At 36.3% G+C, this 72,089-nt stretch overlaps 1 pseudogene; it reads left to right on the forward strand.

The window, feature by feature from the left end:
- The first annotated feature begins 15,079 nt into the window (after nucleotides 1-15,079).
- Nucleotides 15,080-56,846, forward strand: LOC102963663 (annotated as a pseudogene).
- Nucleotides 56,847-72,089: the final 15,243 nt, after the last annotated feature.

Consider the following 72,089-nt stretch of genomic DNA (forward strand, 5'->3'; position numbering starts at 1 on the left):
GCACTACAAGAGGGACAATATAGTTCTTGACTTCAAGGCACTTGCTTTTTATTTGTACAGATGAAAAGCGTATTGACAAAGAATACTAGAAAATTAGCCAATTATCTGTCGATGTGGTGAAATGTGGTAAAATAATAATAATAATGAACCAGTTCTGCTTACACTCAGTTTACTTCTCATTTACAAAGAGATGTATAACCAATAAAAATACAATGACTTTAGCTGGCTCTGCTGAATACAACTGGGATATTAAGAATGCACAGGGGGTAGGGCGCCTGGGTGGCTCAGTCAGTTGAGTATCCGACTTCGGCTCAGGTCATGACCTCGCAGTTCGTGAGTTTGAGCCCCGCATCAGGCTCTGTGCTAACAGCTCCGAGCCTGGAGTCTGCTTCAAATTCTGTGTCTCCCTCTCCCTCTGCCCCTTCCCTGCTCATGCTCTCTCTCTCTCTCTCTCTCTCTCTCTCTCTCTCTCCTCTCTCTTTCTGTCTCAAAAATAAATTGAAATATTGAAGAAAAAAAAGAATGCACAGGGGATCAAGAAATGAAATGAAATGAGAGGCAGTAGGAGTTGTGATCCTTCAGTGAGAAGTTATATGATTTTCAGTCTTTGATAACTGTTTTGAAAGTTTTGATATTAAAAATGGAAATGGTAATAGAGGATGCCTGTGAAAATAAATAAGGACAGACAGTGAGTTCCCATGCAAGAGGCATTATATATATACGTGTACACGTATATATATATATATATATATATATATATATATATATATAAAATATATATATGGTTTAGCTTGCCTAGGTTAACTTTTTTATGCCTGCTTTATCTATGTCTTATTAAGGTACATAAAATGTGTCATTGTTCTCTCCCTATGATAGTTTCTTAGGGTAGAGAACAACATTAATAGAATTAACCTTCACCCAGGCTCTGTTCAGTGCCCGTAGACCACAGCCTCTCGGCTAGTCCTAACCCCTCTGAAAACCAGAAACTCTAATTCACAGTCTGTGTCCCAAGGCCCTTCTCTTTTCATGGCTTGATTTACTGCATAAGATGGACAGAGGAAACTTGTTACCCTCTGACACTCTTGCCATAGTAAGATGTGTAAGTTTTATAGCTTATGTTGCTAAAGACAGAAGTGGTTTTACTTCGTATTTTATTATATTTTCCTTTGCATTAGAGAATGTTTACATTTATCTCCTATGTTTGGGGAGATAGCGTATGTTTTATTTTACGGCTAGTTTTAAAAATGCCATAAAAAATCACATGAGCCAAATTCAATAATTTTAAACCAATTGAAACTACATCCTTCTTCATTAGAAAGTAGGTGTCATAAAACATTTTACTTTGGATTATTAATAAAATACTAGAATGGAAATGTTATCTAAATGAAAGTAATGAACCATTATTTCAATATCTCTTCTGAAAATAATGTTTTTAAAGTTTTGATGGATGCCATTTTAATAGTTGTAGGGACCTAACAGTATAAGTTTATTATATTTTATATTTTTGGGAGAGATTTTTAATAAAAAACACACACAAGCTGTCTCAATAGAAAATATTAAGAGTGTTTGGAAAGATAACTAAAAGAAAATTTGTTCAGGTGTTTAATCTTAGAAATGATCTCTCTGGCAAATAGATCAAGGAGCAATGTTAAGGTTTTAATGTTTATCTTAAGAAAAAAAGAGGGAAAAGATAATTGACAAATAGTTTTAAACTAATTTGAACTCAATGTTAAAACCAAAGTGACTTAGGGTCTCCTGGGTGGCTCAGTTGGTTAAGTATCTGATTTCAGCTTAGGTCATGATCTCATGGTTTGTGGGTTTCGAGCCCCACGTTAGGCCCTATGTTGACACCTCAGAGCCTGGAGCCTGCTTCAGATTCTGTGTCACCCTCTGTCTCTACCCCTTCTCTACTCACACACTCTCTCTCTCTCTCTCTCTCTCAAAAATAAACATTAAAAATGTTTTAAAAATTAAAAACAAGTGACTTGATAGAATTACTAGGCTCAAATGATAAGAAAACTCAACATTACTTTGGGTATTTTGGAAATATGAGATTATTTCCTATGCTAAAGTAATTATATCATTTATAATATGAAGTTGATTTGAAATAATCTCTATACGTATGGTTTTTTCCCCAAATGCTTTTTAATTCAAATGTAACAAATTGGAAGTGTCTCAAAACTTAAGCTCAAATATGCTGATTCTAAACCACTGGATGGCTAAAACGTCTTGCTAAGAAGTTCCTAAGAGTATGAAATAGGCACAGTGAAATATCATGGTATTAATTCAACAAACTAGGAACTTTAGAGATCTGAGATATTTGCTGTGTATTGAAACAGAAGACCTTAAGTGGATATCTAGGATGAATTCTCAGGTGGAATTCGAACTCTAGGCTAATGACTTCTGGAAGTTATTTTCAGTTTTAGGATTGTATATTTAATTTTTTTCAATTTTGTTATGTTAGTTGTTCAAAATATAGTTTCTAGAGCAGTAAGTCTAATTATATAATTGTGTAATTCCAAGTAATATTTTACGTAGCACAAGTAAAACAAAAATGGATCTTTGGGAAGATGGCTGCCTCTAGAGCTGGGGCAGGAGATGTACAAGTGAGCCTGGACAAGCTTGTAGTGTCAGAAATTAGGGGAGTGCTCAAAACCCAAAACCAGGGGTGCCTGGGTGGCTCAGTCGATTGAGTGCCTGCCTCTTGGTCATGATCCCAGGCTTCAGTCATGATCCCAGGGTTGTTGTGGAACCTAGCCTTGGTTCTGGTTCTGTTCTGAGCATGAGTCTGCTTAAGATTCTCTCTCTCTCCCTATGCCTTTCTCCTCCACTTTAACCCCCACCTCTAAAAACAAAACAAAACAAAAAACAAACAAACAAAAAACCCACAGAGTATGTCAAAGGGACACAAGAGCCAACTGAAACAGTTCCCAAGAGCCAAAGGTGGAATAATTAATTAGAGAACAAAAAAAGTAAATAAAAGTAAATAGACTATAGCCATACTGCTATGGGCTTAATTGTGTTCCCATAAAATGTTTATGTTGAAACTCTAACCCCCAATATGATAGTGGTTGAAGATGGGGCCTTTGGGAGGTAATCAGGTTTAGATTGGGACCTTGTGAACGGATTAGTGCTATGATAGGAGAGGTGGTTTCTCTCTCTCTCTCTCTCTCTCTCTCTCTCTCTCTCTCTTTCTCTCTCTCTCTCTCTGCCAGGTGAAGACACAGAGAGAAGGCTGGCTGTCAATAAGTCAGGAAGAGAGACCTCACCAGGGAATTGAATCTTTCTGGACCATGATCTTGAACTTCACAGCTGCCAAGATTTTAAGGAACAAATTTTTGATGTTTATACCACTCAGTGTGTGGTATTTTGTTATGGCAGCCCAAGCTAAGACACATACTGATATAAATAAGTGAATGAATGACAAATAGGGCAGAAGGGACAAAACTCTTCTCTGAAGAATTCCAAACAATTTATGTAGATTCTCCCACTCTCAAGAAGGGGCAGCTTACCTCCTGTAAGTACAGGCTACTTGTGACTTTATCCAAAAAGGACAGTATGACAAGGAGAGGAGAGTAACTAAGGTGGCAAAACCTGGAAAATACTCCCTCAGCCATGTGGTCAAGAGTATCAACAGTGATAACTCAATTTGAGAGGATGTACCCTTGACGTGATGTGATGGTAATGACTTTACCTCTGAGTTCTTCTTAACAAACAAGGTATAGTCCAGTCTGAACATGGGAAAAACATCCCACAAACAACAATTCAGGGAAATTTCTGCAAAATACCTGACCAGCACTTCTCAAAATTCTTAAGGTCATTGAAGACCAGGAAAGTCCGAGAAACTCCCAGCCAACAGGTGTCTAAAGAGACATGATGGCTAAGAATAATGTGGGACCCTGGATAGAATCCTGGAACAGAAACAGAGCACTAGACCAAAACGAAGGAAGTGTGACAAATTCTAGAGTTTTAGGAAAGTGGTAGTGTACCATATCAGTTTCTGAGTTTTGACAAATGGAAGGAACATGGTAACTTAACATGATGATCAGGGAAACAATAAGAGTATGGTGGGAACTCTACAGACTTTGCAACTTGTGTACAAATAGAGACTCTTCTATATAAATATGAAAGTATTCTAAAATAAAAATATTTTTTAACAAAAACAGGGCAGAGGTAAAGCAAAATTCCTATTGTCAGTGTTGTTAGTCATCTTGTACATTGAACATCAGTATTTAATAAATATATATTACGCTTCAGTTATATAAGTATTCTATAATCATTCTATCAGTATTTAAATAGTTAGTGAGTATCCCAATTATTTTATCATAAATCTTTAATCTTCATTGCTTCATTTCCATCTTTTTTCCCTCACCTGTAATGTTTAGTTTTTTCCTCCTGAAATATTTTGTTCATTGTATGTTTTCCCAATCGTTCAATAACTTCAAATATACTCCCCAGTAATAAGAAGTTGATATCTGGACTTCTGGTCTCTGAAGTCTGTGTATTGCTGTGGTTGGAATATGCTGAAAGGTGCTGTGTGCCAATTACTTACATCCTTCCTACCCCAACACCCTTCTTGTTTCACACCCATCATGGCACCTCTCTGCTTATATCAGCATTAACATTTTTACTTTCATTCTGCTTACGTGTCATCATGATAACCGGGACCATAAACTACAGAACATTAGTTACCATGTCAATCTTCAGTCACCTTTGTATTGTTTCTGCAGCTTTCCCTTTGTAGTCCTCTGTGGCATAGTGACGGGACAGCATACCCATTCCTCGGTTAGGTTCTTTCCTTCCACATGCATGAATCCTGCCGTAGAAACACTCTGGTCTTTATCTACTCTGCCGTGCATTCTTGTCCATAAAAGTATCAGTGAATTATCTGACCGGTGAGTATAATAGAACCACCAATACTCACAGCACACTCCCTTTTTTACTCTGTGTTTGAGATATTTCTCTCTGTAGGAAGCAAACAGAAAAAGGAAATCGAGAGGACGAAAGGAAAAGGGGAGGGAGTAAGAGAGACAGAAACAAAGAAACAAAGAGAAAAGATCTGTTCCTTCAATTTATAGGTTTTTCCTGGCAGACCCTTCCCCTAAGGGACACGAGTGCAATACTGTCTATAATCAGGGAAGTAGGTATTTGTCTGTAGCTCTATTGTTAATAAAGGTGTTGTTTTAATCTCTGCTTGCCCAATCTCCTTGTCCAACTCACAAGTGATTCTGAATCTGTCTGGAGAAGAATTATTTATTGGGTTTTCTGGAATCCACACATATCCACTATTACGGTCTTATTTATGTTCTATAATCCCCTTACCCTAATAGCAACATGTGCTAAGAATAGGCATTTTAAAACTATTTTTGTAGCAAGCCATGGAACCACTAATGACTCAGTAATTTAAATTAACACATTGATCTAGGTCACCTTTATAATTCTCTTTTTACATATGAAAATTTAATGTGGAGGCCCAGACAGCAGCAATTCTGAGAAACTAAGCCACTGAATGAGAGCGGCCTCAGCACCGGCTCCTGCCTAATGATTTCCAAATCCATTCTACCTCTGCTGCCCGTGCTCCTGTTTTTGTTTTGCTTTGCTTTGCTTCAGTCTCTCATTTGGACTGTTAATCTCATTGGACCTCAGGTTCTATCCTAACCAATTTTTCTTCTTGGGCTTCTACAGTTTTTCTTTTCAAACTCTCATGGTTTGGGCTCAAAAACTTCCACTAGTCAAATTTCCCGAGCGAGGCACTCGGGTTGTTTATAACTGGACACGACCTACACGAACACCTCTCATTACCTCACCTCATTCTCTTGTCCTTACAGACACAGCGGTCTGTCCCTATGTCGCCGGCTTGCCAATATGTCCATTCTAGATGGGTTTTCCAAAGAGCCTACATGAATATTTCTGCTATTCATTGCTTCTCTTTCATAAAAGCAGAGCTCAAAAATGATTTCCTGCTTTAAGCCCTTATGAACAACTGCTTGGGATTTGTTTACTCTTCCCCCTAGTGTGAAAACACCAATAATATCATTTATGCCTTTTATCAGCATTCTTGTTTTTGTTAATTAATAAATATTGAAACTATACATTAATATATTAAATATCTCTATTATTTAATACATTAATTGATATGTGTTAATACTGGCTTTATTAAATATTTAATAAATTAATAGTACTATAAAATATTAAATGCTTAAACGTGTATAAAATGTTAAATAAAATCATTAAATATAAAAGTGCATTAAATATTTAATATATTATATTAAGTATATTCTATGTTATACATATTTATATATATACATTTATGCTAATTGCATATTCAGAATCTTTCTAGGAAGTAGAAATAATGGACCTTATTCCCTATTGCAATAACATATTAATATTTAAAATCTGCCCTTAACATTTTAACTAGTGTCTTAGACAGTTTGGCTTGCATTACAAAATACCATGGAATAGGCAGCTTAAACAATAGAAATTTGATTCTCACAGTTCCAGAAAGTCCAAGATCCAGGTACCCCCCATATTTGCTGTATGGTCAAGACCTTTGTTAGGGTGGCCCGTGACACAGGTGGCAAAGAGTTGCACAGAATGGAGCACCAAGCAGGACAGGACAGAGTTTATTTGCTCTCCAAGGGAGAAGAGGGGCCGGACATCTAGAGAAATGTCAGCTCTGAGCTTCCGTCAGGCTGGGACTTTTAAGTTTTGTTGCTGTTTGTTTATTTGTTTGTTTGTTTGTTAAGGATGTGAGAGTGTTGAAGTTGAGCTCATGGCAGGTAAGGAGAGGTATGGCCAGGAAAAGCAAGAGGTGGCAGGTTTTTCAAAGGCCTCTGTCCAAGACTTGTCTGGGATGTGGGTTGTGGTCAGGCTAGAGAAGATGATGTTTTATAGCTATGATTTATTCTCTGAGAATGTAGGGCCCCTTGACCCAGAAAACCAAAGAGGGCCAAGTGCAGACATATGTGAGTTTTGTCTGTAAGTGTGGTGGGGCTTTGAATAGAATCCTTTCATTGCTCCTCTCTTTATTTAAAACTATTTTTGATTGGGAGAAGTCATTTTTCCGCAAGTACTTCCTGCCGGGTAAGGGCATAGAACTGTCCCTACTTAGCTGCAAGAGAACTGAGAGTGAGAGAAAGGTTGATAGTGGACTGCTCTGAAAGCAAGGGCTTAAACGTGAGCTTGTTGAGAACTTAGAGAACGAACAAGAGCTGAGATTTGGTCCTGAATGAGATTAGATATTTTAAGATACAGGGCCCAAAAATAAGGGGTATTCCAATAACCACTAAAGGTCCCAGGAAAGGAGAGAACCATGAGAACCAAGAGCCAGATATCTAGTTTCCAGGAAAACCAATCAGAACCCCAGTTCTTACATGGTTTTTGACTGCTTCTAGTTGTGTTGATGATTTTTGTCAAGGCTGTCTCAGACCTGGCCTGACTCATTTAAGTCGAAGCAATATTATTTCCATAGTAAAGCATAAGTTCTCCCCTGATTAGCAGTCAATAGGTCTAAAGCTCAACAGTTTTGAAGATCTACTTCTGCCGGGGAATCAGTCTGTCTCTCCAAGTGGTTGGAGTGTGGAAGCCAAGCCAGCTTCTTTTTTTTTTTAACTTTTTTTTTAATGTTTATTTACCTTTGACAGAGAGAGAGAGAGACAGAGCATGAGCAGGGGAGGGGCAGAGAGAGAGGGAGACACAGAATCCAAAACAGGCTCCAGGCTCTGAGCTGTCAGTACAGAGCCCAACACGGGGCTCGAACTCACAAACCGTGAGATCATGACCTGAGCCAAAGTCGGTTTCTCAACCGACTGAGCCACCCAGGTGCCCCAACCAAGCCATCTTCTTTTTGACTCAAGGTAAGAGACAGCTCCTGTGTATGGATAGAATGAGCTATTCCTCCTGTGCCTAACACAATTTTTGTAAAGACGGCAAGGAGGATGAGGATAGACATTGGCTCAGTTCTGCAGCAGTGGGATAAAGACTAGGGTTTTACTCGAGTGACTGTTACACTCTGCCCTAAGTATATGAGGACTGGTGAGTTGGGCAAGTGATGTCAAAAGTTAGGTATATGAGGGCTCAGTGCTCCTTCCATGTGAGGGGTAAGCAGACAAAGGCCTATGTTTTATAGAGAAAATAGATGTAAGAGTTGGGCTCCATGTAGGGCAAGAGGGTGAGTTGGCCTGGTGTAAGCAAAAATCCTAAGGATGAGACAGATTGTTGATTAAGTTGAGCTTTGGAGAGGGAGACATTATCACCTTTGTTGGGAAGGCGAGGAAAGTGATGGCGTAAGAAATAGAAGTGGGCAAAGAACAGCTACAGAGGAGAAGGTCATCCACATGTTGGATAAGGGTACTATTTGGAAGAGAAAGGTTAGAGGAATCTGATGCCAGTGCTTATCCAAAGAGGTGGTTAAGCTACCCCTAAAACCCTATGGGAGAATTGTCCAAGTTAACTGTTGGGGGTGTTGGGTGTTGGGGTCAGTCCAGCTGACCCCTCTGTATATTTACTGTATAATTACTCAGGCTAGGACTTCCAGTACTTACTAAATAGAAGTGTTAGTAGCAGGCATCCTTGTTTTGTTCCTGATCTTAAAGCAAAATTTTCAGTCTTTCACCACTGAATATAATGTCAGCCGTGAGCTTTTTGTAAGTGACTTTTATTATGTTAATGCTTTTCTACTCCTGGTTCACTGAGTATTTTTATACTCAGTGTATAGGGTATTAAATTTTGCCAACTTTTTTTTTCTACGTCAATTGAGATAATCATGTGGTTTTTCTTCTTTATTCTATTATTGTGGTATATTATATTTATTGGTGTATGTGTTGAACTCTCTGTGAATTCCAGGAATAAACCCACTTGATCATGGTGTATAATTTTTTAAATGTGTCACTGAGTGCTCTTTGCTAGGATTTTCTAGAAGATTTTTGCATCAATCTTCATCTGGGACATTCATTGGTCTATAGTTTTCTTGTAGTGTCTGACTTTAGTATCAGGATAATGCTGGCCTCTTAAAATGACTTTGGACGTGCCTCTTTTAAATATTTTTGAAGAGTTTGAGGCTTGGTGTTAATTATTCATTAAACGTTTGATAGCATTCACCAGTGAAGCCATCTGGTCCTGGTCTTTTCTTTGTCGGGCTTTGATTATAGATTCAATTACCTTAACTTTCTATAGATCTGTTAAGATTTTCTATTTTTTTTCTAACAATCTAATTTTAGTGGATTGTTATACCTTTCAAAGAATTTGTTCATTTCATGTAGGTTTTCTGACTTGTTGGCATATAATTTTTCCTAGTATTCTCTTATAATTATATTCATTTCTGTAAAATCAGTTGTACTTTTTTCTCTTTCATTCTGATTTTCATTGAATCTTCTTTTTTTTTTTAGTCGATCTAGCTAAAGGTTTGCTAATTTTGCTGAGCTTTCAAACAACAAATTATTGGTTTCACTGATATTGTCTATTGTTTTCCACTTCTGTATTTTTTTTATCTCTACTCGAATCTTTATTATTTCCTTTCTTCTCTTAGCTTTGGGTTTCGTTTGTTCTTTTTCTGATTCCTTGAGTATAAAGATAGCTTTCTGATTTTAAATCTTTTTGTTTGTTTTCATTTGTCTTGAGGTTTTTTTAATTTCCCATGTAATTTTTCTTTGGCTCATTGTTTTTTTAAGTGAATGTTATTTCCACTTTTTGTGAATTTTTCAGTTTTCCTTCTACTATTTATTTCTAGTTTCTTTCCATTGTACTCATAAAAGGCATTGTATATGATTTCAATCTTTTTAAATGTTTTAAGACTGTAGCCTAACATTTTCTCTATCTTAGAGAATATTCTATATGTGCTTGACAAAAATGTGAGTTCTGTATATGTTCTGTATATGTCTGTTAGGGCCAATTGTCCTGTACTGTTTTTAAGTCCTCTGTTACTTTTTTGATTTGTCTAGTTGTTTCATTATTGGAAATGAGGTATTAAAGTTTCCTGCTATTATTATAAAGCTATCTACATTTCCCTTTAATACTGTTTATGTTTGTTTCATATATGTAGGAGCTCTGATGCATATATATATATATATATATATATATTTATAATTTTCATATTTTCTTCAATTGAACCTTTTATAATTATATAATATTCTTTGCCTCTTGTAACAATTTTTAGCTTAAAGCTTATTTTTTGTTATACTAGAATGGCTACTCCTACTCTCTTTTGCTTGTTATTTGCATGGAATATCTTTTCCCATTCTTTCACTGTTAACCTATTCATGTCCTCAGGTCTAAAATGAAACAGCATAGTTGAATCTTATTGTTTTATCCATTCTGCTAATTCTTTTGACCGGTAATTTTAATCCCTTTTACATTTAATATAATTACTAATAGAGATGAGCTTACTTTTACTATTGTGTTAATTGTTTTCTGTATGTCTCTAACTTTTTGTCCCTTAATTCCTCCCTTGACTTGTGTTTAATTGAGTTTTTTATAATGACACATTTTCATTTCTCGTTTCCTTTTGTGTATGTTTTATAGATTTTTTTGTGTCTTTATCATGAGGGTTACATAAAACATTCCAATGTTGTAACACTCTATTTTGATGTGATAACAACTTAACTTCAATCACTTATAAAAATCTACCTTTCACTTTTGCCACTAATTTTTTGTTGTTAATGTTACAAATTACATTTTTATGTATTGCATACCAATTAAAATAAATCTACAGTTATTTTTATACTTCTTTTATTTTTTAAATTTTATAAAAGAATTAAAAGGGGGATTATAAACCAAAATTAAATAATGGTTTCTTTCGTACGTATAGTTATCTTTAGCTGAGAGCTTCATATTTTCTAATTGCTCCAAGTTACTCTCAGTTACCTTTTTATTTCAATTTTAAGACCTCCTTTAGCATTTCGTGTAGAGCATGAGTAGTAGTAATGAACTCCCTACCTTTTGTTTATTTGAGAATGCCTTAACTTCCTCCACATTGTTTAACAACAGTTTTTCCAGACAGAATTTTTGGTTGAAAAGTTTTTTTTTTCTTTCAGCCCTTTGAAGATATCATTCTATCTATCTATCTATCTATCTATCTATCAATGCCCTTCTTACTTACAAGGTTTCTATTGAGAAATCCACTGATCATGTTATAAGGACTTCCATATTCATTACATACTATTTTTCTATTGCTGCTTTCAAGATTTTCTCTTTGTCTTGACTCTTGACAGTTTGATTATGATGTGCCTCACTGTGGGTCTTTTTGAGTTTCCTATTTAGAGGTCATTGAGATTCCTATATTTGTATATCCATGTCTTTCCTCAAATGTATATACTCTGTATTCTTCAAATTCAACATATTTCTTCAGACAAGTTTTGTGCCCCTTTTTCTAACTTATCTCCTTCTGGGTCTCTTATAATGTATACGTTTGTCTGCCTGATGGCATCCCAAAACTTCCTTTGACTCTGTTCACTTTTCTTCATTTTCTTTTCACTCTCAGACTCCATAATTTCCAATAAACTGTCTTTTAGGTCACTAGTTTTTAATTTTGCCTGCTCAAGTCTGCTGTTGAACTTCTTTAGTGAATTTTTCAATTCAGTTGTTGTATTTTTTTTTTTAGCTCCAGAATTTCTGCTTGGTTCATTTTTATAATTTCCATATCTTTGTTTGATATTCTTATTTTGTTCATGTATTGTTTTCCTGATTTTATTCATTATGTCTTTCTGTATTCATTAAGCTATTCAAGACAGATGTTTTAAAAGTCTTTGCCAGTTAATACATAGACCTGGTTGTTTTAGGGTCAGTTTCTAGAGACTTATGTTGTTCTTTTAAATAGTCCTTGTTCTCTGTCTCTTTGTATGCCTTGTGCTCTTTGTTGAAAGTTGAGAATTTGGAAAAAATAGCCATTTCTTCCAGTCTTCGAAAGGGTCATCTGAAGCTCTTTACCTCATGGCATTCACCACTGCTTTCAACAGCCTCCAACCTAATATCCTACCTATGCTGACTGTTCTCTTCAGCTCTCCAAGTCAAGTACAAACCAGTACCCAGACAGCCCCCAGAGAAACCAACATATTGCAAGTTCCACTTTTTTTTTTTTTTTTTTTTTTTGAGCAGCAGGCAAAGTTTGTTAGAGTCTAAGATTAGAAAGTAAGAGTAGTAGGAAAGCTGTCTTTACAGAGAGGGGACATTCAAAAGTGAATGCCCCTTTTCCTTCTATCCTTAAGAGGAACTTGGAACTGAGTAGTTTATTCCCCACTACACCACGGTCCACCAGAGGTGGGATATGGCAAGGGCAAGCAAAAATGCCATGAAATGTCCTGGCATTTTGATTGAGGCTTTTTATTGGTTAGGTATTTGCTTGATTACTGCCACATCTTAACTACTTTCTGGAGTTTCTTACGAAGCCATTGCGACCTGCATGTTGCTTTTTATTTAGTCTTTCCGTGGGCAGTGAGGGCTCGGAACTTCTTGTATGCCATCTTGCTGACACCACTCCAGAATAATCCGCTTTTATGTCTCAATAAACTTTGTGGCCGTGCTCAAACGTCCAACCCCCGTCTTCAGTTGAAGATATTTCGGGATGATTCACTAGGCAGGGCTGATAATGACAGCACCCTCTACCCAGAACCGCAAGTGTACAGGTACATTCTATGAAAAGAAGATCATGCTAACATTCAAAAATGTGAATTTAAACAGATAAAACCTTAAAATATGAACACTGAAAAACTTTATAAATATCTTCTCAAATATAGATTTATAATTGATATAGTGTTACCTCATTCATTTTTTTTGTTAAATAAAATACTGACAAGTACTAAATAAGCAATAAATATTTTCTCTTTCCCCTTTTACTCCACCGTCTTCCATGGAAATGTACTCTTTCCAACTCTCCTCCCTCCCACTATGTTAACCAAAATTTTACAATCTCAGCAATTTTACAATCTTCACTGAATGCTGAAGATTCATTCTATTAATTATATTCAATAGATGGTAACATAGCATGAACATATTAAAATATGTTCAAACCTTCAAATATTTGCCTTCAAACCTTCAATATTTGCACTTCAAATATTGGTGTATGATAGTCTTTAATGACTAAATTACAGTAGACTTATGTAATGCTCTTGATTGAATGTATGCAAAACATTCTGACCTTGAAATTATAATAAATAATGATTGGCACAATTTACTACCGAGCATAACCAGGAACAGTGTAAAATGTACTCTGAATTATTCTTATCATACCTGGGAAAATTAGAGCATTATATTTTTCATGGCACTTACAAAAATCAATAAAGTTTAGTTCCGCTATTTCTGATAAAGTGTCCTTATCTTAGAATCACCAAAGGGGTCAAATTGGGTCAAAGCCCTTTCTACCTTGGTCTGTGGAAGCTAGACTCTGCTGGACTCTTCAAGTTCCTTCGGTGTACAAAACAGGCTTGGAGATAACGCAGATGTTTCTTTGCAAACTATGCAAGAGTTTTTGGAGACAAAAAAATTGCGGGATTGAAGACTTTTATTACAAATGTGAAGCTTATTTGTAGCATCTGCATATTAATGAATCTTATGGCCTTTATATCACGGTTCTTTTAGCTGCAGTCTGTCACAAAATGGAGAATCTTTAGAGCCCCTTCAGGAACGATACGAGATCCTTAAAAATCAGGACAATAAAGTTAAGCAGGACATCTGGGAACATGAAGAATGTGACAATGTGATCAGAATATGCTCTGTCAAAATGAGAACATTGAAGAAGGATTTCTAATGGCTCCCTAAACAGACCTATTGGGTGACATAAAGTTGAAATACCAAAGTGGAGATGAAAATTATTTTCTCCCTAGCACTGCCATAGCATTTATCTTATTGCCTTTTGGTTTCACATTTTTGTTTCCTTTATAGGATCACGAGCTATTTGAGGACAAGTTCTGCCTGTTCTTTTTTACTTTTATTGTGTGTGTGTGTGTGTGTGTGTGTGTGTGTGTGTGTTTCTTTGTTTGCCACAGCCCATTGTGTAATGTCTGACACATAATGGACATTCAGTCAGTATTTGTTGAGTGAGTAAAGGAAGGTTAATGTTCTGCCAGCGACATTTTCTATGGGGATAACAAGCACTGGCCAATTAGAAATTAGAAGGCATTTATAAATATATGATGAGAGAGAATCAATAGATTTCAAAATATTCTTTTGAGTCTTCTAGGCTACTAATTGACTGAATGTTCCAAAATCATATGATAGAAATTACTGAAATGGGCCCCAGGATTTAGGGACCACTCTGTGGAACTGATGGGATAGTACCTTGGATGTTAGACCCAAAATGAAAATATCAGAATTTGACTCTTCACAGAAAGTATAAAAAATTCTAAATATTAATACACTTAAATAATATATACAAATACTGATTAGCTATATTTAGGTTTTTCTTATTTGCTATTTCCCATAATGTTTGATTTGACCAATTATGATAAAAATACAGACGGATGATGATAATGATGATGATGGTGATGATGAAGATATTTGTGGTGATTTACACACATGGGATCTACTTTGATAATATGCAAACCACTGCTGCAATGTAATATGTAATACAGGCATAATTTCCCTTGATCTTATTGAACAGATAGATTATATTGAGTTTTCTATAGACATGTAGCAGTTTACTCCTCTAAAGTTTGTAGAATATAAACCCAAAGAATAACGTTCTTTAGAAAATCAAAGAACAAAAAAGGCTTATACAGAATCAAAAAGGTTTAGAGAGATCCTTAGATCGGGGAATTTTCTCCAAAACACCCATAAGGATTTATTCCCCTTGTGAATATATCATTATCCAGGATCTTGCCTTTATATAGTTTTGAGGCTTATGAACCTAAATTTAGAAAATATTTCAGGTTAGGACTAATTTTAATCTAATTTGTAAATCTGGTACAGTAAACCTACATGTCTATTTATTGATTTCACATGGATGTTTTACATAGCATGGACTCAAAGTCTCACTATGGTATAGTCCTTTTTTTCTCTCTCTCTCTAAAGAGAGGGATATGTTAGCTTGAGTTCCTCAGACGTGGACCCAGAGATAATAATCTATGATTACAAAAGTTTCCCAGAAGAAATGAGTCAAGGAGGAAATGGGACAGAGAAGTGGGGAGACTACTGGTACTCTGTCAGAGACTCGCAGGAAATTTGGAGTGTGCCCAACCTCCGAATTGTCCCGCCCAGGAATAAGGCATCTGGGGCACCTGTTATTGCAACCTGTCACTTACCAGTTAAGCCTCATGCCTATAAAGATGCAAATTCCCAAGTAATTTTGTTCTCCATTCACACAGCTGATGAAGCCTCCCATTCCCCTTGGGTAGCGTTCCAGAAAGAACGAGTTACAGGTACTTGCTGCTGGGAGCAAACTCTCACAGAAGCTTTGGGGGTGCACAAAATGCTCAAAAGGAAGCCAAGTGGTTCTGGGAAGAGCACACATATGGTTGTCTCATGCACATAGACATGTATGGGAAGCTAAATCATGATTGTAAAGTTTTGTGAAAGAAACCAGTAACAAACTTGACTGACAGACTGGATCATTTCATGTTTTCAGATAAAATAATCTGGTACATCAGTAATTACAGGAAACATGGTCTATCCCATAAGAAGCTAGTCAGCAGAGTTTTCCCTGCCCTGAAAAAGTGTGCATTTTGCCTTCGTGATTACATATACTTTTTCTTTCTTCTTTTCTTCCTCCCTTACTTCCTTTCTTTCTTTTTCCTTCCTTTCTTTCTCTTTTTCTTTACTTTCTTCCTTTCTTTCTTTATTTTTTCTAAATTTCTTACCTTTTATTTTGATTTTCTTTTTTTTTTTTTTTTTTTTTTTTTTTTTTTTTTTTTTTTTTTTTACAAATAATCAGTCCCCCTTCAGAATATCTTGTTCTTTCTTTGGAAAGGTCAATAATCTTAATCAGAATACGTAAAGATTATCAGGCCAGCGTAATTACAGTAATCTTAACCAGAATATATAAAGATTATCAGGCCAGAAATTTATTCTATAATTTTGACATACTAGTGTCAGTTTGCAACCCTTTCAGAAGCTTCTTTGGTGTAATCTCAAACCAGCCAACATAAGGACAAGGCAGGTAGAGGCTGAGTAAAGAAGCAGCCGCTCCAGGTTCATAGGTGGAAGTTTTAATAAACCAAGAAAACTTACACATCATGCTTGCCTTGGGGGGCAGCTAGATAAATAGATCCCCACACTTGCCCTCAGCATCTCAGGTTTATAAAGAGGCCTTAGTTTTAGTCAGGTACACCATGCAGGTGTGTTCAATATCTCAAGGCTCTGTCCCAGAGCAGCTTCTGAGAGAGGGAAAGGCAAGTGGAACCCACATTGCAAGGACAGGGGAAGGGGTGGAGAACCTCTGAGTTCCCCGGGGGCAGCCCAAAGATCAATCACCTCTCTTCGATGACATTGCCCAACAATTACCACAATGCTTTTATGTTTGAAATGTAATTTTTAGGAGACAAAATTGTTTCCAAGTTATCGGTAGAGGTTTCCTGAAGGGTTGAAGTGCTAACAACATACACTGACACTACATGAAGTTACTAAAGCTGATTTAGTTATTTTACTTTGATCAGAGCAAAATAAACAAACAACAACTATAGACGGTATGAAACTTTTAATCCATTTTGTCAGACATACCTAATGTTACATTAATAGACACTTCTACAAAAATAAATTTAAAAAACAGATAGATGCTTCCAGTTTGGATTTTCTCATTTTTAATGGGGTGGTCCTAGATATGATGGCATTATCTTTCTTCCCACTGTAAACAACGAAAACACTGGGTGAAATACACATTCAAACTTTTTCCACATATCAGACCAGACACACACACACACACACACACACACACACACACGACTGTGAGCTATAAGTAAGAGAAAGAGAGGGAACCCACAACAGTGCTTACTCTCAGAGGCTGCTCTGGACCATGGGACAGAGCAGGAAGATTCAGGGGCAACCCCAAGCAGAGTGGCAAGGCCTCTCTGAGTCCAGGACTGTTAGGGAAGGAGTCAGGGGAGGAACAGGTAGATGGGATTTGGGTGCTGGAGTTATAAAGAGGAAGGGACCCTGCAAACAAGCTCAAAAATCTGCATAAAGGACCCCTAACGTGTTTGGGGTAATACTGAGTCCCACATGCACAGAGTGAAGCATCACATGACTGGCAATAAAGGGAAAGGAAGTATAATAATTCCATCAGCTTGCACGACATGGGGAAAGTGTTCTGATCAGCAAGGTTAAGACTCCTTGTCAAACCCCCTGGGTATTCACCCCAGAATTGTAGTGCAGGGCCAAACTTCCTCCCATACTGTGCTGAAAAGCAAGACTTAGACTTTTTAGTTTGCTCTCACTTTCTTAATAAGCCCTAAGACATAAAGTCCATGTTACCAATCACTTACAATTTATACTAGCATTTTGGCTATTAACATACCTTTTTTACTATTCTAATTTTTTTTATTTAATGTTATCCCATTATCAGACCACATTGCATTCTCTGAATACACTGGAGTAATCCTATTTTCATTTTGTCTTTCTACTGAGTTGTTTTTTTTAATGAAACATACCTGTATATGTGTCCCTGTTTTATTTAGTCTACTTCTTATTTGTTTGTCATCAAATTACTGAGTAGTTTTTTTTTTCTTAACAGAGCCTCATTAATTTATAATAACAATAAATGATATATTGTTATTATGAACACATATTGTAAGAAAAGTCAATGAGCCAGATTATCTTTAGAATAGTCTTGACCAAAACACTTCCTTTCTGTTATATTTCACAATGGACATAAATCTCACTATTATATATGAATTCTTTCCTTAGTACTAAAAATTGCTGGTGTATTCATTACATACACAGTGTTTTTCCTTGTCTCATTGCCTGGGAAACAATATAATTATGGAAAATATTGTGTTTGCCTGTGCATAATATTTCCCAAATGAGAGATAAATGCCTAGATTTCTGCCATGATACGAGTATGTTCTGTCTGAAATATTTTCATATTCATTGAGTATTATGCACAAAGAGTAGGGTATGTATGAATATAAATGTTATATGCTTTCCTCTAAATGTAATTAGTTCCACGAAGAATATAGCTCTTTATTTAAAAATATAAAAAGTGGGAAGGGACCATGGAAAGTTTTTTGCATCTCTCCTCCCTGAAATGGAGCCAGATCAACACCAAATCATCTTGCACACCTAGAAAACTGATTTGAGGATAACACAGCAATCTGCCCAATTTAAACCACAGAACTCAGTAGGCGAAGTCCCAGCAGACTCCAGAGAACAACCACATTTGCTGGTGTTGGAACAAGGACATTAAGAGTCAAGCCTGGTGTCAGATGTGTGTTGTGAGTTACCATAATCCCTGAAATGCAGCTGCTACATGATCACACAAACTTTTTCTGGGGTGGGCTGGCATCTGGGCATTGTTCAGTGTGACCATTCCCCAGAGGGTATGAGCAGGTCAAAGCCCCAGTCCCTCAGAAGTGAGGGCTTGTGAAAGAGCCCATCTGGGGGCGCCTGGGTGGCTCAGTCGGTTGGGCGGCCGACTTCGGCTCAGGTCATGATCTCGCGGTCTGTGAGTTCGAGCCCCGCATTGGGCTCTGTGCTGACAGCTCGGAGCCTGGAGTCTGTTTCAGATTCTGTGTCTCCCTCTCTCTCTGCCCCTCCCCCGTTCATGCTCTGTCTCTCTCTGTCTCAAAAATAAATAAACGTTAAAAAAATTTTAAAAAAAAGAAAGAGCCCATCTGAAATAAAACTCAGGAGGGAGGTGCTGCCTCTCAGCCTGATGGCTTGGTCACAGACTGTGTAGAAGCAGGGAGTGGGCAGAAGACTGAGACAAAGGAGGGGTGCTTGGATACCAGTGGGGGAGAGCACAGAGTTCTGAAACTAGAGACTGGGTAGCCGTGTGATGCCATTTTCACCCCTCCTGCACATGTGCATACGTGCCTACACACACCAGAACAATCCACCCCAGTAAGCTAAGCAGTGCCATCTAGTGGAGAATGGAACCATTACACTAAGCCCCACCCAACTGGGCCAACTGCACTCTTGAGGAACACCACAAGTCTCTCCCCCTGCTTAGTTTACAGACTATAAAGTGCTTCACAGATTGACTTTTAGGGGAAACTGGATGTAATTTCAGTAGGATTTCATTCTGTTAGTTTATCCATCTATTGATATTTTTCCTTTTCCTTTTTTTTCTTATTCTTGAATACAGAAAGAAAAAAAAATATTTTTATTTTCCGTTTTTTTTTAATTTTTTAATGTTTATTTACTTTTGAGAGAGAGCAAGCAGAGGAGGAACAGAGAGAGATAGAGACTCAGAATCTGAAGCAGGGTCAGGCTCTGAGCTGTCAGCACATATCCCGATGTAGGGCTCGAACCCATGAACCGTGAGATCATGACCTGAGCTGAAGTCGGACGCTTAACTGACTGAGCCACCCAGGTGCCCCCTTATTTTCTGTTTTTATAAGAAAGAGTTTTCTTTATTTTTTCTACTTTATTTTTTTCACTTTTTTGTAAATGTTTTAAATTCTATTTTACTTTCATAGTTTCATTTTATTCTATTTTATGGTATTTGTTTTTTCAAATTTGCAAAAGTTTCCCTTTTTTTCTTTCACTTTTTTCTCTATTCTATCAAGCTTCTTCCAACAACCAGACCAAAACACATCTAGAAGCTAGAACCCTTAATTTGATTTTTTCTATTGTTTTTAAGTTTTTAATTTTTATATTTTTTACTTTATTAATTCCTTTTCTTCCTTCAAAGTGACAAAACAAAGGATTCACCCCAAAAGAAAAAATAGGAATAAATGACATCCAGGGACTTAATCAACACAGATAAAAGCAAGATGTTTGAGCCAGAATTTAGAATTATGATAATAAGAATACTAGCTGGGGTTTAATATAGATTAGAATCCCTTTCTGTGGAGATAAAGAAGTAAAAGCTAGTCAGGATGAAATTTAAAATGCTATAACTGAGCTTCAATCTCAAATAGATGCCATGGCAGCAAGGATGGATGGGGCAGAGCAGAGAATCAGCGATATAGAGGACAAAATTATGGAGAATAATGAAGCAGAAAAAAAGAAGGAGACTAAGGCAAAAGAGTACAATATAAGAACTAGAGAACTCAGTGACTCATTAAAAAGGGGGAAAAACATCCAAATCATAGGGTTCCAGAAGACAGAGAAAAAGGGATAGAAGGTTTATGTGAGCAAATCATAGTGGAAAACTTTCCTAACCTGGGGAAAGACACAGATATCAAAATCCAGGAAGTACAGAGAACTCCCATTAGATTTAACAAAAATTGGCCATCAACAAGGCATATCATAGTCAAATTCGCAAAATACTCAGGCAAGGAAAGAATCATGAAAGCAGCAAGGGAAAAAAGCCCTTAACCTACAAGGGAAGAAATATCAAGTTCACAGCAGACCTATCCACAGAACTTGAAAGGCCAGAAAAGAGTGGCAGAATATATTCAATGTGCTGAATCAGAAAAATATGCAGCCAAGAATTCTTTATCCAGCAAGACTGTCATTCAAAATAGAAGGAGAGATGGAAAGTTTCCCAGACAAACAAAAACTAAACCAGCCTCACAAAAAAAAAAATGTTAAGGGGGACTCTCTGAGGGGAGAAAAGACAAAAACAAAACAAAATAAAACAAAACAAAACACCAAAAAGACCAAAAGCAACAAAGACTAGAAAGGACCAGAGAACACCATGAGAAACTCCAACTCTACAGGCAACATAATGTCAATAAATTCAGATATTTCAGTATTCACTCAATAGACTAATTGTTTCAATAAAAAGACATAGGGTAAGAGAATGGATAAGAAAACAAGATCCATCTATATGCTGTTTACAAGAGACCCATTTTAGACCTAAAAACGCTTTCAGATTGAAAGGAAGGGGATGGAGAACCATCTATCATGCTAATAGTTATCAAACAACAACAACTACAACTACAACAAAAAAACCCAGAGTGGCCATACTTATACCAGACAAAATAGTTTTATTTTAAAGCTAGATTTTAAAATAAAAACTGTAACAAAACATGAAGAAACACATTATATCATAACTAAAGGGTCTATCCACCAAGAGTATCTAACAACTGTAAACATTTACGCTCCAAACATGAGGCACCCAAATATGTAAACCAATCACAAAGATACAGAAACTCATTGATAATAATACCATAATAGCAGGGGATTTCACCACCCCACTTACAACAATGGATGGATCATTTAAACAGAAAATCAACAAGGAAACAATGGCTTTGAATGACCCTCTTGACTGGATGGACTTGACAGATATATTCAGAACATTTCATCCTAAAGCAGCAGAATATACATTTTTCCCAAGTGCACATGGAACATTCTCCACAATAGATCACATACTGGGAAACAAATCAGCCCTAAACAAGTAAAAATAGATTGAGGTCCTACTACGCTATGAAACTTGAAATCAACCACATGAAAAAATTTGGAAAGATAACAAGTACTTGGAGACTAAAGAACATCCTACTGAAGAATGAATGGGTTAACCAAGAAGTTAAAGATGAAATTAAAAAGGACATGGAAGCCAACAAAAATGACCATAACTCAAAACCTCTGGGACGCAGCAAAGGCGGTAATAAGAGCAATCCAGGTCTTCCTAAAGAAGGAAGAAAGATCTCAGATACACAAATTAAACTTACACCTTAAAGAGCTGGAAAAAGAACAGCAAATAAAACCCCAAACCAGCAGAAGACAGGAAATAATAAAGATTAGAGCAGAAATCAATGATATCAAGACCAAACCAAACCAAACCAAACAAAACAAAACAAAACAGTAGAACAGATCAATGAAACCAGGTACTTGTTCTTTGAAAGAATTAACAAAATCGATAAACCCCTAGCCAGTTTGATCAAAAAGAAAAAGGAAAGGACCCAAATAAATAAAATCAAGAATGAAAGAGAAGAGATCACAACCAACACAGCAGAAATAAAAACAATAATAAAAGAATATTATGAGTAATTATATGCCAATAAAATTGTCAATATGGGAGAAATGGGAAAATTCTTAGAAACATATAAACTACCAAAACTGAAGCAGGAAAAACAGAAAATTTGGACAAACCCATAACCAGTAAAGAAATCGAATCAGTAATCAAAATCTCCCAAAAAAAAACAAGATACCAGGTCCAGATGGCTTTCCATGGGGAATTACACCAAATATTTAAAGAAGAACAGCTTTTGAAGCCATTCCAAAAAATAGAAATGGAAGGAAAACTTCAAGAATCATTCTAAGAAGGCAGCATTACCTTGATTCCAAAACCAAAGACCCCACTAAAAAGGAGAACTATAGAACAATTTTGTTGATGAACATGGATGCAAAAATCCTCAACAAGATACTAGCCAACTGGATCCAATAATACATTAACAGAATTACTCACCATGACCAAGTGGGATTTATACCTGGGATGCAGAGTGGTTCAATATCCACAAAACAATCAATGTGATACATCACATCAACAAAAGAAAGGATAAGAACCACATGATCCCTTCAACACATTTAGAGAAAGCATTTGACAAAATACAGCATCCTTTCTTGATAAGAACTGTCAAGAATGTAGGGACAGAAGGATAGTACCTCAAGATCGTAAAAACCATATATGAAAGACCTACCACTAATATCAGCCTCAATGGAGAAAAACTGAGATTTTTCCCGAAAGGTCAGGAACACGACAGGGATGTCCACTCTCACCACTGTTATTTGACATAGCATTGGAGTCTTAGCCTCAGTAGTCAGAGAACACAAAGGAATAAAAGGCATCCAAATTGGCAAGGAAGAAGTCCAACTTTCACTCTTCGCAGATGACATGATACTCTATATGGAAAACCCAAAAGATTCCACCAAAAACCAGCTAGAACTGATCCATGAATTCAGCAAAGTCGCAAGATATAAAATCAAAGGACAGAAATCAGTTGCATCCCTATACACCAATAATGAAGCAACAGAAAGAGAAATCAAGGAGTCAATCCCATTTACAATTGCAACAAAAACCGTAAAATACCTAGGAATAAACTTAATTAAAGAGGTGAAAAATCTATACACTGAAAACTATAGAAAGCTTATGATAGAAATTGAAGAAGACAAAAAAAGGCAAAATATTCCATTCTCCTGAATTCCAAAAACAAATATTGTTAAAATGGTGATACTACCCAAAACAATCTACATATTCAATGCAATCCCTATCAAAATAACACCAGAATTCTTCAGGGAGCTAGAATAAACAATCCTAAAATTTGTATGGAACCATAGAAGACCCTGAATGGCCAAAACAATCCTCAAAAAGAAAACCAAAGCTGGAAGCATCATAAATCCCAGACTTCAAGCTGTATTACAAAGCTGTAATCATCAAGACACTATTGTACTGGCACAAAAACAGATACTCAGATCAATGGAAGAGAATAGAGAAACCAGAAACGGACCCACTATCATATGGCAAACTTACCTTTGACAAAGTGGGACGAACATCCAATGGAATAAAGACAGTCTCTTCAGCAAACGGTGCTGCAAAAATTGGACAGCGAAATGCAGAAAAATAAACCTGGACCACTTTCTTACACCAGATACAAACATAAACTCAAAATGGATGAAAGACCTAAACATAAGACAGGAAGCCATCAAAATCCTAGAGGAGAAAGCAGGCAGAAACCTCTTTGACCTCAGCCACAGTAATTTCTTACTGAACATGTCTCTGGAGGCAAGGGAAACTAAAGCAAAAATGAATTAGGGGCGTCATCAAAATAAAAAGCTTCTGCACAGCTATGGAAACAATCAGTGAAACTAAAAGGCAACCCACAGAATGAGAGATGATGTTTACAAATGGCATATCAAATAAAGGGTTAGTATCCAAAATGTACAAAGAACTTATCACACTCAACACCCGAAAAACAAATAATCCAGTGAAGAAACGGGCAAAAGACATGAATAGACACTTCTCCAAAGACATCCAGATGGCCAACCGACACATGAAAAACTGCTCAACATCACTCATCATCAGGGAAATACAAATCAAAACCACAGTTAAATACCACCTTACACCTGTCAGAATGGCTAACATTAACAATTCAGGCAACAACAGATGTTGGCAAGGATGTGGAGAAAGAGGATCTCTTTTGCACTGCTGGTGGGAATGCAAACTGGGGCAGCCACTCTGGGAACCAGTATGGAGGTTCCTCAAAAAATTAAAAATAGAACTACCTTATGACCCAGAATTTGCACTACTAAGTATTTACCAAGGGATACAGGTATGCTGTTTTGAAGGGGCACATGCACCCCCATGTTTATAGCAGCACTATTGACATTAGCCAAAGTATGGAAAGATCCCAAATGTCCATCAATGGATGGATAAAGAAGACGCATTTCACACACATAGGAGTATTACTCAGCAATCAAAAGTAATGAAATCTTGCCATTTGCAACTACGTGGATAGAACTGGAGGGTATTATGCTAAGCAAACTTAGCATAGTCAAAGAAAGACAAATATCACGTGACTTCATTCATATGAGGAATTTAAGATACAAAACAGATGAACACAAGGGAAGGGAAGCAAAAATAATATAAAAACAAGGAAGGGAACAAAACAGAAGAGACTCTTAAATACAGAGAACAAACAGGGTTGCTGGAGGGGTTGTTGGGGGGGTGGGCTAAATGGGTAAGGGGTGTCAGAGAGGACACTTGTTGGGATGAGCGCTGGGTGTCACACATAGGGGATGAATCACTGGAATCTACTCCTGAAATCGTTATAGCACTAGGTGCTAACTAACTTGGATGTAAATTAAAAAATAAATAAGTAGATTTAAAAAAATTGAGCATGTAAGGCATCCAGACAGGAAGTGTCAGGTGAAATCCTTCCTTGTGACAACAGCAGGTCATGTTTTTCTTCTGATATTCAGGAGAAGCAAACTTGTTCACGACGGACCATATGGTGCAGCCACTTGACTTGCCTAGGAAAGAACAGAGTTCCTTCAGAAAAACAGGCACAACAAACCCACTCAGAAGAGCCAGATGAGGGCCCAAGTACAAGGTGAATGCAGATTCCCTTCCGCTGGGCTTCCTTGGAAACACCTGACGAAAAACAATTTTGGAAAGCCCTGTATGATTTATTTAGTTTCTTGGACCAGGGTTGTCATATGGGGGTTCCCAATATCTTTCAAATTTATAGCAATCACTTAGAATATTAGTTAATGGACAATTCATGTATTCTCAGCATTCTTATTTTAATTGCTGAAGAAAAATGCCCTAGTATTGTAAAGTTGTGAAGTTTTACCCAATTTGAATATAAGATTTAATCCAAAAGTTAATCCTAACATTCCTAGCTTCTTTATATGACAAAATCTAAAAGTTTATAACATAGAGTACATCTTTATGAATACAACCTTTAGGAATACAACCTTGATCAAAGCTCTGATCAAAATTATACATAGTATACTTGGAAATTTAATTAATATTCAAGCCTCTGATACCTTATGTATATCATCTGATTAATATATATAAATAAACAGGATCTACATGGGAAACATTGTATAATGTATTAAAAATTGTCTCCTGGCTAAACCCTGGATTTTTACAAATGTGACCATAATACTATAGACGCACAGCAAAGGGTGTACGTTACTTTACTGCAGGTAAACAGTCAGTGAGATATTATGTGTGACTCCTCAGAGCAGAGACGCAACAAAATCCTGCAACATGGAAAAGTTTTGGAGACCCACAAAGCCCAGCTAACATGGCGAGAGGTTCTTGGTCTCAGTCATCTATGAGAATAATATGGGATCTTGTCAGTTGTTCTGGTTTGTCTTTTGCAAGAGTATTTTTTATATTCCTGTCACTGACAACTGTTCTAGAGAAACTGGTTAGTGCTTGTTAAGCTGCTAGGGGAGCCCAGAATATTCTAAGCATGAGGTGTCCCAATCACATTACCCACCCTGCCAACCCAGGCCCAGGCCCAGGCTCATCTAAGGCTAGTCTTGATTAAACAATAATTAAAACATTGGATCCAATAGTGGTACCAGAAAGGCATCAGAAAAGAGAAAGGATGGGGATGTGCGAGGAAGTGACCTTCCCGCCCTGTTTCCACAGCTGGACCCAAGCCTTTACTTGCTCTAGTAAAAGAGAAGGCCACCGTCTTCTCTTTGGATCATTTAGCAAACCATCCATACTGGAACCGGGATGGAGACTCATGAACACTCTGCTTTCTTTTCCCCAATCTTCATGTTAGAAAATATTTGAAAGGCATTTTATGTCAGTCAACAGAATTTGATGAGAACAAAAGAGTAAGCTACCTATGAAATACGGAGATGTCATTGTATTTTTAGATGCTATAAAACTGGTTCTCCAATTGGTTTCTCTTAAACACCACCATCTAAAGCATTCCAGATGTAAATGTCATAATAAGAAGAAAAGGGCTAATAGGAATTAGAAATATAAAATAAACAGGGTTATTGAAGGACAACATGGAGGCTATGTTGTCTTTAAAAACATTTTGAGGGCACCTGGGTGGCTCAGTTGTTTAAGTGTCTGACTCTTAATTTGGACTCAGGGCATGAGCCCTGCGTGGGGCTCCCTGCTGACAGTGCGGAGCCTTCTTGGGATTCTCTCTGTCTTCCTCTTTCTCTTCCCCTCTCTGCTCTCTCTCTCTCTTTCTCTCAAAAATAAATAAATAAATTTTAATACAAAAATAATAAAAATAATAAATAATGGATACTCTTGAGTATCCATTACATACTAAATACAAAAAATACAATATCTTCCCCCTCCCTAAAAGCTTACATATTAAGTCAGTAATTTCTCCTCAACTTCTTGGGAAGCTTATTTAGCCTAATGATGAAGAATCTGTAAGTATGTGAAACAAAATTACTGCTGTTCGTGTCATTCAATTATTCTTAGATAAGCAGGTATCTTTAAAGGTCCTGGCTGAGTGTAAGTGAATGTACAGATACTTTTATTCTAAATGTCAGTAATCTTGATAGGTTCATGCTGTCAATGCAAGTTAATTACTGTCTTAAGAAGTGGTATTCAGGCAGAGAGTTCTATGAGCCTCCTCATAAAATTGAACTATATTTCCTCATAAATTTTACAAAGCACTTGGAAATAAATCCACACTTTACGAGAAGATAATATCTCTGACATGTGCAGCAATTTAGGAAAATGAAAATATCACATTGAAACATTATGATAAGGAAGTGTGGAAGGAGTTTAGGAAACATCGTTACTTATGGAATGTATATTTGTTTCCTCTTGCTGTACAGAAATGTTTAGAGTATTATTTTAATTATATTTCGGTCTTCATAATAATTTAGAGATAGGTTCTGAAGGTCTGAAAAAAGAGATGAGTCGGGAAAGAAAACTGCCATTGAAAACATTTCAGGTAAGAAGTTTGGCTGTATGTAAATTGAGATTCAAGAAAATCCACAGCTGTATTGCAAAAATAAATGTTGGGTTTTGGCTTTATTAAATTAAACTATAATATGACGCAGAAAAGTGCACAAAATGTAAATGTCCAGCTCAATGAATAATTATCACCAAGGAATAATTTCCACCTGTGAAGCCAGGTGGAATATTGGCCACTGCCCAGAATCTCAAATCATGCTCCCTCCCAATGTTCAGCCCCTCACTTCTCAAGGAGAACACTTTCCCCTCTGACTTGCAGCCCCTTATGTTGATTGTGCTTATTTTGAAGTTACATTAAATGGAATTATCAATGTATATCCTTTTGCGTCTGCCTTCTTTCATTCAGTATTGTGTTCCTGAGTGTCTCCCATTTCGATGCATATAAGGGGAGGGTTTGCACTTCCACAGAGGCACAGGCAGAGTATCCCCATGTATGTTAAGAACCACAGTTCTATAAGGCCGTATATGTAGGCATTCTACTCCGATGTTGACCTTTGCATCGTCTCTGCACTTGGGTTTTTACCAACAATTCAACAATAATTATTATGCATATTTCTGATGTATATACGTATGTATTTTTGTTGAGCATATTAATTGAATCATAACTGTTGGTTTTCTTACAGTGAGTCTTCCACAAGCAAAGTATACTTTGCTCTTTTTGTTTTGCCCATTCTTCTAGGTTCATACTAGGAAATCAGTAAGGCTTTTATATGCTTTCTCCAATGTGTAATAACATTGAATACCTTTTTTAAATAAACAATTTAATGTGCTGTTTTTGAAGTTCCTAATCAAGCTTTTTCTGCCATTTTTAAGTGAATATCCTGTTTTTCTAACTACTTTGCAGAATTTCTTGTAAATAAATCATAGTCTATGTATGAGACTTCTGTTGTCTATTTGTATCATAAATATCTTCTTCTAGCCCTAGTGGACCATGGATATGCTGTCTCCCACAGTGGAAGAAATGTATTTGCATACCGTGCTAGGTGGGTTTAGAACAGGCTTTTCAAAAATTATAGTTGTAAAATTTGCCGATATTAGCCTGGTGAACCTGAATATAATTATCAATTTTCAGTATTATACATAACATCATATGTGAGGATACATTTATAAACTAGTTTATGTGAAGTTTGAAAACAAAACTAATTTTAAACGAGGCATTGCAAATATATAAGGATAAGATATGAAAATCTAAGAAGCAGTTGGAACGGATGAGATATTAGGAAATGGGAATAAAGAACCATTTTCTAAGTAAAAAGCCATTATTGGATCCCAGCAATTGGATCTATAACTGGCCACAACCAAAGTTATGGCAAGATAGGTTGGAAATATTTTCAGTTCTGTCCCTAGAGATGTTCTGTATAAGCCCAGAATTTTCTCTGTCTTCCGAGAAATACATTTCAGTTTGGCCAAATAAATGTTCTGCACTGGCAGAAGGCTAGACTATGGAGGGACAACATCAGAGTATCATCACATACATCAGTTTACATAATTCTAGACACCAAAGACTTCATAACATGTACAACCATCTTCCTTACTATTGCCAAAGTGCTTCTGTAAAGTTACTCAGAAAGACAGAAGGAAAGTCATTTACATCACTCCGGTGACTGGAGGAAACTGGCTTTATTCTCATGTTGATTTCTTTGTACCTATGTAGAATATATTCAGTTTGTATTGGAAACAGAATATCGATAAAGACATACAAATGCTTTAATGCATTTTAAACCTAAGAGAAATAACATGCTGTCAGTAATTACGTAATTCAAGAAACAAAAGCTACGCAACAGTAAACTTAAAAACAGAAATCTTAATAAACCATAGAAAATCAAAACAACGTTAACATTTAATTACTGTGAACACCTTTAAAATTTCTAGTATTCTAATTTCTTTCAGAAGAATGACTTAAAAGTTCAATGCATAATCAATAAAGCATTTATTTTTCTTTAAGAATGAATAGTGCTCAAAAATAAACAATCCCTTAATTTACTAAGCAGTTAGTAGTATTTAGTGGTAATACACATAAAAGCAGTCGTAAGAGCTGAGGTAGCAGCAATCATCATTTCAGAGCTCTGGCCGGTTTCTGTGCCATTGAGTGGACACGGGTAAGTTAGACTGGGGGCTACCGACCTCCAGACCAAGCATTTTCATTTCTGTGTAAACTCCATATTACCCCTAACTCTACAATTGAAAGCATATTTAATCTGGAATTTGAATTCTGGAAACAACATAGACAAATAGAAACTTGGCCGACCTCCGGTGCATCATTTCTTACCGGGGCAAATATGTAAATTACTATGGCTTGGGTAACATACTTGACACAATAATTTGGATCAGGGAATCAAGATTGATAATAAGTTGCTTAAACATTATTAGAACTGGGGCGCCTGGGGGGCTCAGTCTGTTAAGCGTCTGACTTCAGCTCAGCTCATGATCTCACTGTGGGTTCGAGACCCCGCGTCAGGCTCTGTGCTGACAGCTCAGAGCCTGGAACCTGCTTCGGATTCTGTGTCTCCCTCTCTCTCTGTCCCTCCTCTACTCATGCTCTGTTTCTCTGTCTCTCGAAAATGAAAAAATGTGGAATATATATATATATATATATATATATATATGGGAAAAAAAATAAATGGTATATAGATGGAAAGAAAGATATCAGGTCATGATCCCACGGTTTGAGGGATGCAGTTTGAGCCCCGCATTGAGCTCTGTGCTGACAGCTCGGAGCCTGGAACCTGCTTCAGATTCTGTGTCTTGCTCTCCCTCTGCCCCTCCCCTGCTCATGCACGGTCTCTCTCTGTCTCTCAAAAATAAATAAATATAAAAAAATTATTACAAATAATATTTTTTGCTAAAAGTGTATTCTCCTATTTAATTCTACCCACCAACTGTGTATAAAATACATATATAGAGAAGAAGAATTTTTAGGGTATACATAAAGAAGAAATGATTTAAAACTAAAAAATAGAATATTTGAGAATTTATGCAAGAAAAATATCAGTAATCGGTAATTGCTCTTGTTAGAATAAAATATAGACTAAATGCAGTAACAGAAGTATTGTTAACTGAACAAGAAGAAAAGAGACGTATTTTAGGCTGTCTGGTATAAATCAGAAAAAATTGGAAATTTCTATCCTCGAAGAATTGTGCAGATTAGAAGCAAAAAGTAAAGTATAAATTTTTTTTACCGTGAGGAGGATGTTTTTCAGGTTTGGACTGGAGAAAATGTATTTTGGAGCTTATGGAAATAAACAAAAAACCTTAGGTTTTGAAAATTACAAAAAGAATAAGTTGGGAAGAATTCATAAAAAGTCAGTTATTTGAATCATGGAGTGATTAAAAATGAGGTATTATCTGTGGCAGGGCGTGTCACAATCCCACCCTAAGAAAAGAAGGACTCTGCCATCTTTAACCCCGTTAGCTTGTGAGTTCTTTTAACACACTTATGCTATTCAAGTATATTGAGCAAACAGCATCATAAACAAAAAAAGAGGGGGAGGAGGAACAGGAAGAGGGAGGGAGGGTTCTTATCTTCCATTGGCTAGCCACGTCTGACTGCCTCACCTCCATCAAGTGAGTGACATTAGAAGACTGTAGATAAGGGTCACTTGGGTGGCTCAGTCCACTGAATGCATTCGACTTAGGCTCAGATCATTATCTCACGTCTGGTGGGTTTGAGCCCTGCATCGGGGTCTGTGCTGACAGCTCAGAGCCTGGAGCCTGCTTCGGATTTTGTGTCTCCCTCTCTCTCTGCGCCTCCCCTGCTCACGCTCTGTCTCTCTCTCTCTCTTTCAAAAATAAATAAGCATTAAACAAAAAAAGTGTGTAGATAAATGCAATTGACTCATTTACCCGTAAGAGACAAAGGAGCTGGGCTGTATTTACTGTTAGATCAACTACTGTTACTAAAGAAAATAGATTCATTAAGCAAAATTATTACCTGGGTCATATATATTTTATGTATGCAAAGTAACTTCTCATTCATAGACTATTTTAAACAATAAATTCAAATATCTGATAAGATCTTAAGTATGCATTGTCTTTTTTTTTCCAAAAGAAAAAAAATGTTATAATAATTTCTGTTTTCATACACAGACTGACCAGCAGCACAAGGCTGGCAACAAGCTGAGGCAATCCTAAAAAGAACTTTAAAAAATTCGTCTGGCATGTGACCCTCTTTCTCTTTTGACCACGGAGCTTCCTCAGAGCTGGACTTTATAGATGTAATATTAGAAACACCATCACATTCTGTAACGTATTTTTAAGGACAGCTTCATGGAACCTGATGGACTGAAATAATTTGCCTATATCCCAATTATTGTGCTTTCTCATAACACCAGAATTTCTGCACATAGGATGCTGCTGTAATGTTTTTTGTCACTTTGCAAGTTTGAGTTGCGAAAGTCAGTCTTGTACACCATTTTCCCTTCCTGTTGTCTCCATTTTGAGTAGTTTCTACAGTGTGAATGGTGGTTTCTGACTCTGGGAAACATGTTGAAGCGTATGTATTGCCGTATGATTAAAAGTTATTTTTATTAAAGTAATCAAGGATCAAAAGAGCAAATGTAAAGTTTGCATCACTTTAGACACTTTGGAGGGGTACACAGACATCTGTACTTGTGGCCAGCTGTATCTGGCCATGCTCCCAGGGCCCCAGTGGCTCTCCTGGACCCCAGGATGCTTTTAGGAGGACTCCAGAGGAAGAGGCTGAGAATGTCTGTTTGTCTGATTTCCACCTTCTTTCTTTTGCTTTCTACCTCCTTTATTGGTATCTTCTTAGCACATGCACCACCTCTAACACATAATTTTTCTCACAGCAACAAAAAAAGGAGAAACGACAAAACTAATTCACACTCAAATGCCAATGATAATTTATTAATATGAAAGCATAATATTAAAGAGTAAGTAATGAAATGCCACACATTTCCAGTACATTTTCTTCTTTGTAAGAAAATGTCCCAGTATAACCTTTTGAGGATTGTTCAATAAATGCAACTGACCTCAAGTGTTTAAGATATATATATATAATGTATTATGCATTTCTATACTGACTCCATATTAATAAAAAATGTGTCATCCCCCATTGGGTAATAATAGCCATGTTATTTTTTGAGGGTGCAAGTTGTATTATTTATTTAATGCTCAACACAAAATTTTTAGCGTTTTTTCTTATTATTACATTTTAAATATAAAGAAATTAAAGTACAAAGAAGTGTCTTCCTGAAGCTCATCAATCTTGAGTTTGTATGTTCCAGACTATATATTTAAATCTAGCTGTGTCTGATTCTGGAGCTTTGCACTATCAATGTATAATAATTGTCATAATAGACGAGAGTTTAAGGATAGCATGGGACTAAAAAAAAAAAAAAGGATAGTATGGGAGTGTAAAGGGGAAAATAATTCAAATTTTAGTTTTCATGCTAATAGCCTCTTTAATTTCATAAAAGTTACATATATAAGCAGAAGATTAGCTCAACCAGCTTATCTTTGGAGGTTAAAATCCTGTCGAGGGCACTTAATTTCTTTATCCTCTTAAGAGATATAAACACAAATAGAGCTGTTCACTATACACTTTTGGAAAACTCTTGAATCCATAATTCTGTCTGCTCTGCATACATTTGAGATCCTACGACTTCAATGTAAGACAAGGGGTTTGCCCCAATATCCTTGGTCAAATTTGGAAATCAGCTGAATGTCTTGGCAGCTGAAGCCATATTTTATCCCCAAGGCTGTCAGCCACCCTGTAAAAGCCAAATTTACTTGTTTTTATTTTTGCACATTCACTCCAGAGTGAATTTTATTCTTTCTAAAGACAACCTGTTTGAATGGAAATGTAGCTCTCGTTAAAGATGGGAGAGGTTGCTCTAAGAGGTTTATTTTCCATTAGAGTTTCTATCTACTGCCTCTGTGTATTCTTACTCTCAACAAAGTCATTTACTTGAAAGGGGTAATAGCTGTTTTCCAGACCTGAAGAAGGAGCAATACACATTTTTATCAGCACAGTATGTGCCTCTCTGTGCATGATTAATTGGGGGCTTCACCCATGAGCAAAATGATGTAGGAGATTTTGTCAACTCCTACCCATTTGATCCGATGAAGATCAACAAATGTATGTCTTTTAGTTCACGTTCCCTAAGTATCTGTTTGAACGAAAATCTCATACTTGGTCCCTGACAACTCTTTTCACCAACCGCCTTTGCACCCATTTTCTATGTACAAATTCAAAGTGTGTGTGATAGAGGCACTGACTTCAGAAGGCTAGAACTGCTGTGATAAGCCCAAGGGGTAACTCAACCTCCAAAAAAGAATAAGTATCTGAAGACTTCAAGCCCCAAAAGACTCTGATCTATGTACCTATACTACTGAAATTTTATGAATATCTCTAGTCTAGCTTGAGTAAAGAGAAACTGCCTTAGGAGTTAACATTGTTTTGGGTATATTTTGAAAGACACTAAATGGATTGTGACCGTCATTTGGCATTTAAACTAACAATTTTCAAGTTGTTATATGGAAGAAATTTGGTCTTTCTTTCAGTATAATTTTTTAATGTTTATTTATTTTTGAGAGAGAGGGAGAGACAGAGCATGAGTGGGGAGGGCCAGAGAGAGAGGGAGACAGAATCCGAAGCAGGCTCCAGGTTCTGAGCTGTCAGCACAGAGTCTGATGTGGGGCTCAAACTCACGAACCGTGAGGCCATGACCTGAGCCAAAATCAGACGTTCAACCGACTGAGCCTTGGTCTTTCTTTCAAATACAACTCATCAAGTAAAGGTGCCAATATTAAAAATTATATTAAATTATTTAAAGATTAATTAAGTTTAATCTCAGAATTAATTAAAATATTTAATTAAAGGTATAACTAAATATTAATTAAAATTGCCAATTAAGAAAGAAGTAATTAATTATTCTGTTAGTTATAATCAGATTTTGATGTAACAAAATAGATATTAAACATAAAATTTATATAATCTTTTCTCCAAATTTTATATTTCCTTTTTCGATAAATGAAAACTTTCTGCAATCTCACCAATTAAACAGTTCTCTAAATATTTCTTCTCATAACAAACTTTCTTTCAGAGTCTACATGTATCCCAACCTGATCAACTCAAAGCACTGAAATATTATTTATATGAATTAAGCAGTGCTTTTCAATACTTACTATTCATAAGATACTCTGGTAAGCATTTTCAAGGGAGGCAATGTTTAATATACGATGTCCAACCTTCAGGTAGTCTTGTGATCTAGTAAGCAAAATAAAAGAAATGCACATAAGAAACTCACGCTCAGCCTGTAAACTACGCATGATTAATTGTGCGGAAGGTTACAATGCCTTTCTTCAAACATCCTTTTTTCTATCATGCCCCTCCAATGTTACTGTCACCTCTTCTTTAGGTCCCATTTGTGTACATTTATAGTTGTCACGCATACTTCCTTTCTCATGTTTCATCTCTCCAGCATTGGCACTCAGAATAGTTGTCCAATTAGAGCTACTTATCATAGATTCGCGGCGCTGAAAGTTGTGTTAACGCTCTCATTTAGAAACTGTTTCTTGCTCCTCTTTGTATTCACTCCAGCATTTACAACAGAAATTATCACGTGGTAGAAAGAGTTCTTTTCATTTGCTGAATTGGGTGGCTGAGTTTCTTTTCTGCTCCAAAATGCTTTTCTTTGATCCTCCCTTGTTTTCACAATGTTCTCAAAATTATGAGACTGAAGTTTAAGGCTCACTATTATATGTGTTCAATTGATTTATCAATCTGGACTGATATGACTTCACAGAACTACTCTGCTATTTCAACCAAATCATCGTCTTCGTTATCCCTAGAAGATACTATTTTCCTTTTATAGTCTTTGACCTTCTCCGCATGCTGTTAAATCAATTAAAACCTCACCGGTCCTTTAGCAGAAACAAAAAGGAGTGTTTTGGGTATACACACACACACACACACACACACACTCATATACATACACATGGTGGAATATTATTCAGCCATGAGAAAAAAGGGAAATCATACCATTAGCAACAACATAGATGGACCTTGATGTTATTATGCTAAGTGATATAAATTAGAGAAACACAAATACTGTATTATCTCACTTACATGCGGAATCCGCAAAGACAGTCTGATAGAAACAAAGAGTAGAATGGTAGTTACCAAAAATTTTGTGACTGGGGTATTGGGGAAATATTGGCCAAAGATACAAACTTGAGGGGCACCTGGTTGGCTCAGCTGGTCAAGCATCTGACTCTGGATTTCAGCTCAGGTCATGTTCTCACAGTTCGTGAGTTCAACCCCACGTCAGGCTCCGTGCTGACAGAATGGAGCCTGCTTCAGATTTTCTGTCTCCCTCTCTCTCTGCCCCTCCCCTGCTAGCACTCTCTCTCTCTCTCTCTCAAAATAAATAAACTTAAAAAAAAAGATACAAACTTGCTTTTAGAAGATGAATAAGCTCTGAGGATCTAATGCACAACATTGTGATTATAGTTAACAATACTGTGTTATATACTGTAAAAGAGCTAATACAGTAATTCTTGGTAATCATGTGACATGATGGCGATCTATTTAACAATATGTTGGTAATCATGTTGCAAAACAGACGTGTATGAAATCAATTTGTGTACACCTTAAACTTACACAAAATTATTTGTCAATTTTATCTCAGTTTAAAAAGGGTGATCGCAAACAATTGTTGAATGGGAATCTTCAGATAATTGCCGTGAAGCCTAAAAGATGCTGAGTAGCATATATTAATTTAGTAGACATGTCAACACTTATTCAATTAATTGGTTTTAATTTTTATTAATTAAAGCCTTACTATTTGCAAAATTCTCAAGATTCAGAAATAAATAAAATAGATATGACCTGAGTTTTCACAGACATTCCATTCTAAGGGGAAAGACTTTGAATGAAAAAGCACAGGGAACGTCTATAACAATCTTCACTTTTCTTACATAGCTCTTATAATTTTATCTTTTTTTAAAAAAAAAAGCTCACTTTTTTAAATTTGCTTTTATCTAATTCCAGCAAAATGAAAAATATTTTAATTTTATTTTTAGAGAGAGAGTACAAGCAGAGAAGAGGGGCAGAGAGAGGGAGAGAGAGAGAATCCCAAGCAGCCCAGCATGGAGCCCAAAACAGGACTCCATCCCATGACCCTGGGATCATGACCACAGCCAAAATCAAAAGTGGGTCCCTCAACTGACAGCCACCCGGGCGTCCCAAAATGAACATTTTAAAATTAATAATTATTTTATTTTTGTAAACAAATAAGGATTTATCTTTCCTTTGTAAATTATTATTATCTTTTTCCTAGCTTCATTGAAGTATATGTGACATATGATATTGCCTGGGCTTAAGATGTACAAGCTATTCATCTGATACACAAACAGTGTTTGCCAACCCCATGACCATGTTACATAATAAGCATTTCTTTTTCATGCTGAAAATATTTAAGATTTACTCTTTTAGCAATTTTCAAGTATATAACAGAGTATAGTTAAGTAAAATCAGCATTCTGTGCATTAAAACCCCAGAACTTATTCATCTTGTAATAGGAAGGTTGTTCCCTGTAAATAACTCCCAGTATTCCTCAATTTCCAGCCCCTGAAAACCTCCATTTTAGTCCTTTTATGAGTTAAGTTTTAGAATCCACATATAATTGAGATCATATAGTATTTGTCTTTCTGACTTATTTCACTTAGTATGGTTCAATAAGAGTACAACCATGTTGCAAATGGAAAATTTTCCTTCTTTAATTCTGAATGAATAATATTTCTGTCTATCTATCTATCATCTATCTATCTATCTATCTATCTATCTATCTCTTTAGCCAATCTGTTGTTGGAGTTTAGATGGTTTCCATATGTTGCCTGATGTGAATAATACTGCAACAAACATGGGGATGAAGATGTTTTCCGTAGCCTTCTTTCATTTTCTTTGGATACGTACCCAAAAGTGGGATTACTGAATCATGTAGTAATTTTCTTATTGTTTTAGGAGAGCCTCCGTACTGTTTTCATAGTGGCCGTACTAATTGACATTCTCACCAACAGGGCACAAGGGTTCCCCCTTCTCCACATCATCGCCAACACTTGGTCTCTCCTGTCCTTTGGATGATAGCTATTCTAATAGGTGTGAGGTGATACCTCACTGGGGTTATGATTTACATTTCCCTGATGACGTTGAGCACCTTTTCATGTACCTGTTCGTCATTTGTATGTGTTCTTTGGAAGATGTTCATTTAGTTTCTCTGTCCATTTTTGGTGAGACTTTTTTTTTTAATTTTTTTGCTATCGAGTTGTATAAGATCTTTTATATTTCCCCATTAACCCCTTATCAGATATGATTTGTACATATTTTCTCCTATTCCTTAGGTTGTCTTTTCATTTTGTTGATGGTTTCTTTTGCTGTGCAGCTCTTTAGTTCAATGTAGTCCCACCTGTTTATTTTTGCTTTTTCTGCCTTTGCTTTTGCTGTGAAATAGCCCCCCAAAAATCATTATTAAGATCAATGTCAAGGAACTTTCTCCTTGTATTTTAATCTAAAAGTGTTCTAGATTAATCTAGAAGTTTAATCTAGAAGTTGTTTTGCGTAAGAAGTAAGATCATGATCCACTTTCATTCATTTACAAGTCTTCCCAGCACAGTTTATTAAAGAAACTATCATCTTCTTATTGTATATTCTTGACTCTCTTGTCATAAATTAATTAACCATATATGTGTGGGTTTATGTCTCTACTCTCTATTCTGTTCCATTAATATCTGTGCCTGTTTTTATGTCAATACCTTACTATTTTGATCACTATATTATTATAGCTTTGTAATATGGCTTTAAATGAGAGAGTGGTGATGCTTCCAACTTGGTTTTTTCTTAAGATTGTTTTGGTTATTTGGGTCTTTTGTGTTTCCATACAAATTTTAGAATTTCTTAAAAATTTCTGTTGAATATGCCATTATAATTTTCATAGGTATTCCACTGAATCTCTATATCACTTTGGGTAATATGGATATTTTAACAATATTAATTCTTCCAATCCATGAGTGTGAAATATATTTCCGATTACTGGGTCAAACTCTTTCATCAATATCTATATTTCTCAGTGTACACATCTTTTACCTCTCTAGTTAAATTTATTCCTAAGTATACTTAGGAATTTGTATTTGGCCTCAAAAAAAAGTGCTTGGAAGTATTCTCAACTCTTGTATTTATTTATAATTTTGAAGAGTTTAAGAAGGATTGGTATCTTTCTTCTTTAAATGACTGGTAGAATTCACCAGTTGAAGGCATCTGGACTTGAACTTTTTAATTACTGATTCAATTTTCTTACTATTAATTACTCTGTTCAGATTTTCTATTTCCTCATGATTCAATCTTGGTACACTTTACGTTCCTACGAATTTGCCCATCTCTTCTCGGTTGTGCATTTTGTTAACACCCAATTATTAACACATAAGAGTCTCTTACTACCCTTTCCATTTGTGCGATGTCAGTCTTTTTAGCTCCTTTTTCATTTTTTATTTTATTTATTCAAGTTCCCTTTTTTTTTCTTGGTAAGTCTAGCTAAAGATTTGTCTATTTTGTTTATTTAATAAAAACAGCTCTTGGGACGCCTGGGTGGCTCAGTTGGTTAAGTGTCCGACTTTGGCTCAGGTCATGATCTCACAGTTCATGAGTTCGAGTCCTGCATTAGGCTCTGTGCTGATTACTCAAAACCTGGAGCCTGCTTCAGATTCTGTTTCCCTCTCTCTGACCCTCCCCCATTCACACTCTGTCTCTCTCAAAAATAAATAAATATTAAATTTTTTTCTAAAATTAAAAAAGAAAACAGCTCTTAGTTTCACCGATTGTTTTTTATTGTTTCTGATCTCTATTTCCTTTACTTCTGCTCTGATATTTGTTATTTCCTTCATTTTAATAATTTTGGGCTTAATTTTTTATTTTTTTCTAACTTCTTGAAAAATAAGTTGTGTATTGGAGATCCTTTTCCTCAATATAGGTGTTTATCATTTTAAACCTCAGTTTGCTACATAAGTATTGATACTTTGCATTTTCATATTTATTTGTCTCAAGATACTTTTTGATTTTTTTCTTTGGATTCTTCTTTGACTCGGTTGTTTAAGAACATGCTTTTAATATCCACATAATTTTGAATTTCCAGTTTTCCCTTTACAATTGATTCTGGTTTTATACCATTGTAATTGGAAAAGATTCTTATATGACTTCAATCTACTTAAACTTCTTAGACTCTGTGTGTGTGTGTGTGTGTGTGTGTGTGTGTGTGGCCTAACATAGGATCTCACCTGGAGAACGTTCCATTTATGTTTAAGAAAAATGTGTATTCTTGGGGAGCCTAGGTGGCTCAGTCAAACATCCCACTTTTGATATTGGCTCAGGTCATGAACTCACAGTTTGTGGGATAAAACCCCGTGACGGACTCTGCTCTGACAGTACACAGCCTGCTTGGGATTCTCTCTCTTTTTCCCTCTGCCCCTCCCCCACTTGCTCTCTCTCTCTCTCTCTCTCTCTGTCTCAAAATAAATAAACATTAAAATTTTCTTTAAAAAGAAAAACATCTATTCTTCTCCTGTTGGATGGAATATTTTGTAAATGTCTATTTGGTCCATCTAGTCCAATGTATAGTTTAAGTCCAATTTTTACCGATTTTCTGACTATCTGTTGTTTAAAAGGGGTAGTTAAGTCTTCTAATATCATTGTACTACAGTCTATTTTCTCTGTCCAGATCTATGAATATTTCTTTTATATATTTAGTTACTTCCATGTTGGTTGCATAAATATTTACTAATGTTACATCCCCTTGATGGATTGACTCCTTTACCAATGTATGATGAACTTCTTGGTCTCTCATTACTGTTTTGGCTTAAAGTCTATTTGTCTGCGATGCCTGGGTGGCCCAGTCGGTTAAGTGTTTGGTTTTGGCTCAGGTCATGATCCTGCAGCCTGTAGGTTCGGGTCCCAGGTTGGGCTCTGTGCTGACAGCTCGGAGCCTAGAGCCTACTTCGGATTCTGTGTCTCAGGCTCTCTCTCTCTCTCTCTCTCTCTCTCTCTGGCTCTCAAACATAAATAAACAACAGCAACAAAATTATAAAGTCTATTTTGTCTGACATAAGTACAGCTGTCCCTGCTTTCTTTTGGTTTCCATTTATATGGAGTGTCTTTTTCCATCACATCATTTTTAATCTATGTTTGTCCTTAAAGATGGTGTGTCTAGACAGCATGTAGATGGGTTTCATTCAGCCACTGTATGTGTTTTGCTGGAGAATTTAGCCTATTTTCATTTACATTCATTACTGATAAGTCTGAATTTCTACTGCCATTTTGTCTTTTTTTTTTTCTAATCTCTTTGTCTCCCTGTACTTCTCTTGCTGTCTTCCTCTGTGATGTCATGATTTTCCATAATGGCATGCTTTGATTTATTTCTCTTTATGTTTTTGTATAGACTATATATTTTTGCTTTGTGGTTAACAAGAGGCTTATATAAGACATCTTATAACAGTCTATTCTAAGCTATAACAAGTTAGCTTCAAACACGTACGAAAGCTGTACGTTGTTACCTTCCCCACACGTATTTTATGGTTTTGAAATCACACTTTCTTTCTACATTAGTATCCATTAACAATTTATTATCTTTCTAGCTATTTTTAATACATTTGCCTTTTAATGTTCATAGTAGAGTTATGAGTGATTGAACCCTCGCCATTGCTACATTCGAGTATTCTGAAGTTACCTCTGTATTTACCTTACCAGTGATTTTTATATTTGTGTACGTTTTCCTCTTCCTGACTTACGTTCTTTTGTTTCAGCCTGAAGAACTCCCTTTAGCATTTCTGGTAAGGTTTTCTCTAGAAAACACTTTATCTCTCTTGTTTGTAGGGAGCAAGAGGAGACACCCCTGCACAGAGGACAGCACACCTGGACAAGGTCTTGCAGAGTAACTGTAGAAGATTGCTTGGCAAGGAAGTGTCAGGGGAAGTTAATGAATGCTGTCACCGTTGCAGATAAAATGTTTTTGAAAGCGTTCCTGCATCTGTTACCCAGAAGGTATTCCTATGCCTGAAATACAATTTTGTGACCTCACCTCATCCTGTTAAGTTAGGGTGCGTGCATGATTTTTTTTTCAGTTCTGAGAAAGTTAGATTTCACATGGCAAGTGATAAAAGTGACATTTATATTTTAAGGCAGGAGGATCACATAAATTAGAATAATCATCCTGGTGATCATCTAAAAAGTAGGATGGGAAATGAAAACACCAGAAAAACCCCTGCGTAGGAAAATAGACAGAGGGGTAAGGGAAATGGAGAAGAAGAGACGGATCTCCTGGGAAATCCAGGAAGCGAAGTGGAGATACCCTGGTGGCTAAAATAATGTGAGGAACATTACGTTTTCTCATTTGAGCAATTAATCCTTTTAATCATGACTAACAGTATGACAGAGGAGAAGGTGCAAGGTACGAGAAACAATGGTTTTCATTCAGATTACATAAAATAGGGTACTTGTCCAACTTCTGGTGGAACTATGGTTGAATAATAGTAAGCATAAAATAGGTCTGCAACCATAATAATGACCCCTCAGACAGATAAATGCCAGTATGCTAAATTTCCCAATTAAAAAAAAAGATAATTAAGAACATCTTCGTAACTTATTTTTAGCCACATTTCTATAAAGGGTTCCAATCCCAAACTAATTGTTCTGTCCACTAATTTGCCAGTGGGTTTGGGGACTGTGTAGCCTTTGGAAGCAGCAAAATGAGTCTCCCATACTGATTAGAGAAGAGCGTCCTGCTGTCCATGTATGTCTCTTGGCATCCTTCTGCAAGCCCGTGACTTTCATGCTGGAGTCAGTTCACAGTGAGTAACTATAACATCTTATGCTTCTCCCCTAAGTGGTTCTAGGCTATATATATATATATATATATATCCAATCGTCTGCATGATATCTTCTTTTGTATATGCTTAATAGGCTTTATTTTCTTGTAAACTGCAGAAACATCAACTCCAGATGGCTTAGGCAATAAAGGACTACACATCAGACTTAGGAACAGCTTCAGGGTTGGTTTGATTCAGCAGTTCAACAGTGACATAGAGACCAATTTCTTTCCATCTCTCACTCAGCTTTTCTTCTTAAGACCGGCTTTCTCTTATGGTCACAAGATGAATGGTAGCAATTACCTTGGCTTTCTACTTTGTCTTTGGGGAGAAAATTTTGCATTTATTCTCTTGCACAGCAGTGTAAAAGCGCTAAGGTCTTTGCAACTTGACTTTGTCTTGTCCTATTTTGATGACTTTTGGGCAGGTTCCCAGTCTGCCAGCAGACAAATGTGCTTCTTGGACAAATGAAGGGTTTTGTGTTACGGAGAGGCAGATGCCTTTGGTAGACACTCATTTGCTGATATTGACAGTTTTCAGATAGTTTACATGAGAGGCATTGAGCCTGTTCTTTTAGTTCTTGTTAATATATCATGAGATGGTAAAGATATAAAGAGTCCTCCTCTGACAGAATTTAACTAAATAACATGAGGAGTTCTTATAACACTTTTCTTCATCCAGAGTTGCTTTCGGTAGCTTTTTCAGACAGACAAAAAAGTTTCACTCCCCATAAACCCTCATTAAAAGTTTTCTCAAGGTCCATTGGCTAAAAATGGATCATATCCAACACTGAAAGAATAAATGGTAGCAAGACACAGGAGTTTCTGGCTAGAGTGAGTCTGGGCTAGGTCTTAGAGACAGAAGTCATAATAGCTATGAGCTGCGACAGGGAAGAAGGGACCTGACCAATGTTAGGGTGCTTATAAAAGCAAGGGATTTGAGCATTGGGAAGACAATACCCAGACGGTCAAGGAACAGACAACCCCAACTTTGATAAGTCTAAAGCAATATGTTGTGTTTTCTCCCACAATCAGCCTTTGTCATTTAGGTCAAGGGCAACACAATCTAGTGCCAATTACAAAAAAAAAAAAAAAAAAAAAAAAAAAAAGGAAAGCAAGAAAGAAAAGAAAAAAAGAAAAACCCAAGAGACGCTCTCTCTTTGCTTCCTATCCCTAGCACTGGAATGTGGTTGTGAGCACATCCACGTGGCTCTCAGGTCCAATCCAGTGTTATCTCTCCACGCTCACTGCAGAGCATCTTTGCAGACTAGGTCGGCCACGGGCCTTCCCGGCATGCCTCCACATTTGCTGTTCTATCGTCCAGTCTCCACGTGTATAAATAGACTCTTTCCCTGCCAGAGCTCAGACACAACCAGTAGGATCGAGGTGTGGAAGCATAGGACGTGTGGTAGTTCCGTCTTGAGATATAAATTACAAATATGCCCACTCTTCCATCACCACCACATACAATAAATAAAAGCGGCCTTGTCTTGTCCTTATAACTGACTTCTCACTCAAAGGAAAATTCATCAGTAAATATGACCCCTGATGGGAGCTCTTTTGCAAGAGATCAAACAAATATATCACCTGAACAAGTCCTTAAACCATTTGATCTATTTGCAGACTTTACCAATGATGAAAGTTCTCTTTCTTCAAAACAGTTTAGCCACTGCTCTACTCTAAAGCCATTCAGAAATGTTTACTGGATTGCAGCTGTAAACAAAAAATAATAATAATTAACTATAGAGCTCAGCAATAATTACACAAAATAACAACTGTTGTCAAGGTAAATAACAATACTGGCTAAATCGGTAAGCTAAGCTTCAAACTATTATTATAGTAAGTGAAACTGACTCCATCCAGGAGGTGTATGTTTATTTCATTGATTTTACATCTCTACAGATTTAACAATGATGCAATGATTGTTTAGGCGTTGGAATTTTAATGACTGTGTTGTTACCCGTCACTATTTTTTATGTCAGTCAATTAAAATTCTAGCCCTGGCTTTGTAAATACCAAGTGTGCAATTTAGAGCAATTTGTTAAGCTTTTCTGAATTTCAATATCTTCATCTATAAATGCTTACTTTCCAGTGTTGTTGGGAGACACTCAATAAATACCCGTTGTATTTATATCTAAACAAATGCTGAGATTACTTTGAAATTAAAGTTTTCATATTATGCAAAAATTAGCATTTTGAATAATTTATATCAATTTTTTTACTCCTCAGTTTTCCTTATTTTTCTCCTGGCTTTTCATCCCTGATCTACTGAGCACATTTTTGTTGGACTATCACAGATATAGATTATTCCCGTTGCTGGCCATAAAAAATTGCGCGAGGAAGGGGAGACAGAAGGAGGCGAGATCCCTTCACCTTGTGGTCTTCTAATGTGCAACTGAGAAGATTTCTTTTAGAGGCTGTTCCAGTATGTGTCTTTTGGCAAATTTCTTTTTTTTTTTTCACTTGTATTTCTGCTGCCATATTTATGTTATCATGTAAGTACTATCTTTCATTTGTTTGTGGTTGAAAAAAAAAAAAACACAAACGAATGAGAAGAAACCTACCGTTTGTGGGTTTGCTAATACGTTAGGCATTGCAAAATATTTTTCCATTCAACAATTGAATTTTTCTGGATAATTTGATAAACTGGTTTTTTGTTTTTGTTTTTGTTTCTACTCCAGAGAAAATACTCTTTCCATAACTCTGAGTTAGTTTTTTTTTTTATTTGAATGAAAGGATGCTTTATCATTTTTTTATGATTGAGAGAATTACAAAAATTAGAATTGGCACAGACATCCAAAATACACAAATAGTTATGTATTTCATTATTATTTATCATTTACTGAGTGCTTATAATATGTCAAGTATCATTTGATAAGATTTAAATGTTTTATCTCATGTAATTTTCAAAGTCAACCCGTTAAGGGAGTATGGCCTTTCTCCTCATTTTGCAGATGACAATTTAAAAAGTAAATAAAAGAAACAAGTCACTGATAAATAGCACAACCTGTTCAAACTCATATAGACAGTAAATAAGACAACATACTCTGAATGACAGTGCAATAAAGAAATAACTTTATTTTCTTATTTTCAGATTTTTTTAGTAACCAGAAATTTTACTATTTTATTTACGGTGTTGCAGGTGACTATTAAAAATATGTAAAATGTCCTCTATCAAAGACAACAAAGTAAAAACAAATAAAATCTAATAAAAACAAACAATACTACCCTGCAATCAAAAAAAATTTTTGATAATTGTTCTGACTTAGCCAGTAAAACACGATGGGAAATCATTGCTTTTGCTTCATTAAAATAAAGAAGCGGCCAGATTAAGTCTGAAGTCTCCTCCAGCTTTAAAATTTAGGATTGTCTTTCTTTGACCCATGAAAATTATGTAGCTTCATAGAAATCCAAATTTGCTAAAAAGGTTACCCATGTAACTAGTCCTCCAATGAAGACAGGGATTTCATCATCCCAGAAATTTCTCCTTTATTGTCAATCACCCACCCTCGTTCGTCTCAATCACCAGGCTGGCCTCTGTCCCTGTAGAAATTAGTGAAACTGAAATTCTGTTGCACATATTCTTTAATGTTTGGTTGATTTTACTCAATGTGACGTCGTTGACATTAGACTATGCTGATGCCTGCATTACCTATAGATGCGTTTAAACATTTTTGTCTTCTCTATTTATTTATAACAGTTTATTTTTCTTTCTACATCTTGTACTGGCCCAGGGGCTGTAACACAGCACTGTAGATTAGGTGGCCTACACAGCAGGAATTTATTTTCTCAGAATTCTGGAGGCTGGAAGTCCAAGATCGGAGTGGACAGTATAGTGAGCTCTTGGTAGACCTTCTTTCCGGCTTGCAGGCGGGTGCTTTTTCACTGTTTTCTCACATGGCAGAGAGAGTGACACCTCTGGTGCCTTTTCTTATATGGATATTAATCATCTTAGGAAAAAGCCCCACTCACATAATGACCATATTTCCCTAACTACCTCCTTTTTGGCCCTATCTACAAGTACAGGCACATTGGGGGTTAGGGCTTCAACCAACTTTGGGGATACAATTCAATCCAGAATACATATTGACCAACAAGGAGGTTCCAGTTGGAAGTGATTCTGAACAAAATGCCATGAGCAATCTTGCCCACATCTTTTTGAGGACACGTGCTTTCGTTGTCTTTCGATCCGTTCAAGTAGCAGAGTTCCTAAGTTGCTAGTTCCTGGGGTGGCGTATGCTTGGGATTACCAAAAAAGCTACCAAATACCATTTACACTCCAGTCAACAATTTTAATAACGTCAGTCGTTCAAAGTCCTCAAAAAAGTTTTCAATGATCCAGACTTTTAATGTTAGCCATGCTAGTGAAAGTGATGTGATTACTTTTCATTTATCTGATCTCTAAGGAAGGTGAGCATTTTTTTCAAGGGTATTTTGTCTGCTCGTATATCTTCTGTGAGGTTTCTCTTCACATCTTTGCACATTTTTATTGTTTTTTTCCTATTTTAAATTTAATTTGTTTTCTAAATATTTGTGAACATTGTTATTTTGGAGACAGATTTAAGATCAAATATGTGTTTTATGAATACCCCCCCCCATTTTGGTTTACTTGCAGATTAAAATGATCTTGTTGAGACATGGTTTTAGAATGTCTTACAGCCTTCAAGAATCCTTATTTTAGTACATTTCTTCATCTTCAGTGTAGCCATTCTACTGTCTTATTTGAATATTTCAGATACGTGGTAAGATTTTGCCACTCTGGCTCATCTGAAACTCCTGTGTTTCCTAGTGTGCACAATCTCTACCATTTTTATTCTGTTGTCAACCCAAGCTGCTGCACCTGTATGACAAATAAGACACAGCCAAGGATCCTAGTGGAATGCTAATAGAGAATTCCATCTTTCCCTCTCCCAGCTAAGGTCTTTCTCTAGTGAACTTCCCCAATAGACCCAGGTGTCAGAGCCCCTACTTATGATTTCTGTCTCGTCAGTACAGTTGGATCATGACAACCTCCTTGTGTTCCATGTCTGTTCATTGTTTCAACTCCGGGAAATTTTATCTATGCAGAGATCCAAAGAATATACTGGCCTCAACTCATGGATTTCCCTGCTCTGAGAAATAGTCCTGTGCTTCTAATTTTGTAAGGTCTAAAAATCGATGCTTTGTATGTTTTGTTAGTTCACTTTCAGTTGCAGGGAAATTCTAGTACAGTTATTCTATCACAGAAGGAGGTATAAATAACCATTTTTAAAATATAAGTGAATATTTACCCCAAGAAAATGAAAACATAATTTGAAAAGATATATGAACCTCTATGTTTACTGCAGAATTATTTACGATAGCCAAAATATGCAAACAACTTCAGGGTCCATCAATGGATAAGGAAGATGCCGTATATATATGCAGTAGAATATTATGCAGCCATAAAAAGAGGTCATGCTTACTGAGACAACACAGGTGGAACTACAGGGTATTATGCTAAGTGAAATAAGTCAGACTGAGAAGGAAAAAATACCATATTATTTCACTCATAAGTGGAATCTAAACAAATGAATAAATAAAAAGCAGAATCAGTCCTATAAATACAGAGAGCAAACTGAAGGCTTCCAGAGGCAAGGTGGTGGAGATAGAGACAAATGAGTGAAGGGAGAGGGAGATACAAGCTTCTGGTCACAGAATGAATAAGCCATGGGAATAAAAGGCACAGCATTGTCAACGATGCTATAATACCAATGTAGGAGGACAGAAGGTGGCTACACTTATGGAGAACATAGCACAATGCATAAACTTGTTGAATCAGTATGTCGTATACCTGAAACTAATGTAACACTTTGTGTCAACTATACTCAAATAAAATAATTAAAAATTTAAAGATAAAAGAGAAGATAAATTCACAAGAGAGCTTGATATCCTGCCCAGTCATGTAATTCAGGTTCACCAGTTATCCTGCACTGATATGCATGTCCTTCCAAACTATCCTAGTTACTTGGAAGGAAAATTCAACATAGTCACTTGTTAATAAAGTCATCTGAAATAAACTTGAAATATATATATATATATATATATATACATATATATATACACACACACACATACATACATGTATATGTATGTGTGAATACATATGTTTACGTTTCTCCCTTCTTAGGTATTCAAAATAATAATATTCAAATTATGTGGATATCTTTAATCTTATTTTTTAAATCTAATAATGGCTCATGGAGATTTTGCCATAATAGTCCATAGAGCATTGTGTACTACATTGTATGGCTATATCATAATTTATTAATTATTAATGGACATTTAAATTCCTTCTGATCTTTATCCTTTAAAATTGAGTTTACGAATAGTATTATGCGGGAGAGGGGACAAGATGGCAGGGCAGCATGGAAGTTCTGTGCCTCTCTCATCCTTGAAACGCAGCTAGATCAGCACCAAGCCCTTTTGCACACCTAGAAAACTGATCTGAGGATTAACACAACAATCTGCATAACTTGAGCCACAGAACTTGGCCGGTACACGCATGGAGAGGTACACTGGGGGAGAGAGAAGCCACAAAGGGTAGGGAAATGTTTTTGTGGAGAGGAGGGAGGCAGAAGGGAGAGTACAGGAAAAGCACTCTCCCCAAAATTAGCTGGAGGGAAAGAGAAAAAGTGGAAGTGACTGAACAAGAAAGGAAGAAAGGAGAAGGAGAAGGCTTCAATACCATTAGGACTCTATAGACAGGGGAGACCAGAGCCAGAAATTCAGGAGCTCAACACCTGGCAGTGCTTTGGTGGGAAGGGCAAATCCCCAGGAGCAGGCAGCAAGGTCCAAGGGGTCCATGGGCGACATGGGGAGAAGTGGTTCCCCTGCTAGGAGGGCATTTGGTAGAGGTCATATGGCCTCCCCATAGGCAAAGGTCCCAGCAGGCCTCAGAGGACAGACAATTGCTGGTATTGGAACAAAGACGCCAGGGTGTGGTGATTGGCATCAGTTGTGTGTTGTGTTTTGCTATAATCGCTGAACCACTGCCACTATGCAATCACATGAACTCTTTCTGGGGCAAGCTGGCACCCGGCCACAATCTGTTAGCCTCTGTAGCTGTGCAATCACAGGAGCATTCCCAGGGACAAGCCAAAACCCAGCCATTGCTCAGGGAGACCCTCTCCCAGCGGGTCAGAGTAAATCGATGTCACGGGGCCCTCAGAAGTGAGGGGTTTGGAATCACAGCTCCATCTGTGATGAAAATTCAGCAAGGAGGTGTCCCCCGGCAGGCAGACAGCTTGGACACAACAGTGTAGAAGCAGGGAATGGTCAGAAGCCAGAGACAAAGGAGGGGTGCTTGATTGTCACTGGTGAGAGCACAGAGTTCTGGCGCTAGAGACTAGGACACTGGGTGATCCCATTTTCACCCCTCCCACACATGTCCATTCATGTGTCCACCCGCCACAATAATCCACCCCAGTAAGCCAAGCACTGCCACCTAGTGGAAATCTCTCTTGCTTAGTGTGTGGACTATAAAATTCTTCATAGTTTGACTTCTAGGGGAAACTGGATGTAATTTCATAAGGATTTCATTCTGCTTACTGGTCCATCTATTCATTTTTCTTTTTCTTTTTCTTTCCTTATTGTTGGATACAGAAGAAGAAATATTTTATTTTAATTTTCCATTTTTACCAATTCTTAAATTTTTACTATATTCTTTCAATTTTTTATAGATTTTTTATCCTATTTTACTTCATTTCATTTTATTCTATTTTATTGTATTCACTTTTTAATTTTTATGTTTTCTTTTCTTTTTTTTTCTGTTTTTCCTCATTCTATCAAGCTTTTTTCAACAACCGTACCAAAACACATCTAGGATCTAGCTTCCTTTATTTGATTGTTTGTGTTGTTTTTAATTTTTTGATTTTGATTTTTTTATTAATTATTTTTATTCCTCCAAAATGACAAACTGAAGGAATTCACCCCCCCCCAAAAAAAAAAGAAGGAAGAAATGACAGCCAAGGACTTAACAATGATAGAAGCAAGATGTCTCAACTCGAATTTAGAATCATGATAATAAGAATACTGTACTTGAAAAAAGCACAGAATCCCTTTTTGCAGAGATAAAATAATCTAGCCAGTATGACCAAAAAGAAAAAGGAAAGGACCCAAATAAATAAAATCAAGAATGAAAGAGGAAAGATCACAACAAACATAGCAGAAATACAAACAATAAAAAGAGAATATTATGAGCAACTATATGCCTCTAATTTGGGCAATCTGGAAGAAATGGACAAATTCCTAGAAACACATAAACTACCAAAACGGAAAAAAGGAAGAAATAAAAAATTTCTACAGACCCATAACCAGTAAAGAAATTGAATCAGTAATCAAAATCTCCCAAAAAAACAAGAGTCCAGGTCGGATGGCTTTCCATGTGGAATTACACCAAACATTTAAAGAAGAGTTAAGACCTATTCTTTTGAAACTGCTCCAAAAAATAGAAATGGAAGGAAAACTTCCAAACTCACTGATGAGACCAACATTACCCTGATTCCAAAACCTGACAAAGACACCACTAAAAAGGAGAACCACAGACCAATTTCCCTGATGAACATGGATGCAAAAATTTTCAACAAGATAATATCCAACCAGATCCAACAATACATTAAAAGAATTATTCACCACGATTAAGTGGGATTTATACCTGGGATTCAGGGCTCGTTCAATATCCACAAATCAATCAATGTGATACATCACATGAATAAAAGAAAGGACAAGAATGGCATGATCCTCTTAACAGATGCAGAGAAAGAATTTGACAAAATACAGTATTCTTTCTTGATAAAAAACTCTCAAGAAAGTAGGAATAGAAGAATCATACCTCAATATCATAAAAGCCATATAATGAAAGACCTGCCGCTAATATCATCCTCAATGGGTGTAAACAGAGTGCTTCCCCCCTAACATCAGGAACATGAGAGGATGTCCAGTTTCACCACTGTTATTCAACATAGTCCTTAAAGTCCTAGCCTCAGCAATCAGACAACACAAAGAAATAAAAGGTATCCAAATCAGCAAGGAAGAAGTCAAACTTTTATTTTTGGCAGATGACATGATACTGTATATGGAAAACCCAAAAAGCTCCACCAAAAAATTTCCTAGAAATGATCCATGAATTCAGCAAAGTCACAGGATATAAAATCAATGCACAGAAATTGGTTGCATTTCTACACACCAATAACGAAGAACCAGAAAGAGAAGTCAAGGTATTGATCCCATTTACAGTTGCACCAAAAACCATAAAATACCTAGGAATAAACTTAACCAAAGAGGTGAAAAATACATATACACTGAAAAGTATAGACAGCTTATGAGAGAAATTGAAAAAGACACAAAAAATGGAAAAATATGCTATGCTCCTGGATAGGAAGAACAAATATTGCTAAAATGTCAATAGTACCCAAAGCAATCTACATATTCTATGTAATCCCTATCAAAATAACACCATCGTTCTTCACAGAGCTAGAATAAACAATCCTAAAAATTTGTATGGAACCATAAAAGATCCTGAATGGCCAAAACAATCCTCAAAAAGAAAACTAAAGCTGGAGGCATCACAATCCCGGACTTCAAGCTGTATTACAAAGCTGTAATCATAAACACAGTATGGTACTGGAATAAAAACAGATACTCAGATCAATGGAACAGAGTAGAGAACCCAGAAATGGACCCACAAATGTATGGCAAACTAATCTTTGACAAAGCAGGAAAGAACATCTAGTGGAATAAAGACAGTCTCTTTAGCAAATGGTGCTGGGAAAACTGGACGGCGACATGCAGAAGAATGAACCTGGACCACTTTCTTACACCAGACACAAAACTAAATTCAAAATGAATGAAAGACCTAAATGTGAGACAGGAAACCATAAAATCCTAGAGGGGAAAGCAGGCAAAACCCTCTTTGACCTTGGCCGCAGCAACTTCTTAGTCAACACGTCTCTGGAGGCAAGGGAAACTAAAGCAAAAATGAACTTTTGAGACCTCATCAAGATAAAAACCTTCTACACAGCGAAGGAAACAATCAGCAAAACTAAACAGCAGCCAATGAAATGGGAGACGATATTTGCAAATGACATATCAGATAAAGGATTAGCATCCAAAATTTATAAAGAACTTATCAAGGTCAACACTCAAAAACAAAATCCTGTAAAGAAATAGGCAAAAGAAGTGAATAGACACTTTTTTCAAAGAAGACATCCAGATGGCTAACAGACACATGAAAAAATGCTCAACATCACTCATCATCAGGGAAATACAAATCAAAATCACAATGAGATACCACCTCATATCAGTCAGAATGGCTAAAATTAACAAGTCGGGCAACGACAGATGTTGGCAAGCATGCAGAGAAAAAGGAACCCTTTTGCACTGCTGGTGGGAATGCAAACTGGTGCAGCCACTCTGGAGAATAGTATGGATGTTCCTCAAAAAATTAAAAATAGAACTACCCTACGACCCCGCAATTGCAATACTAGGTATGTATCCAAAGGATGTAGGTGTGCCCTTTTGAAGGGCATCCCAAGTTTATAGCAGCACTATCAACAATAGCCAATGTATGGAAAGAGCCCAAATGTCCATCGACAGATAAACGGATAAAGAAGATGTGGTATATATATACAATGGAGCATTACTTGGCAATCAAAAAGAATGACATCTTGCCATTTGCAACAACATGGATGGGACTGGAGGGGATTATGCTGAGCGAAATTAGTCCGTCAGTGAAAGAAAAATATCATATGATTTCATTCATATGTGGAATTTAAGATACATAACAGAAGAACATAAGGAAAGGAAGCAAAAATATATCTATAAAAACAAGGAGGGGTACAAAACATAAAAGACTATTGAACATAGAGAACTAACAGAGGGTTGCTGGAGGGGTTGTTTGTGGTGGGATAGGCTAAAGGGCAAGAGGCATTAAGGAAGACACTTGTTGGGATGGGCACTGGGTGTTATACATAGGGGATGAATTACTAGATTCTACTCCTGAAATCATTACTACACCATATGCTAACTAACTTGGATGTAAATTTAAAAAGACGAAGAAGAAGAAGAAGAAGAAGAAGAAGAAGAAGAAGAAGAAGAAGATTATGCATACATTTGTTTATTGATTTTTTGGCATTTTATCTTCACTATAATTTCTTAGAATGCTGAGCCAAAGGTAAAGTTATGTATAATATATATTATGTAATATATCTAATTTTATAATGACAAATTATCTTTCATTGGAAGTACCAGTTCCATTTTGCATTCCCACTAGTATTGTGTAAGAGTTAAACACACTTTGCAGAAAGCCCATTTCTATTTTGAAAGAGATAGTGAAAAGTCAAATTATAGATTAAGAAGGAAATGCCTTGCCAAAATTCTTTTTCATTAGTTACAGGCAACGGGATCCATTAGTGGACATTGCTGTGTCGAAAGGAAGTGTGCTCAAATCTTTGCTTTTAAATTAAACAAATGAATAATACAGAGGAAGAAAACTTTCTGAAACTTGTTCTTGGAGACCATTCATTTCTAGTTAAGTGAACATTCTTAAATCAAAGCTCTTGCAACCTGCTTATGTGTACCTAGCATTTAGAAGAGCATTTAAATACACCCCTATAGGGGGCATGGCCAGCAGATTCTTCGTGTGTAGGTGAGCCTCTGTAAGAAATACTCGCCCAAATTTTCCTTTGCTGTTGCATTCTACCATAGCAATCATTTTTGCCAGCCTCAAGAATTATCCGGCTTGGACTTTCTTACATCCCTCTATTCATATTCCTCATAATTAGGGAGCAGCTGTTTCTAGCCTTCTCTGACAGCAACTGTCACCTGCAGATGGGATTTTGATGATTGAGGAAAATGACAGATTGCTTAATGTCAGTGACTGAGTACCACAGTGAGGAGTCTCGCAGAGATGCAATATCTACATTTTACATCTGAACCTTATAATTGGCTTATTTCTGTCAGATTTCAGCAAGGGGGCCTGCAATTTCTTTTAGAATAAAACCATGAATATATGACTAGACATACCTATAGCTATGTTTCGTGCTCTTTCTGTATGAAAATCAAATTACAATAATCAAACACCTTGTTTAAGGCAAGATGAGTTAGTAATGAATAGATTTGCTAGATTATTTACTCTGCAGTTTCCTTTTATATTACAAAACTATTATAAGTTAGACAATATGTGATGAAGGTTTAATTAACTCCAGCCTAACTTCTAAATTAAGGAAGAGATCATTACTAGAGCTTTCCTTTGGAGAGTTACTTAATTTTGTCTTTAGAAGGGTAAGGTATACACGAAGAAGAGAATCTCAGAGACAGAGATTCCAAAAGCGTCAATTGTGTATTTGATTTCAAATCATATATAAATTATTTAATTAACATGATTTACAGTATAAGAAATTTGAAATCAATGGAAACAACCATATGAAAGTGCTAATTCCTTTAAAGTTATATAATTGATTTTTTTCTTTTTTCTGAAGAAGTACCAATGGCTTATGGCACGTGAAAATAGAGAAGAAATAAACTAGGTAACATTCAACTTAGAGATATTATGGGAGAGGCAATATTTAAACATATCTGTTCAAGTTAAATTCCTGATTGTATTCTGCATCATTACATAAATTAATAATGTTGGAAACAAACTGATTGAAAAACAATCTTTTTTTAAAAATCAGAGCACAGCAACATAAGCACTTTCCAAAAATCCAAATATAAGCCACTTTGGGTAAAGCATTTTATACTGACTTACCTTCTGTCACTATAGCTGGTGTCTGGTAGCTGAGAGGGCAGTGAAGAATTTCCCAGCAAAGATATCAGTTATGTTACTTCAAATAAATAAAGAAGCTAAATTTGCACAAACGTCGTTAAGAATGTCTTCTGTACCAAGTCCATACTGCACAAACCACTTCACCTCATCCCAGCCGTGATGGAAATTCTTTTAGGTCTCTAGACTCAGCACGTTTGAGCAGAGGAAAAGCATTGGTTGAAACAGCTATCAAGGACCATGATGTTATTCCTTCCTATAGTGTACTATCTAATGCCATATCATGGGGAGTAAAAATTCCTCATATTTATGGGAAAAAGAGTAGGTATTGGCACCCAGAAAGCAAGAACAGGTAGACTCAAAAAACCTTTTGTGAAGATGGAAAATACAAGCCAACTTTATAGACCATTTTGTCTTCAGTTGACCAATATGCCTTTTATAAATTATTCAGAAGCTTTCCAGTCTATTTGATGTAGATAAGCCCTCCAGCATCCAAAAGTTGATTGCCTAGTTTAAACTAAAAAACCCAAGCAGATGGCAATAAATATGGTGGCATCCCAATTCAACTCCAATTGAAAGAGAAGAAAAAAGATACAGTGAATATTGCTTGCAGAAATTTGAAGATCTCAAAACTCATCTTCTAAGTGAGCAACCCAGAAACTGCCCAGAGCAATCTCTGTCAAGTTGTTGATGATACTGTATCTAAGTTAATTTTTCACTTTGTGGAATATGAAAGGGACATAACCAAAAAGAAAATAATAAAACACACTGTTTTATAGAAATCCTTTTCTCCTGTTATTGCAACTATCCTGAAAAAGTCTGAACCAAAAGAAAAGCTGGAATTGCAACATATTTCTCAGAAAGACTTCAGAGAAAATAATGTACAGGGAATCGGGCAGAGTTTCATGTACAAAGAAACCCAGGAACCTGAATAAAAGTTTGTGTTTATTTCAGAATGCATCCTTGACCCTTCAAGTGAATTGAGAGGATTTGATGAGAAAATGGCTAGTAAATGGTACATGTTAAACCCTGCTGAAAATGACATAAAACTAAATTTTACACATCTATGCCCACATAAAAATAAATAGGGATGTACTCTTGACATTTCTGGACATAAGTTAATAATAAATGAAAATGACTTAGAAGAATTAACGATAGATCACCGTCCATGGAGGCTACAGGTGTATGTACAAGTTTCTAATGTCAATACAGATAACACTGCATCTCAACCAAAGAAGAAGTCAGATACTGTGCTTTTCCCAGCAAAGGATCTGAAGGAAAAGGGTCTTCATCCTTTGGTCGCGATCCTGATCTGTTAGCAATGAACAGTTCACAGGATCACCTAACAGTTCCGGCAAAGACTCCATCCCAAAGTCCTCCTGAGGAGCCCAATGAATGTGACAATCGGAAATATGGATAGTTTACCTTTTGGTAAGATTCATCAGAAAGTTAAAACACTAGGAATAAATAAAAAAATATGTAACCAACTGTGGTATTAGATAAGGAAAGAACTGAACTTCTCGGTATACAAGAAGGAAAGAGAATTGGCACCTCACCAGTGCGATCTCTACTGGACTTATTTTAGACTAGTGAACGGAAGTCAGAAGTTTTGGGTTTCACAAGCTATACTGGAAACAGTGGTACATGGGACGGTTTAGATATTTGGAAAGAGGAAAATTTAAATAATTTATTGTCAGTGTTTTTCTCTTCGCCTTCAACTTCTACATTTACTGAGTTTTACACTTAAAAAATAAATCGGGGCACTTGGGTGGCTCAGTTGGTTAAGCATCTGACTTTGGCTCAGCTCATGATCTTGTGGTTCATAAATTCAAGCCCCAGAGCCTGGAGGCCTGCTTTGGATCTCTGTCTCCCTCTGTCTCTCTGCCCCTCCCTCACTTGTGCTCTCTCTCTCTCAAAAACAAATAAACATTAAAAAATAAAATAAATAAATAAATAAATAAATAAATAAATAAATAAATTTTAGAAGTGAAAACAAATCAGGAAACTACCATTGAGATAATTCTATCAGTCAATATGTCGACTTTATAGATATTTTTCCAGTTGACAAATGAATAAATGCACTCAAAGACAAGTTCCTGTCTTCCATTTTTATTTAGTTATCATTTACTTTAACTTTTCTGTTATGTTTTGAGGCATTCGCAATAACTTTTTTTGTAGTTATTATACTAATGAGAAAATGGATTGCAGTCATACATTGATACATGGCCTCCTCACGTGCATCAAGAGAAAAGATTATTACTAACCTTGGCTGAACTGAAGCTGCTATGGAGCCACATGTATTGTGTTTCCAACTGACAGTATTTTTCTTGTATTTAGTGTAACTAACGCACACACAAGTTTTGGGAGATTAAGAGTCCTCAATAAATAGTCCCTGTTTTAACCTGGAGCCTCAACACATAGAGAAATACAAAAAGATAAAACAGAGAGCAAAAAGTCACTTCTAGAACTGATGGCATCTAAACAGGAGAATATACATTGAGGTCTCTTAGTCAATGAGGATTGCTAATAAATAGCTGAGAATTAGGAAAGCCTAGCATATTTTACAGGCAAAGTGGGACAACCACACTGTGTTTTCCTAAGGGAGAAGCTTCTATGGAAATGTCACATGGCCTTTAAATCCAAAAGTGCTATGAATGAAATACTTTGGACGATACATTGGACAAATCTTCCAATGATAGCACTAAATATTTTAGAAAACAATTTTTAACTATAATTACTTGCGAGACTGAATATACAAGCAATTAAGCAGAAATCTGGCACTAATGAAGAACAAAACAGTGGATTGGAAGACAGACCAAAAACATCTAGCCAGTGGAGAGTAAAATATATAGCATACAAGATGCAAGACAGAATCTAACTCTGTGTTTGATGCTTTGACTATTGAGAGTTTCAAGCCCCATTTCTACCCAGTTCCCTTTTGCCCCATAACTCATCAGACGGATTAGAAAGCCCAAGAGCTCCTTCCCTCGATGCTGAATAGAAACTACAAATAATGCATATTGTGCTTGGGAATCCTAAGGGTCAGTCCCGCCCTCACTGTAAGAGGAGAGCTCCTAGCACCTGTCTTCACTCAAGCCAGTTTTGATGAGCTTGGGTATCACTATGTTCTCCACAGAGTGTCCCATGATGTGAGTAATATGTTTATACCTTCCCGTTTAGATGTGACATTATCTGTTTTGACATCTGAACCAATTTTAAGTTGATGGAAATGGGAATTGATTCTGCTTTCCAGGGGGCAAACAAAAGATACATGAAAAAGAGCATAACTTTTGTGCAAGATAAAGCAAACGAGTCTAACAGGTCCGACGAAAGTCCCAAAGTTAAGTTGTAAACCATGTCTTTCCCATTAGACTTAGTAACAATTTTTAAATCATTTTATGCATAATAAAACGTTTTAAAGTGAATATTCCTCAAATTTACCATCCTCAAATGATTTCATTACATTTCCATAACAATGTAAACTTGGACACTTTCAGAAATTAACCTAATGTTACTATGCTTTTATTCTCATCATTATCGGATGGGTCTTTACTAGCTACGTTTATTGATGTATGTTGTTTACAGAGTCACGAATGAGGCAGATGTTTTTAAAGTAAGCTGCTAATTCTTCTATCACATGCCATCACTTAAAAATAATGGTCATAGGGCTGTCTGTGTGGCTCAGTCTGCTGAGCACCTATTAATTTTGCTTAGGTCATGATCTCACAGCTTGTGGGTTCGAGCCCCACGTCAGGCTCTGTGCTGACTGTTCAGGGCTTGCTTGGGATTCTGTCTCTCTGCCCCTCCCTGACTCACAAATTCTCTCTCCCTTTGTCTCTCTCTCTCTCGTTCAAAAATAAAGGCATAAACATTTTTAAAACACAAAAATAAAAGTGATGGTCATAGAATAAAAACCTGGTTATTAATCAGACTTTTTTTTACAGCATGAAATTCTCACCTCACTCTTTTCCACCCGAGTGACGGGGTATGACTAACCTACGACAAACAAAACATATTTTTATTTATTTTTTATTTTCTTTAACATTTATTTATTATTGAGAGACAGAGAGACACAGAGCGTGAGCAGGGGAGGGGCAGAGAGAAGGGGGAGACACAGAAGCCGAAGGAGCCTCCAGGCTCCGAGCTGTCCGTGCAGAGCCCCACGGGGGGCTCGAACTCACAGACCAACAGATCCTGACCTGAGCGGAAGTCGGTCGCCCAACCGACCGAGCCACCCAGGTGCCCCAAAAGATATTCTTAAATATAAGACTTAAAAGGCCTTCAAGAAGGTAACTTCTACAATTACAAAATGCCACCTTTAAAGTTTTATTTCGTAATGCTTCAAATGTGAAGCTTTAAACAGAGTTTTTAAAAATCTCTGCACTTTAGTGAGTCAAAGGTGTGACTTCATATAACATCATTTGCCTAGAGGAGCAAAATAATCCGTATGCTTTAAAGTTGGTAATTTTATGATTCTGGAATTGTGGGTTTGCGGAATTGTCCAAAGAGCAGCACCAGCCTTGGGCGTCTCTGTCACTTTCATTTCATTCTTTGGAAATGGGTTTCCCCATCATTAAAGAAACAAAATTGGACTTGATCTGACCTAGGCTTTCTTCTGCTTCTAAAATTATGTGATTTTCTTTGTGACATATATCCCAAATTCATTAAATTCATTAATGTTAGAAAAATCTTGATTATGTAGATAATATCATGTGACTTGATGTTTGCCTGAAGTGGGTATTTTATTTTATCTGTTTTCATCTATTTTTGCTTTTCTAACTATTGATAAGATAAAAGCGAATTTAACAAAACTTCTCAAGACAGTTTTACACATAAATTACAACAGATGTATGTTGATTTTTCCTTTGTTGATTCCTCTTCCGATTTACTATGTAAGGTCTATTGCTTCGTTCCTTTTAGTCATAACCGTTATTTTCTAAGTTTTGTTTTGTTATGAACATAAAATTGGTATACAGCATCATACAAGTTTCAGACGTACCACATATGACATCTGTATACACTACAAAGTGATCACCACCACCAAAAATCGAATTACTATCCATCACCATAGAATTGACTCGCTTCACCCATTTTTAATCCACTCCCACCCCCTTCTCTAGTTTCCAGCAATCTGTCTCCGTGTCTGTAAGTGTGTTTTTGTACTATTTGTTCTTTTCTTTTGTTTTGTGTTTAGATTCCAAATGTGAGTGAAATAGTGTGGTATTGTCATTCCCTGTCTGACTTAAGTTCACTTGGCATAGTACCTTCAAGGTGCGTACATGTTGTTGCAAATGGCAACATCTCATTCGTCTTTGTGACTCAGTAGTATTCTGTCGAATATACCACGTCCTCTTCATATGTCATTCATCAAAACACCTGAGGTGTTTTCCAAATTTTGGCTATTGTAAATAATGCTGCAACAAAGGATAGGGGTGCATACAACTTTTTAAATTAGTATTTTCATATCCTTTGGATAAGCAATCAGACACGAAAATGGTGGATGGTACAATATTTGTCTTTTTCTATTTTGTGAAGCAATTTTGCACTGTTTTCCATAATGGTTTCACATTTCCACCAATCCCACCAAGGGGGTTCCATTTTCTCTACACCCTCACCAACTCTTGTTATTTTTTATCCTTTTGATAATAGTAGTTCTAACACCTGTAAGGTAATGTTGCATTGGGATTTTGATTTTCCTTTCCCTAATTATTAGTGACAGTGAACATCTTTTCATGTGCCTGTTGGCCATCTGTGTGTCTTCTTAGGAAAAGATGTCTATCCAGATTCTCTGTCCATCTTTAAATTGTGTTGTGTGATTTTTTTTTTATTGTTGAGTTTTTCTTGTGAGCTTTGTATATATTTTGGATATTAAGTCCTTATTAGATATATGATTTACAAGTAACTTTTCTAATCCAGTAAGTTATCTTTTAATTTTGGTGGTAATTTCCTTCACTCTGTAGAAGATTTTTAGTTTGATGCAGTCCCATGTGTTTATTTTTGCCTTTGTTTCCCTTGCTTTTGAAGTCAGATCCACAAACACATCACTAAGACTGACATCAAAGAGCTTATTGCCTATAATTTCTTCCAGGATTTTTATGGTTTTAGGTCTTACATTCAAGTCTGTTATCTACTTTGAGTTAATTTCTGTGTATGATGAGAGAGAGTGCTCTGGTTTCATTAGTTTTCATTTGGCTGTCCGGTTTTCCCAGTACCATTTATTGAAGACTGTTTTTGTTCTCCATTGTACATTCTTGGCTCCTTTGTCATAAATTATAGCCCTGTATGTATGGGTTTACTTTGGGACTTTCAATTCTGTTTATTGACCTGTGTTTAAGGCCAATACCATACTGGTTTGATTATTATAGCTTTGTAGTATAGTTTGAAATCAGAGAGCATGATACCTCCATCTTTGTTCTTTATCAAGATTTCTTTGACTCTTTGAAGTATTCAGTGGCTCCATTCAAATTTTAGAATTATTATTTTCCTGTGAAAATGCCATTGGAATTTCAGTAGATATTGCACTGAATTTGTGGGCTAATTTGGGTATTATTAATTCTTCTGATCTATGGGTTCAAAATGCCTTTTCATTCATTTATATCTTTTTAAATTACTTTTGTCAATGTCTTATAGTTAAGACTTGATGCTTAAAAAACAAAACAACCTGAGAGTGACATCAGTAAGATGATAGACTAGAAGCCCAAGCCCTGGTACCCCCACAGAGAAACTAAGTTAATAACAATATGTAGGGCAAATTGTCTTTATGACATTTCAAAAAAAAAAAAAAAACAGTATAGAATGCGCAGCATCCAAGGCAAGCAAAAAACCAAAAGCCACCTCAAAGTAGGTAAGAAAGCTTGTTGTGTTTGCCAGCTACAACCCAGTCCTCTACCCCGGAACAGCATGACATGACTGGAGACAAATACGGTGACTAAATTCAAAATTTTACTAAGAATAACTGACTTGATTAAGCAGAAGAATCAACAAATCTAAAAAAGAAAGATCATTTGAAATTCTTGATTAAGAAGAACAAAAAGAGAAAAGAATGAAGATAATTGAAGAGAGCCTAAGGGATTTATGAGTCGCTAGCAAACAAATGACTATATGTATCATGGGAGTTACAGATGGAGGAAAGAAAGAGAAAGGGGAAGAAGTTCTATCTGAAGAGATAATAGCTGAAAACTTCCTAACTTCAAGGGAGGAAAGAGACATAAAAATTTAAGAAGCTCGATGAACTCCAAGGTATAAATCAAAGGCGTTCCCACTGAAACACATCTGAGAGCAGCAATATCACCCAACTCAACTGCATTCAAGTGGAAACTGGCCATATTATAATCGTGTTGTGTTTTATTCTTTCAACTAGTGTTTCCTGCCCATATTCAGTTTGGTCAGAATAATATTATCAATTAAATAATTGTTACATATTCATCGTTCAGAGGAACTCAGTTGTGTAAATATGTTGAATGGAGTAATGATCCAAAGTCATCAGTCTGATATGTTGCCTTGCAACATAATCTAATCATAGATTAGATCCTATATGAGATATATCCTATATGAGATCTATAGGATTAAACATATCCAGCCCTTTCTGGAGATATATTAATAAATAAGTGGATTGAGGAAATGAATATACAGACAGGTAATTGCCAGAGAGTCTATTTAATTTTGTATTGTGTTTAGCCATAAAGCAAATTGAAAATGGTGATTAAGGTAAAAATCCATGTATAAATACCTAAAATGTGTATGCACATTTTGGTGATTTAAATAGAACTACTGTATAAATACTACTATTGTGTAAATGATAACTCTTGAATAATTTTGCACCTAGTTACTTCACTTCTTATTGTAGATTCTTCAGTTTTTAATTTTCTTTAAACTGTTTTTTAAAGAAATGGAAAATGTATTTGTTTGCTTGGGCTTCTATAACAATGTACCACAGACTGGTTGACTTAAAAGAAATTTATTTTTTCACAATTCTGGAAGGTAGAAGTCCAATATCAAGGTACCAGAAGGACTGATTTCTTCTATACCCATTCTTGGTATACAGATGGTCATTTTCTCCTGTGGAGAGGTGTTCTCTCTGAGTGTGTCCCTTTCGTAATCTCCTCTCATAAGGACACCAGCCATATTGGATTAAGACTCACTCTAACGACTTAATTTTAATATTAGTACCTTTTTGAAGACCTTGTCTTCAAATTCTGAGGTATTAGGGGTTAGGACTTCAGTGTATGGATTTGGGGAGTACACAATGGCCGTAACATGATATGGGCATATTTTAAGCTAAAATTAAAAATGTACAAATTAAACATGTGTGTGTATAAGACCATGTGTGAATATATTTATATGATATGCACATGCACAAAATCTGAACTAAGGTCAATTAGGTGGAGAGCGCTTTCCAGACTGAGAATGTTACAAAATATTTTAGGTATAGCTAGAAGCCAGGATGTATAAATTCCGAAACTAATATGTAGATAGTGGTACAGATGTACTGGATGTTTATCTTATTCTAATTTATCTGTTTCTGCGTATATATTTTAAATTCTCATAAAGGAATATCAAAACAGTTATGGAGATAACACATTAAAATTAATATTGAATTCTTCAGTAGAATTTGGATCAATATTTTTTCAACTAATCGAACACACACTTGATGACTCAGGTTTGCTCTTCATTATAATAATAACATTTTTTAAAAAATGAAACATGCTTTGTAATATCAGATAAAAAGGAATCTTGGCAACTATTCCTAGTGCCTTCTCCTTTTAACCAGTTCTAGGCCTATATAATGTGCCAAATTTGATTGTGGGATTATCTCCATATATAGTCACAGTTTGAAAGCTATATACACTTTACTTTGGTGTTAATATCAAAATAGTTTGAAGTCTCTATATTATATACAACTGTGTCATGTATACTAAATGACTTGTACACTTTAAAGTTAAATTATCATATGTTAAAAAGAAAAAGTGTTTGTGAAGTAACAAAATGGGTATTTTCATTCATTGGAGAAGAAAATACACATCATCACAATATCTGTGGGAAATTTGGTAATATTTAGAAAAAGCTTTAAAAATAAAAATTTGCTTAATCGACCAATTCTACTTTAAGAATCATCCTGCAGAAATTTTATGCAATTGTGAATAGATGGGTGAATAGATAAATAGATAAATAGAAAGGGAGGGAGAGGTGTTTATCACAGTACTGTTTTTACAGTGTAAATTTAAAACAACTCAGTTTCAAAATAAGAGGATTTGTTCACTAAATAACTGTACACAGTAAGCGTAATAGGCTACCTTGCAATCATTAAAATTAAAATATATTCACACTTACATAATATCTTAAGCAGTTTATTATGTTAAAATCTTGAAAGGCTAAAATCAAAACACTTCTTTATACTCTCATGCCATATGGTCTAACTCTGCACACACACACATATATATATATAAACACACATACATGTACACGAATGTGTGCATACGTAATGTATATAATTATGCATACATTTGTATAATTATATGAGTAGATATACTTGTTTGCATATATATATTTATCTATCTATTGAGACAGTTTCAAGCAGAGAAACAGAGACAGTTCCCTTGAGATGGGTTACTTATAAGTTTTCAAAGAATTTATCTGCCGTTCAATTCATCTTATAGAGCAAATATATATTATGTGTCGAGTTGGATTATAGTTTCTTCAATTTCATATAAGAAAAAATATACATACCTAAACAAATACCTAAAAAATAAATATTTCTTTACATTTGTGACTGTGGTGAATGAGCATTTACAATAGTGTTGATTTCTCAATGAATTGAGTAAATGGCCGCAATTCCTATCATGATGCTGGAGTTGTAATTGATCTCATGTCTCATCAGCTAGTTAGTGACCGCCACGCGCTTCATGGACTATAGCAAGCTCTTTCTTACCCTTGGGATTCCATATGCCCTATTATTTTTTCCTTCATTTACACAAAATGAAGTTCCACTAATTATTTTTTCTTTCAGACTATATGTCATATCTTCAAAGAGCATCTTACTGATTTCCCAATCTAAATTGAATTTCATAGCAGTGGTCCCATTTTGTATATTTACAGTTGCTGCTGCATGATTAATTTGTTAAATAGCTCATACCCCCCACTTGGCTATGAACTCAGTGAGGGCCTGAATATGCCTGATTTATTCTCCAATGCATATTCAACACCAAATACTATTCAGCATATTGTAGGCAGTAAATGCATACTTGTTTGAGGAAACATAAAATAATTTTACTAACTTCACATATAAGCTTGCCTTCAGTCCTTGATATGTTACACAAAGAACACAGTGTTCTATTTGATGCTCACATACATTTATCTTGATCATTAGAGTAAGATACCAAGTTTCCTCTGAAGCAAATCCTTTGAAAAATATAATCACCCGCAAAATATGAAAAACTACTCTTATTTAGAATATTCACGTAATTTTCCATAGGCTCTGAAGATAATTTCCTCAAGGAAGATTCAAACAGGTTTGAGTATATTAATGGAGTAGTTTCCTCAGATAATCTTCAAAATGGGAGAGACATTTATGTGTAATTGCTGACATCATCCAAATCTTTAAATACTGATCACTTTAGTTGGAATGTTAATATCACTATCTGTTGTGGTTTAATATTTCTGGTTTCCATGATGAAGAAAATATATTCCTAAAGGATAGTACTTCTTAAAGAAAGAAATAACAGCATTGTACAGTCTGGTTGGAATTAAATCATTATTATTATAAGTTTTTCAGAAAATGAGCAAATATTATCATTCTAAATTCCTTTCCAAGATAGCTACCTTAGCTTCATTTTCTCTAGGTTATGAGTAAATTAAGATAAATATTTAAATACATTTATATTGTTTAGTAAGTTTTATAATAAGGAAAGTATGGAACATTTCCATAGATCTGTGTGACTAAGTATATTATATGGGAATAAAAGTCAACTGAGTAAAATCTTTTGCTTTTGGCAAGTAATCCTGCCCCACAATTACCAGTAAGAAAATCATCTATATCACTCATTGTTTGATGAATAAAAATATGTCTTCTTTTACTGTGTTATTCTCTATAGTACTTGGCAGATATATAGCACATTGTTCTGATAAGGAAAAGAATGCTTACACTTTCGTTTGTTTAGCTAATAGTCCCATGATGGCTAGTGTTTATAGACTGGTTGTCTCCCAAATAATCGAAAAGGGCTTTATGTATATAGTTTTCTATCCATTCTCACAAAAATATCAGTGAGAAAGTGCTATCACTTTAACCACCTCACAGATAAGTAAAGTGAGATAATATTAAGTGACTCTTAGGCCACACAGTTAGTAAAAGGCAGAGTCAAGGATGTTCAAGTACATTCTCTGATAGCTCCCTGCTCTGTTACTTTACTGCTTGTCAGAGGCGGTGACACTTAAGGTATCATCTCAGTTATTAGTCATACTCTGGACTGCGTATTCAAATCCCCCCTTTATAGAGCAGTAATGAAAGTTCTGAATGATTATGTAATGTTCCAGGCAGAACAGAACTTGAAAAGGAATTGCATTGAAAGATAAAGCCAGGTCTTTTGAGTCCAAAGTCAAAATTCTTAACCTAAAAGTAAAATTGGTAAAAGTAGAGAACTGCCTTAGTCTGAATCTTATGTTGTATAATGTCAGCTTTATCACTAAGTAGAATAATGTAGACCGAACTTTACTTCTCTTGAAATGTCTGAGAATTATAAGATATTTACAGCACTAGTTACCAGTAAAAGTTTGAAATATAAGTTTTGTTGATAGAAGTTACTATTGTGATAGAAGTAGCGAGCTCTATTGAAAGAAATGCTCCTTAAATTTTATCTGATAATGTTCCAAGTGCAGATGCTAAGGAAAATGAAACCTTAGAATCATCATTTGGTAGATGGCTATTTACGCTAATAGCATGAATTTTGTGTTCACATCCTAAAATGTGCATACCAGGGGTCCCTGGGTGGCTCAGGTGGTTAAGCATTAGACTCTTGATTTCAGCTCAGGTCATGATCTCACAGTTGATGAGATTGAGCCCCACATCAGGCTCTGTGCTTACAGCGTGGATCTCATTGGACTCCTCTCTCTCTCATTCCCCCTCCCCTCTCTCTTTCTCTTGAAATAAATTAATAAACATTAAAAAATAAAAATAAACAAATACTATGCGTGTGCCAATTTTTCCTAGTGGTCACCTCCAATAAATCCCTACATTAAAAAATGTTCTGGGGCGCCTGGGTGGCTCAGTCGGTTGAGCGTCCAACTTCGGCTCAGATCATGATCTCGCGGTCTGTGAGTTGGAGCCCCACATAGGGCTCTGTGCTGACAGCTCAGAGCCTGGAGCCTGCTTTGGATTCTGTGTCTCCCTCTCTCTCTCTGCCCCTCCCCCACCCACGCTCTGTCTCTCTTTCTCTCTCTCTCTCTCTGTCAAACATAAACATTAAAAACAATTTTTTTAATGATCTAATGTTCTGTATGTGTTGAAAGTGGAAAAGAGTAACATTAACTGATAAATGTTACAAATTTTGAATAATAAAATTCAATCAAAAATTTTTAAAACAGACATTTAGAAGCAGGATTTTATATTTAGATAATGTGAACAGTTGACTTATCACGACTTGAAAAGTATTTAAGAATAGGTGTATAACCAGCTGCATTTTATTTTTTCTTTTAATTTTTAATTTATTTTTTAGAGACAGAGACAGAGTGTGAGTGGGGGAGGGGCAAAGAGAGAGGGAGGCAATCTGAAGCAGGCTCCAGGCTCTGAGCCATCAGCACAGAGCCCAACACGGGGCTCGAACCCAAGAACCGTGAGATCACAACCTGAGCCAAAGTTGGAAGCTTAACCAACTGAGCCACCCAGGTGCCTCACAAACTGCATTTTCATTCTCAGTATGATATGAGGAGTTTCAGTGCTGAACACAGAAAAGCACAGATTTGCCTCCATTCAGCCCAGAGGAACGGTCTGGTACCATCAGTTTGGCAGATATCCAAACAGGCTGACTCAGGGGCTGGCAGGTGGACAACCCAGTGGCAGGAAGCAGTAGAGAGCTACATACAGAGTGGTTCCACTGTCACTGTCCCCTTTATGGGTTAATTTCCATTCTTTAAACCAAAGCATGTTAGCTTTGACAAATGCATGTTTTTACCATTTCAGCCTGAAATTAGCACAGATTCTACTGTGTTGATTTTCTTTCTTTTTTCTTTTTTTTAATAATTTAAATGTTTATTTATTTTTGAGAGAGAGAGAGAGAGAGAGAGAGTGGGGAGGGGCAGAAAGAGAGGGAGACATGGAATCCGAAGCAGGCTCCAGGCTCTAAGCTGTCAGCACAGAGCCCAACCTGGGGCTCAAACTCACAGACCACGAGATCATGACCCGAGCCCAAGTCGGACACTTAACAGACTGAGCCACCCAAGCTCCCTGTCACCAATTTTCTTGATGTTGATTCTGATTTCCATAACAATTTACTCGTCTCTTTATGACTCCAGTGGAGTCACTTGGTCAACCTTAGCAATTAGTTGTTTTATACCCTTTGTGGAATCCAGAAGGGCATGCTCACAGATCAGCCTGCTCTTGGGGAGATGATCTTCAAATTGACCAACATCAGCAACCACCCACCTCAGACAGCACAGTCAACCAAAGATGTGACTATAATCAGCTTTGTGATAGTCTTTGTATACTAGGTCATTGATGATCATCGAAAAAAAGACTTTCTGTTCTGAAATTTCCACAGGGAGGTTATCAATGTTGGTACCATGCTTACACTCAGCAATGAGTTTACCCACCATACGGGCCTATTTGAAAGAGAACTCTCTTATCTCAGCAGCATCTGTGTTTTGTTAATTGTACACCATTCACAGATCAGGTGGCCAGTAGTCGTTGCTCCAGAGATAGGCCTCCTGCAAACTGCGCATCCTGCCTTGTGTTATCACGTCACACTCCAAATAACCATCCATTACAATTTTCCAGTAATGTAATCCTTTTACCCATTCTTCAGGCTGTGTGCTATCTGTCAAACCTTTCCAGGCATACCTTGGACAATTGTGGGTTCAATTCCAGACCATCGCAATAAAGGGAATATAGCAATAAAGGAAGTCAAATGAATTGTTTTTCTTAGGGCATCGAAAAGTTATGTTTACACTCTCCTGTAGTCTATTGAGTGGGCGACGGCACTACGTCTAAGTAAAAAACAAATGTACATACCTAAATTCAGAAAAAAAAACCACTTTATTGCTACAAAAGTGCTAACCACCATATGAGCTTTCAGGGAGGTGTAATCTTTTTGCTGGTAGAGGGTCTTGCCTCCATGTTGATGGCTTCTGACTGAACAGGTGGTAGCTTCTGAAGCTTGGGGTGACTGTAGCAATTTTTAAAAATAAGATGACAGCGAAGTTTTACACACCAATTGACTCTTCTTTCCATGAATTATTTCTCCGTAGTATTTGCTGCGGTTCGACAACACTTCACCACAGTCTAACTTTCCAAATGAAAGTCAATCCTTTCAAATCCCGCTGCTGCTTTATCAACTATCTGTGTAATATTCTAAATCCTCTGTTGTCATTTCAGTACTCTTCAGACCATCTTTACCAGGAGTAGATTCTGTCTCAAGAAACCACTTTCTTTCCTCATCCGTAAAAAGTAACTCCTCATCCAATACAATTTCATTGTGAGATTGAAGCAACTCAAATATAATGATGATGAAAAAGGTGGAAATATTGTGAGAATTACCAAAATGTAACAGAGAGGTATATAAGTGAGCAAATGCTCTTGTAAAATGATGCTGATAGGTTTGCTCAGTGCAGGTTTACCAAAAAACCTTCAGTGGGCAAAACACACAATATCTGCGAGTGCAAGAAAGTAAAGTGTAATAAAATGAGGCATGCCTATACTTCTGCATACATTACAACTAGAAGCGTATGATGCTATTGTTTTGTGTTTTCAATAGTCAGATATCTTTTAAGGAAATTAGAAAAGATGGCAGGGGGGCACTTGGGTGGCTCAGTTGGGTAAGCATCTGACTTTGTCTCAGGTCATGATATCACGGTTTGTGAGTTCGAGCCCCGTGTAGGGCTCTGGGCTGACAGCTCAGAGCCCGGAGCCCTCTTCGGATTCTGTGTCTCTCTCCCCTGCTAGTGCTTTGTCTCTCTCCCTCTCAAAAATAAATAACATTTAAAAAAAATTTTAAAGAAAGAAAAAAAAGGGGAGGGGATCTGTATCTTGGACACTTAACAAATTTTTTATTATTTCTTGTGATCTCTATTTTTCTTCCTGTAAATACATTTCCTTCAGCCCTAAAAAAATCTAAAAGATTTTTTTTGTCATGTAGATTCATGGAAAAGATATCTCTGCTTGGTTATCAGAAAATGTCTTTATTTACCCCTCATTTTTGAAGTGCATTTTCATCGAATATAGAATTCAGATAGCTTCTTTTCTTCAATATTTGAAAGATGTTACTCCATTGCCTGGCCTTTACAATTTCGCCCAAAGGCCAACTAAAACATGTATCATTGTTTCTCTGTATGTAATGTATCTTTTCTCTCTGATGCTAACGTTTTATCTTTTTCTTTGTTTTCGGTAATTCTGTGGGTTTATTGTGTTACTTATATTTTCTATTTACCTAATTATATTTTTTCTGTTCTTTCTTTTAGCTTTGTGACAGGCGCCACTATGATTATAGATTTATTCTTCTTAGAAAGAAGCGTCTGATATGTTCAATATGTAATTAAATCCATCTGTTAGCAAAATCAGTTTCAGATACAGTATTTTTTCATGTCTAGATTTTTTTATGGATTCAAATTCTGTAAGTTTTCCATTCTTGTATCTATCTTGTGTATCTTTTTTTTTATTTTCTTGAAGGTACTAATTATAGTTAAAGCTCTTACTTGATAACTTTGATATCCAGATCATGGTGACTCCTCCTACTTTCTGTTTTGTTCTCTTACTATTGATCACACAGTCTTGCTTCTTTTAATATCTGTTACTTCTTCTTCTTCTTTTTTTAATATGCTAGACTGTGTGTAATATCCATAGGTGTTTCAAGTAGCTAATGCCTGCCTCCTTCTTTCGTGAACATGGATTAGGGCAGATCACCTCAATCAAACTATGGACTTGGTTGGATGGGGACACTAGCAGGTTCGCTAAAACTCTGTCTTCAATGATTCTTGACTCTAGCATGCAGCCCGCCGAGGCTTTTAGTTGACAGTTTGTCAAGTTTTGCCTCAGGAGCCTAAGGTGACTCTAGAAGAAACTGTTTTTTCCTTTCAGAGAAATTTTAGTTAGCTCTTGATGCTCCTATCTCACAAAGTCTTTAATTTCCCAATTGTCTTGAGTGGAAAATTGGCTATTTTTGTCTCGCCTTAAGTGTCTGAGTTTCTCACTCTGGCCCAGAGGAATATCAGTGTCCTTGGCCTCTTTCTGTCCTGCAGGGGTGCCTGCTTCCAGGAGCTGAGCTATCTTGCATCTTCCAGCTGCACCCGGAATCATTAAGTTCCTCTTGGTCAAAGTGACTGTAGGTAGTCAGTACAATTCGCCACTCTCTCTATAATGCACCTGTTCTGTTTCAGGACAATGCTTGTGCTAAGTCTTTGTTTTCTGACAATCGAGAGAACACAGGAGGCTCCCCTCTGATTCTTGGAAGTTTTCAGGGCAGCGGTGAAGATCTCTGTGCAGTTTCCAGTGCAGTAATGTTTTGTTGCTGTGCTGGGGGTCCCTCAAATCTTCACCCCCCAGACACATAACCTCAAAAAGTCGGATGGTTTGTCTCCTCTCCAGTAATGATCCTTTTCCCCGGGGCCAGCTCTTGATCCTTGTCATTCAGTCCAGGTGCTGGCACTGGTAACGTTCTCTCCTTACCTTATCCTGGGACAGTCCCTTCTTTTCTATAATCTAGTCTATCTTATCTTCATAACTTTTCAAGCTCTTTCGAGCCTTCAAATAAGCGATCTTTAAATTCATCTCGTGTTTCTCTTTGGTGTT

Source organism: Panthera tigris, chromosome F2, assembly GCF_018350195.1.
Source record: "Panthera tigris isolate Pti1 chromosome F2, P.tigris_Pti1_mat1.1, whole genome shotgun sequence".
Taxonomy (NCBI): Eukaryota; Metazoa; Chordata; class Mammalia; order Carnivora; family Felidae; genus Panthera; species Panthera tigris.